Source organism: Oncorhynchus kisutch, linkage group LG30 (assembly GCF_002021735.2).
Source record: "Oncorhynchus kisutch isolate 150728-3 linkage group LG30, Okis_V2, whole genome shotgun sequence".
Classification (NCBI taxonomy): domain Eukaryota; kingdom Metazoa; phylum Chordata; class Actinopteri; order Salmoniformes; family Salmonidae; genus Oncorhynchus; species Oncorhynchus kisutch.
Window position 1 is genome coordinate 32,739,669 of NC_034203.2, and position 71,487 is coordinate 32,811,155.

A 71,487-nucleotide genomic window follows, 5' to 3' on the forward strand; every position below is an offset into this window, starting at 1 on the left:
AATCAGGCAAAAAAATTATCCTTTATACCCCCGTCAAAAAATTGTCCTGCCGTCTTTGACTCTAGCCTATAGCGCCGGTTCTATATTTTGAGGCGGCAGATAGCCTAATGGTTAGAGTGTTGGGCCAGCAACCGAAAGGTTGGTGGATAGAATCCCCGAGCTGACAAGGTAAAAATCTGTCGTTATGCCCCTGAACAAGGCAGTTAACCCACTGTTCCTAGACCATCATTGTAAATAAGAATTTGTTCTTAACTGACTTGCCTGGTTAAATACAGAAAAGGTATTTGCAGTGTGGGCCCGAGAATTTACCTTCATCACATATAGTCTGGAGGTTGTGGGAGGGTTATGAGCAATTGCGGGCAGGTGCGGGTGAACAAACAGCTGACCCGCGCACCACTAGCGTGTGAGTGTTTGTGTCTGTGTGCGCGCGTGCGTAATATGCCAACTCACATATTTGAAGGAGAGCACAATGGCTGTGATGATGCCTGCCACCATGACAACGATCCCCAGGACACAGAATAGGCCTGGGCATGAGGTGAGGTCCACCTGAAGAGATACATTATGAAGTTTCAAACACTTGCACACACACACACACACAACACACACACATCAGGTGTCTCTTACCTTGGTCTGGAAGCAGAAGACAGTGGTGATGATACACACAATGACGGTGATGCCCAGAGCCAGAAACACTGCCTTAGTATCATAGTAACTACAGAGCAGAGACACACAGACAGACAGACATTACTACCATGCTCAGGTGTGTGTGTGTTTGTGTGTGTCTCTCTCTCACCTGGATATGGTGCCCGTCATGTAGGACATGGCCAGTGTCTGTAGAACACAGAATACACAGATCAATATAGACCACTGCAGGCCAGCACCAACCAATAAAGTTCATCATAGAGCAGTATGACAGACTAGTGCAGAGGTCACGCCTGTGCAGTCACTTTCCCCACAGTCCTGTTAGAGTGATTTCTCCCCTTCTCAGCTGTCTATCACAGCTTCCTGGTTTCCACCAATCAGTGTGCCCGAATGGACATTTCGATTCTGACCCCTCCCACTCCAGGTCAGTGTTTTCAGTTGTAAGATGAAGATGCAAGTTGTGTTTAGGAAGATTGTGCGTGCATCCAAGAAGTGAGTTGTGGGGTTTATTGTCAGGAGGGTTAATAATAAGTTATGATGATTGACTGCAAGCAATTACATTTAGGCCTAATTACCTTGTTACATCTGTAACTGTAGCTGTATAGTACAGTTTATTTCAGATACTCCATGTGCATGTCATTTACAAGTGTCTGTATTGGGTTTAATGCATGAGTGTTGCGCAGTAGACGTTATTGTGTCAAGATGGTTAATTCCTATAGCCTGTATGCACACTTTACCGCTGCGCTTTTATAGTTTGCGCTACTGTTAAGGCATGGTGAGAGATTCTAGAGGTTTCAGAGATTATCGTCAGCGCTCCCGTACGAGCAGTAAGATTTGGTACCGGACACAGATCAGATAAGATCTCCACTAGTCCAGAGGGGGCCATAAATCTTGTCTGCCTAAGTAATGAATTCTCACTCTCTCTCCTGCAAGATGTTTAAACATACACTGCTGTTAATATGTGCTGTTATGTGAATATCCCTGTATAGATGCTATGCCATTCTTTGCTGTGTAGATATTCCTATTGCAATAAGGCACGGGGGGTGTGGTATATGGCCAATATATCACAATATATCACAGCTAAAGGCAGTTCTTATGCATGACGCAACGAGGAGTGCCTGGATACAGCTCTTAGCCGTGGTATATTGGCCATATACCACTAACACCCGAGGTGCCTTATTGCTATTATAAACTGGTTACCAATGTAATTAAAAGTGTAAAAATAAATGTTCTGTCATACCCGTGGTATACGGCTTTCAGCATTCAGAGTTCGAACAACCCAGTTTATAATTGTTCTTACCTTTCAGGTAAATCACTGAAAAGTTTGTGTGTTCATACTATGTGTGTTGGTGACAAAGATAAATACAACTCTACGTATGGACACATCTGCCTTGTTCTCGCTGGACAGCCTGTAGTGAGTCAGAACCTTAACAATCAGCATTAAGTAGTAGCAAGTGAGGGCATTCACAGCCGACTGCTCTGACGAGCTCCAACCAGACATTTTTTCAACAGATCTGTACAGACTAGTAATAGTTACTTACAAAGATGGCCAGCAGGATGACATTCCATGGGAATTTCCTCCTAAAGACAGGGGAGTGGCCACATTAGGACAGCACTTCAATACAATAAAACATTGTTGTCAACTATATTGTCATCATTTTCCAAAGGAATTCTTTAAGAAAGAGACTCACCTGGGTCCTTTACAGCAGACCAGCACAATGTGAGTGACGAAATACACAGCGCTGCAAAGACATAGGTCAACACAGCTGTCAGTCAAACAGGACATGCAGAACATAGGCCAGTACAGCTGTCAATCCAACAGTACTGTAAAACCATAGGTCAGTAGTAAGGGATAGTACTTACAATGATGCCCAGTAGACAGCTGGGTTTGCGATCACAAACTTCTTAACAGAGTCACTGCAAAGAGAAACTCAGTTATACAAACACACATTTGTGCAGGAACACAAAACCACTAATACACAGTCATAGTAACACACACACTCACACAAATGTGAAGACGGACACAATTGCGACAGTGACGAGTAGCTGAGATGCCAGGATCATATACACCTAAGAGAAAAATGGAGAGTATATTATACACTTCCTGTGTGTTTGTGTGTTAACTGTGTGTGTGCGTGCGTGCTGTGTTCTCACCTTTCGTATGAAGGAGTGTCGCACTTTCAGACTGTCAAAGCTGCCTGCCGCAAACCCCTCTCCATCGCCTGTGACATCAGCAGAGACATCATTAGAGTCATATGTCACTTCACATCAGAACACATGCCTGGTAATCAACTACTAAAGTAGAACCTATAGTATCAAGTATGTATTTTAACTGTGTGAAGGAGCTTGTTCAGTAGTAACAGAACACTTCAGAGTAAGCCCCAGACAGGTGAGAGGAGGGTTCAGGCTTACCGCTCAGTGCATTGCTAGGCATCATAGGGGGGATTATAGGGGGTATGGGTGGCATCATAGGCTGGTTGTTGTACCCTGGACCCCCGGAGTGAGGCTGGCCTGGGTAGGGCCCAGCAGGGTACCCGGCAGGCTGGCCGGGGTAGGGCCCAGCAGGGTACCCGGCAGGCTGGCCGGGGTATGGAGGTCCATGGGGACCAGAGGGGTAGAAGGACGAGGGCTGGCCTGATGGGGGACCTCCATTGGCAGGGAAGCCATAGGCAGGGGGAGGGGGGTAGTTACCACCTTGGGGGCCATAGAGGGGGGAATGAGAATCATCGTAACCCAGGGGGAAGTCAGACCGAGACATACTGTCTGAGAGAGAGAGGATGAGAAAAGAGAGAGAGGAGGGAGAGCGAGAAGTAGTTATGGCCCATTCTACCCACCCGAAACAGTTTAGAACAGTATGTGAATATATTACTTTTGATCTTTGGCAAGTTTTTTGGGGGCTGCTTGTGCACACACAAAAAAAATATCCTGGTCAGCCGAAGTTCAGAACCCGAAGTCGACGCCCCTTCGTCAGTCATTCGTCAACAGTAGGGATTCTTCAATTAAGTGTTTGTTGTCATTCAACGATAGATGACTCGTTTTCATGCAAATGTTTTAATTTGAGAAATACGGCGCTAAACAACTTAGATGTCAAGTTGCACGACAAAGATCTCCTCGGCAAAAATATCAAAATGAATGACAGATTTATTGAGTTATGATAAATTAATTCAGAAAAATTTGAGGAAGTATTACTGGCTACAGCGTCTCAAGATGGACAAACAGTACTATAGCCGCTTTTTCTTGTTTTTCAAGCGAAGATCTCTATTAAGGGCACACTATTTTGCTCCTGTAGTCAAGGGCTCTTAGGGGTTTATATTAGTTGTATCTCTAGAGGCAGATTAAGTTGAAGTGGAGTGTTTCCATATGTTTCTGCTTACAGTACAAGTCAACAGTTTGTACACACCTACTCATTCAAGGGTTTTTCTTCATTATTAATATTTTCTACATTGTAGAATAATAGTGAAGACATCAAAACTATGAAATAACACATGGAATCATGTAGTAACCAAAAAAGTTTTACACAAATCAAAATATATTTTATATTTGAGATTCTTCAAAGTAGCCACCCTTTGCCTTGATGAAAGTTTTGTACACTCTTGACATTCTCTCAACCAGCTTCATGAGGTAGTCATCTGGAAAGCAATTCAATTAACTGGTGTGTCTTGTTAAAAGGTCATTTGTGGAATTTATTTCCTTCTTAATGCGTTTGAGCCAATCAGCTGTGTTGTGACATGGTAGGGGTGTTATTCAGAAGATAGCCCTATTTGGTAAAAGACCAAGTCCATATTATGGCAAGTACAGCTTAAATAAGCAAAGAGAAACAACAGTCCATCATTACTTTAAGACATGAAGGTCAGTCAGCCTGGAAAATTTCAAGAACATTAAAAGTTTCTTCAAGTGCAGTTGCAAAAACCATCAAGTGCTATGATGAAACTGGCTCTCATGAGGACCGCCACAGGAAAGGAAGACCCAGGGTTACCTTTGCTGCAGAGGATAAGTTAATTAGATTTACCAGCCTCAGAAATTGCAGCCCAAATAAATGCTACACAGAGTTCAAGTAACAGACACATCTCAACATCAACTGTTCTGAGGAGACTGCGTGGATCAGGCCTTCATGGTCAAATTGCTGCAAAGAAACCACTACTAAAGGACACCAATAATAAGAGACTTGCTTAGGCCAAGAAACACGAGCAATGGACATTAGACCGGAGGAAATCTGTCCCTTGGTCTGATGAGTCCAAATGTTAGATTTTTGGGTCCAATCGCATGTCTTTGTGAGACGCAGAGTAGGTGAACGGATGATACCACCGCATGTGTGGTTCCCACCATGAAGCATGGAGAAGGTGTGATGGTGCTTTTCTGATGACACTGTCAGGGATTTATTTAGAATTCAAGGCAAACTTAACCAGCATGGATACAACAGCATTCTGCAGCGATACGCCATCCAATCTGGTTTGTGCTTAGTGGGACTCTCATTTGTTTTTCAACAGGACAATGACCCAAAACCCACCTCCAGGCTGTGTAAGGGCTATTTGACCAAGAAGGAGAGTGATGAGGTGGTGCATCAGATGACCTGGCCTCTGCAATCACCAGACCTCAACCCAATTGAGATGGTTTGGGATGAGTTGGACCACAGAGTGAAGGAAAAGCAGCCAACAAGTACTCAGCATATGTGGGAACTCCTTCAAGACTGTTGGAAAAGCATTCCAGGTGAAGCTGGTTGAGAGAATGTCAAGAGTGTGCAAAGCTTTCATCAAGGCAAAGGGTGGCTACTTTGAAGAATATAAAATATATTTAGATTTGTTTAACACTTTTTTGGTTAATACATGATGCCAAATGTGTTATTTCATAGTTTTGATGTCTTCACTATTATTCTACAATGTAGAAAATAGTCCAAATAAAGAAAAACCCTTTAATGAGTAGGTGTTAACAAACTTTGGACTGGTACTGTATATCTGTGGTTCACACACACACTGCAGCACAACCACACATCACAACCATGCTCCTGACAGACATTTAAATTTCTAATAACCACTATCACATACACTGAACACTACAGAGCTTAACGACAGAGAGAGAGAGTTTAGAGAGTAGAGTTTATATAGACAATTTAACTTGGGAGTGATCATTATGGAAGTTCCCTCAGGTAGGGATTAAGCCTCTAAACTTCCACAAAGCTGGAGACTCATATCTCCCTCACTAGCTTTAAGTGCCAGCTGTCAGAGCAGCTCACAGATCACAGTGCCATCCGTTTTGTCACCAAAGCCCCATATACTACCCACCACTGCGACCTGAACACTCTCGTTGGCTGGCCCTCGCTTCATACTCGTCGCCAAACCCACTGGCTCCAGGTCATCTACAAGACCCTGCTAGGTAAAGTTCCCCCGTATCTCAGCTCGCTGGTCACCATAGCAGCACCCACCTGTAGCACGTGCTCCAGCAGGTATATCTCTCTGGTCACCCTCAAAACCAATTTTTCCTTTGGCAGAACGAACTACAAAAATCTCTGAAACCGGAAACACTTATCTCCCTCACTAGCTTTAAGCACCAGCTGTCAGAGCAGCTCACAGATTACTGCACCTGTACATAGCCCATCTATAATTTAGCCCAAACAACTACCTCTTCCCCTACTGTATTTATTTATTTTGCTCCTTTGCACATCCATTATTTCTCTCTACTTTGCACATTCTTCCACTGCAAATCTACCATTCCAGTATTTTACTTGCTATATTGTATTTACTTCGCCACCATGGCCTTTTTTTTTGTTGCCTTTACCTCCCTTATCTCACCTCATTTGCTCACATTGTATATAGACTTATTTTTCTACTGTATTATTGACTGTATGTTTGTTTTACTCCATGTGTAACTATGTGTTGTTGTATGTGTGGAACTGCTTTGCTTTATCTTGGCCAGGTCGCAATTGTAAATGAGAACTTGTTCTGAATTTGCCTACCTGGTTAAATAAAGGTGAAATAAATACAAATAAAAAATAAACTTTGCCACCATGGCCTATTTATTGCCTTAACTCCCTTATCTTACCACATTTGCACTCACTGTATATACACTTTTTGTTTTATTTTGTTCTACTGTATTATTGACTATGTTTTGTTTATTCCATGTGTAACTCTGTGTTGTTGTATGTGTAGAATTGCTATACTTTATCTTGGCCAGGTCGCAGTTGCAAATGAGAGAATGTTCTGAACTGGCCTACCTGGTTAAATAATGGTAAAATTAAAATAAATAAAAAACAGGGATAGTTTGGGTGTCGGCCTCCACCTTACAACATGCCATTACATCACATCTCCAGTACTAAGCAACGGTGAAAAAATATCAGCTGGAAAAAATGTTTCAGCTGCTTGCCGCCCATAAAACAGTCCCTGCGTGTGTGTTGGGTGTGTAGGGACACACAGGCTTATGACTAAGCACTGTGTAACTTCTTCAGCCGTAAGTCATGGGAGAGTTTGAAGTGAGAATGTGGTTGTGTAACATTAACTGGTTGGGTAGGTTTCTAACCCAAGTAGTCTGCACGATTCAATAACGCTTTAGCCCACTGACCTAAGGCCCGTGTCCGTACAGCCCTACCAAAGTATCCATGTTTGGCCATAGCCAACACACGCAAACACACACACGCGTGTTTAAGTTAAGTCGCAGGCACAAGTTAGAATGGCCAACTCCCCTCGCTCAATGGTGGTTTAGACAACCGCCTCACAAGGTAACGTGTACAATAGGCCTATTCAGGTGTAACCCAAGGACTACCAACTTCAGCTCATAGTCATATGCTTTTTCTTTAAAACGATCACCGTGAGTGTATGGTGTGCCGGAAGTATAAAAATAGTTTGACTCACCACGCAATGAATCCAGGAAAAACAAGAACGCAAACAATGACAACAAGACAAAAAACGATAAAGGCGACCAGTCTTATAACACGGCTATAACCACCCAATCTCTAAACGACAGATGAACTAATTATTGAAGTTTGAAACTCTAATTCCGTCGAGTTTTGAAACTGTTAGCTTCTCTCTCTCTCTCTCTCTCTCTCTCTCTATGGTCCCTTTTCTCTCTTTCTGACCCCTCCTTGTTTCCTCCCGCAGCAGGCAGACAGATGTTAGCTCGAGCCGTAAAACATTTCCTGGAATTTTAGAAGAGTTGTTAGTGGGTGGAGTCAATGGAACTCATGGAGGTAAAATAAAGACATAAGTGTGCTACCATGTAAAGTAAGATTTGTACATGTAAAATATGAGTTGCACCTGTATAATCAGCTTTATAGTCGCACAAAATATTTTCTAACGTGTCATTTCTTTTTAGAATAAATGCAACCACGTAACGTGATGTGTGAATAAATGCAACACTTGCAAACATGTAACTTGATATGTGAATAAATTAAACAAGATTTTCAAGCGGGCAACTCAATTTAAAAATGAATGCAAATCCTTTACCATAGAACAATGAGACAGATATTTCACTGGATGTATACATGTGACGCATCTGGTTGAATAGCAGTGGGAGAAGATGGAGCGAGATGGATTTTGTCAGAAATTCTGCAAAATGTCTCATCAATGAATCATTTGATCTCAATACAGTTTTCAGTATGCAAATCTAGAATCCGTTATTAACAGAATGGATTTCCTTTTGTAGAATTTACCCTTTGCCAAAGTTTCTAAAAATGGCATTATTGGCGAATTGAGTTATTGCAGACCCGCATTCACGTCGTAGGCGTTCCCTAACGGAAATATGCAAATAAATGCTAGAACGCGTCAATAGGCTCTCGCTATCTGGTGCTTGGCTCTGCCCACTTCCTTGCTTGTTTTGCCCACTACGATTAATTTGTTGACATTGGAAACGACAGGCTGTGGTCACAGCCGCTGAAAAATAGGAATTAAAAAAATGATACATATATACATTGACTTTCTTAGTTAACAAGCTGAGATCTCGGCTAACGTTAGCTAGCTTGCTAATAATGTTTTGAGGAAAACAGATTAGCTACAGTGCCTTGCGAAAGTATTCGGCCCCCTTGAACTTTGCGACCTTTTGCCACCTTTCAGGCTTCAAACATAAAGATATAAAACTGTATTTTTTGTGAAGAATCAACAACAAGTGGGACACAATCATGAAGCGGAACGACATTTATTGGATATTTCAAACTTTTTTAACAAATCAAAAACTGAAAAATTGGGCGTGCAAAGTTAATACTTTGTAGCGCCACCTTTTGCTGCGATTACAGCTGTAAGTCGCTTGGGGTATGTCTCTATCAGTTTTGCACATCGAGAGACTGACATTTTTTCCCATTCCTCCTTGCAAAACAGCTCGAGCTCAGTGAGGTTGGATGGAGAGCATTTGTGAACAGCAGTTTTCAGTTCTTTCCACAGATTCTCGATTGGATTCAGGTCTGGACTTTGACTTGGCCATTCTAACACCTGGATATGTTTATTTTTTAACCATTCCATTGTAGATTTTGCTTTATGTTTTGGATCATTGTCTTGTTGGAAGACAAATCTCCGTCCCAGTCTCAGGTCTTTTGCAGACTCCATCAGGTTTTCTTCCAGAATGGTCCTGTATTTGGCTCCATCCAACTTCCCATCAATTTTAACCATCTTCCCTGTCCCTGCTGAAGAAAAGCAGGCCCAAACCATGATGCTGCCACCACCATGTTTGACAGTGGGGATAGTGTGTTCATGGTGATGAGCTGTGGTGCTTTTATGCCAAACATAACGTTTTGCATTGTTGCCAAAAAGTTCAATTTTGGTTTCATCTGACCAGAGCACCTTCTTTCACATGTTTGGTGTGTCTCCCAGGTGGCTTGTGGCAAACTTTAAACGACACTTTTTATGGATATCTTTAAGAAATGGCTTTCTTCTTGCCACTCTTCCATAAAGGCCAGATTTGTGCAATATACGACTGATTGTTGTCCAATGGACAGTCTCCCACCTCAGCTGTAGATCTCTGCAGTTCATCCAGAGTGATCATGGGCCTCTTGGCTGCATCTCTGATCAGTCTTCTCCTTGTATGAGCTGAAAGTTTAGAGGGACGGCCAGGTCTTGGTAGATTTGCAGTGGTCTGATACTCCTTCCATTTCAATATTATCGCTTGCACAGTGCTCCTTGGGATGTTTAAAGCTTGGGAAATCTTTTTGTATCCAAATCCGGCTTTAAACTTCTTCACAACAGTATCTCGGACCTGCCTGGTGTGTTCCTTGTTCTTCATGATGCTCTCTGCGCTTTTAACGGACTATCACAGTGCAGGTGCATTTATACGGAGACTTGATTACACACAGGTGGATTGTATTTATCATCATTAGTCATTTAGGTCAACATTGGATCATTCAGAGATCCTCACTGAACTTCTGGAGAGAGTTTGCTGCACTGAAAGTAAAGGGGCTGAATAATTTTGCACGCCCAATTTTTCAGTTTTTGATTTGTTAAAAAAGTTTGAAATATCCAATAAATGTCGTTCCACTTCATGATTGTGTCCCACTTGTTGTTGATTCTTCACAAAAAAATACAGTTTTGTGTTGAAATGTGGCAAAAGGTCGCAAAGTTCAAGGGGGCCGAATACTTTCGCAAGGCACTGTACCTGTAGAATCAAGACAAGAGAGGATGGGGAAGAAGATTAGATGTGCAGTTGCTTCATCTGGCTGATGCAATGCCCAGACGAGATGAGCACTAACTGCTAATGTTACAGAGATAAAACATTCAGATATCTCAGATCCTATCTTGATGAGCTAGCTAGCTGTCAATTATGAACTAATGCAGTGATATTCCTTTTATTGACTTGCTATATGAGCTGCTTTTTGTGAAAATATCTGTATGATATAGCTAGCTAGTTGTTCTAGTGCCGCTTTGAAATTGCTCATCAATATATTAATATATTCTTATTCCCTTCCTTTACTTAGATTTGTGTGTATTAGGTATTTGTTGTGAAATTGTTAGATATTACTTGTTAATAATATCAGCTATAATATCAGATATTTTCAGGAAAATAATGGATAAAGCTAGCTATCTGTAGTAACATTATTACTTGAAACCACCACATGCACACTATCTGGATCTGTGTTACATTCCATTTTTAAAATTGCTGACCTACAATTACGATTATCCTACCAACGGGACAATAAGAGTGGTAATATCTTGTGTTTCACCTAGTCGTGGCTGAACAACGACACAAATAATATAGAGCTGGAGGGATATTCAATGCACTGGCAGAACAGAAGCTACGTCTGGTAAGACGAGGGGTGGGGGTGTGTGCCTTTTTGTCAATAACAGCTGGTGCGCGTTGTCTAATATTAAAGAAGTATCGAGGTATTACTCGCCTATTACACGAGGTAGAGTACCTTATGATAAGCTGTAGACCACACTATCTACCAAGAGAGTTCTCATCTATATTATTTGTAGCCATCTATTTACAACCACAGGCCAACCTGGCACTGACAACAACCACTACGTGGGGGCAGGTAGCCTAGTGATTAGAGCATTGGACTAGTATCCGAAAGGTTGCAAGATCAACACCCTGAGCTGACAAGGTAAAAATCTGTCATTCTGCACCTGAACAAGGCAGTTAACCCACTCTTCCTAGGCAGTTTTTGAAAATAAGAATATGTTCTTAACTGATTTGCCTAGTTCTATAAGGCCATAAGCAAACAAGAAAATGCTCATCCAGAAGTGGCGCATCTAGTCTCTGGGGACTTTAATGCAGGCAAACTTAAATCATTTTTTACTAGCATGTCACGTGCAACCAGAGGAAAATAAACTGTAGACCACATTTACTCCACACATAGAAATGCATACAAAGCTCTCCCTCGCAAACCCATTTGGCAAATCTGACCATAATTCTCTCCTCCTGATTCCTGCTTACAAGCAAAAATTAAAACAGGAAGTACCAGTGACTCGCTCAATACAGAAGTGGTCGGATGACGTGGATGCTACGCTACAGGACTGTTTTGCTAGCACAGACTGGAATATGTTCCGGGATTCATCCAATGGCATTGAGGAGTATACCACCTCAGTCATCGGCTTCATCAGTAAGTGCATCGACGACGCCGTCTCCACAGTAACCGTACGAACATATCCCAACCAGAAGCCATGGATTACAGGCAACATCCGCATCGAGCTAAAGGCTAGAGCTGCCGCTTTGAAGGAGCGGGACACAAATCCGGACGCCTATAAGTAATCCCGCTATGCCCTTAGACGAACCATCAACCAGGCAAAGGATTACAATTGAATCCTACTACACCGGCTCTGACGCTCGTCGGATGTGGCAGGGCTTGAAAACTATTAGGGACCACAAAGGGAAACCCAGACGTGTGCTGCCCAGTGACAGGAGCCTACCAAACGAGCTAAATACCTTTTATGCGCGCTTCGAGGCAAGCAACACTGAAGCATGCACGAGAGTACCAGCTGTTCTGGATGACTGTGTGATAACGCTCTCAGTAGCCGATGTGAGCAAATGTAACAGTATAACTTTAGACTGTCCCCTCGCCCATACTCGGGAGCGAACCAGGTACCCTCTGCACACATCAACAACTGACACCCAAGAGGCATTGTTACCCATCGCTCCACAAAAGCCACGGCCCTTGCAGAGCAAGGGGAACTACTACTTCAAGGTCTCAGAGCAAGTGACGTCACCGATTGAAACGCTATTTAGCGCGAACCGCTAACTAAGCTAGCCGTTTCACATCCATTACACAAGACCTTTAAACAGGTCAACATTCACAAAGCCGCGGGGGCCAGACAGATTACCAGAACATGTACTCAAAACATGCGCGGACCAACTAGCAAGTATCTCCACTGACATTTTCAACCTCTCCCTGACCAAGTTTGTAATACCTACTTGTTTCAAGCAGACCACCACAGTCCCTTTTCCCAATGAAGCGAAGGTAACCTGCCTAAATGATTACTGCCCCGTAGCACTCACGTCGGTAGCCATGAAGTGCTTTGAAAGGCTGGTCATGGCTCACATCAATAGCATCCTCCCAGATACCCACTCCAATTTGCATACAGTCCCAACAGATCCACAGATGATGCAATCTCAATCGCACTCCACACTGCGCTTTCCCACCTGGACAAAAGGAACACCTATGTGAGAATGCTGTTCATTGACTACAGCTCAGCGTTCAACACCATAGTGCCCATGAAGCTCATCACTAGGCTAAGGACCCTGGAACTAAACACCTCCCTCTGCAACTGGATCCTGGACTTCCTGACGGGCTGCCCCCAGGTGATAAGGGTAGGCAACAACACGTCTGCCATGCTGATCCTCAACACTGGGGCCCCTCACGGGTGTGTACCTAGTCCTCTTCTGTACTCCCTGTTCACCCACGACTGTGTGGCCAAACACGACTCGAACGCCATCATTAAGATTGCTGACGACACAATAGTGGTAGGCCTGATCACCGACAATGATGAGGCAGCCAGGACAACAACCTTTCCCTCAATGGGAGCAAGACAAAGGAGCTGATCGTGGACTACATCAACGGGGCTGTAGTGGAGCGGGTCGAGAATTTCAAGTTCCTTGGTGTCCACATCATCAACTATCTATCATGGTCCAAACATACCAAGACAGTCGTGAAGAATGCCAAGCGTCACGTCTGGAGGAAACCAGGCTCATCACCTGGCCAATGCCATCCCCAGGGTGAAGCATGGTGGTGGCAGCATTGGGCTCCCGAGTGGCGCAGAGGTCTAAGGCACTGCATCTCAGTGCACAAGGTGTCACTACACTGGTTCGAATCCAGGCTGAATCACATCTGGGCGTGATTGGGAGTCCCATAGGGCAGTGCACAATTAGCCAAGTGTCGCCTGGGTTTAGCCGGGTAGGCCATGATTGTAAATAAGAATTAGCTGTTAATTGACTTGCCTAGTTAAATAAAGGTTAATTAAAAAATAGAATCATGCTGTGGGGATCTTTTCAGCAGCAGGGACTGGGAGTCTAGTCAGGATTGAGGGATAGATGAACAGAGCAAAGTACAGAGATCCTTGATGAAAACCTGCTCAGGACTTCAGACTCGGGTGAAGGTTCACCTTCCAACAAGACAACGACCCTAAGCACATAGCCAAGACAACACAGGAGTGGGTTCGGGACAAGTCTCTGAATGAGCCAGATCCAGAGCCCGGAATTGAACCCAATTAAACATCTCTGGAAATAGCTGTGCAGCAATGGTCCCCATCCAACCTGACAGAGCTTGAGAGGATCTGCAGAGAAGAATGGGAGAAACTCTCCAAATACAGGTGTGCCAAGCTTGTAGCATCATACCCAAGAAGACTCAAGGTTGAGTGAAGTCTGATGTGATTTTAAAGTTTTTAATTTTAAATACATTTTTAAAAACGTCAACAACAAAAAAACAGTTTTTACTTTGTCATTGTGTGTAGATTGATGAGGGGGGAAAAAACTATCTATCACTACATTTTTGAATAAGGCTGTAACGTATATAAAAACATGGAAAAAGTGAAGGGGTCTGAGTACTTTCCGAATGCACTGTACCTGGATCTGGTTATCACAATAATGGCATACTGTGCTCTCTCTATCTTTGTATGTAAAAGCATCATGTAATATTTGTAAAAACTGATTTTCAACATTTCCAGTTTGCCAGATTGTCTGTGTCGGTAGGTTTAACTACCAAGTGTGAAGTCTTTGTGTCTACAGTAAATCTATTTTTGTATCATTGATCCAAGCGATTAGAACTCACTACAGTGTCAAAAAAATTTATTGAGCCGAACATAAAGAGTGCTTTATATTGGACTCACTGACCAGTCTCTTCATGGCAATCTACCTGTTTGTCTACGACGTGCACTACTTCTTCTCTAAGCTGTAGATCACAAGCCACTACCATCCTCTACTTCACCATGATCATGGTGCTCATATAATACAGGACTATTAAAGGCCCAGTATAGTACTTTTTGGAAAAAATGTATTTTTTAGTACTTCCAGTGATTATGCCTGTGTGGTGTCAAACTGTTAAACTTATTCCAGAGTGGAGATGAAACACCTGCATGTTGCAAAGTCACATGCTGTAAGACAGTGGTTCTCAACCACTGGTACTAGGACCCCCTTATCCACAGGGGGTACTTGAGAAGACTCATGACACTATAGGCCTACTGGTAAAATGCACATGAGGGGGTACTTCAGGGGTACTCTGGTTATTTTCTCCTCTTTAATGCTTTTTGCCTTTTTATACCATTGTGTTTACCACTTCAATGCCCTTACAGTGCCTTCAGAAATTATTCACATCCCTTGACTTTTTCAAAATTTTGTTGTGTTACAAAATGAGATTATAATGGATTTCATTGTCATTTGTTGTCAATGATCTACACAAAATACTATGTACCCTCAAAGTGGAAGAAAAATTCTAATATTTGTGAAACATTTTAGAAAAATAAAACTCCCTAGTCCTTGCTGATGCCAAGCATAACCATAACATGACCATGCTTGAAAATATAAAGCGTGGTACTCAGGTAGCCTAGTGGTTAAGAGCGTTAGGCCAGTAACCTGAAAGGTTGTTGATTCAAATCCTTGAGCCGACTAGGTGAAACATCTGCCGATGTGCCCTTGAGCAAGACACTGAACCCTAATTGCTCCTGTAAGTCCCTCTGGATAAGACTGTCTTCAAAATGTTAAATAATAATTGTTAGATACATAACACTTTGTATTCAGGACATTTACTTTAATGCCTTATTGCAAACAGGATGCATGTTTTGGAATATTTTTACTTCTATATAGGCTTCCTTCTTTTCACTCCGTCATTTAAGTTAGTATTGTGGAGTAACTTCAATGTTGTTGATCCTTCCTCAGTTTTATCCTATCACAGCCATTAAACTCTAACTGTTTTAAAGTCACCATTGGCCCCATTGTGAAATCCGTGAGCGGTTTCCTTCCTCTCCGGCAACTGAGTTAGGAAGCACGCCTGTATATTTGTAGTGACTGGGTGTAATGATACAAAGTGTAATTAATAACTTCACCATAATCAAAGGGATATTCAGTGTCTTCCATTTTTATTTTTAACTGTCTACCAATAGGTGCCCTTCTTTGTGAGGCATTGGAAAACCTCCCTGGTCTTTGTGGTTGAATCTGTGTTAAATATGTCTCAGAATGTTTCTATATTTATTTTAGAAGATGCAACAATTATTCATGAAGCAAACATTGGATGACTTGGTGAAGGTGTGGTAAAGAGAGGCTGTCTGTTTTCCTCTCTTCATCCATGGTGCTCGTTCAATATAGCATTAGGAGAGTCCTGTGAACATCAACCAGTGAAGGCTGCTGAGGGAAGGACGCCTCAGTCAAGCATGCTTTAAACATTTCTTCAGACTTAATGGAGGTTACAGGGGTGATGCTGTTTCCCATCAGATTTCATAATATGCAAATATGTCAAAGTTGCCAATTAGGAAGATGATGCTGTTTAGAATGACACGTTTACTGAAAAAAACTGAAAATCAGTTTTTACAAATATTACATGATGCTTTTACATATTATGTGTAGAAGCTGTTATTGACAAAATGTAATATTAATCATAAACACATAGAACACGTTGTTGTTCCATGTACAATAGATTGAGGAGGAGTGTTTGTGGTGGTAGATTGGGTGTGGGTGGTAGTCATTATGTGGTAGTCATTGATAATGATGGATCTTAGTCATCCTAGCGAATACAGATGTAGTCCACTCCAGAGCAGCTAAACGTTCACATTTGCAAAATAAGGATATACAGCCCCAACACAACACTCACTGTTCTTGTTGCACATACATGACTATTGTCTCACATGAATCAGCACAGCCCTGATCAACAGTGACAAAGTACCTAGCACAGTGACTACCTGGGTGAACTTGAACAGCAGGGTTTTTAAAATTTATTTTTACCTTTATTTAACCAGGCAAGTCAGTTAAGAACACATTCTTATTTTCAATGACGGACTGGGAACAGTGGGTTAACTGCCTGTTCAGGGGCAGAATGACAGATTTGTACATTGTCAGCTCGGGGGTTTGAATTCGCAACCTTCCGGTTACTAGTCCAACACTCTAACCACTAGGCTACCCTGCCGCCCCACAAGGTAGACGCCAGCTGCAGCTGCAGTCCTAACGACAGCACGACCAGGGTCTCAGACCAGGGCCCCAGGTATTCTGGGAGTGAAGACCTGTTTTTTAAAAACATGTGTCGCCTCATTTCGTAGGCTACCCTGACCTTAGGTATACTATAGCGAAGGCTGGTTCAACAGCAATGCGTAGTCTTTTTTTTGCTGGGGATTTTATGATATCATTACATTTGATATGTATTTACTGTTGTCGAAAAAAACGAACAGATTGCTTGTTTTTCGTATAAAAAAAAACGAGCTTATTAGAATGATTAATTGTCCTGGTTTTATGGTGAGAACGTCAGTGGCACGTTTTGTTTAGAATTTGATTAGAATTATTCGCTCTTTATTTAGGCTTTATCAATCAATTTATAGTGCGAATGCTATGTATATATTTTGGATTTTATTTATCCTTTATTTTTAACAAGGCAAGTCAGTTAACTTCAACATTTCCACATTGAAGCCATGCCATTACTTAGAATAATGTGGACTGCAAACAGGTTCAAGTTAACATATTTAACAAAGCTGGGATAGGTCTACATTTTGTTATTTTGTTTCTGTAAGCTGTTTAACAAACTATAACTAATAGTTTGATTCCAAGGCAATACATCAAATACCGTAAATACACAAATTGAAGCAACCCCATATTTAGCCATGGAGCACGTTCGACACACCCACAACTTGTTTATTCATCAAAACCAGTATTGTGAAGTCATGAAAATACTTTAAAGTCCAATTTTAGTTGTCTTTTGGGGTAGCTGTACTTAACTTTAATATTAATATTTTTGACAAATTTTACTTTGCTACATTCCTAAAGAAAATAATGAATTTCTTACTCCATACATTTTCCCTGACACCAAAAATTACTTTTGGTTGAATGCTTAACAGGACAGGAACATTTTCCAATTCACGCACTTGTCAAGAAAACATCCCTAGTCATCCCTACGCAAGAACCATTTTCTGCGCGTTTACAAGATCTTTATGGTTCTTCGACTGTCGGGTGTTGTTGCCATGACAACCCATATTGTGAGTTTTTTTTTATGCTCTTGAGACAGACAGAAGGCAACAGCGAAAAAAAGATTGGTCTAACCTTCTGCCAGACTTCTAGCTAAATAAGGTAACAACATGCGAGCTCACTGACTGATTCTATCAACATTTTCTTTATAGAATGATTTGCAATCACATGAATTTCAGCCAGCAAGCTCAGTATTAGTTTGCCAACTCTAGTCTGTGGTGTTGTTGTAGTAAGTTGCTTTGGCAAACTGCCCATATGAATTATTTCGTGTATCTGAAGCTCCAAACTGAAAGTCTGATATGGAGGAGACTGCTACGACGGAGGAAGCCGTGGAGTTAAAAGCCTCTAGCGAGGCCATCGCCTTTCTGTCCAGCATACGTGAGTTAAGTAGAGCTAGCTGAGTGTTGGCACCTGCACTCTCAAGTTCCTCTTTCATCGTAGCCCTGCTATAGCTGTAGCTTGTTTTCAGTGTGTGTGTGTGAATGTGTGTGTTTAGGGGCTGCGGAGATGCAGCGGTGTCTGTTTGAAGACTCTCTGGTGACAGTGTCCGAGGGGGGCAGAGAGCTGGGAGAGTTTAAGGTGACTGTGGAGAGGACCATTTGCAGGGAGCAGCCTTGCCTGCTGCTGCATGCACACAGCCATGGAGCTATTGACAACACTCCCTGTGGTACAGCCATCACTGGTAAGACAGGGGAGAGGAAGGGAGGAGATAGGGAAAGGGAGGCAGGACACAGAGGGGAGGGAAAGTGTGAGATGGGGATAGTGTGAGTGTTGGTCTTTCTCAGTCTGTGATTACTATCTCTGTCTCTATTTCCAATCAGCCTACCTTTCTTTGAACCTGGAGACCCTGGAGCAAAACCACCACGAGTACGTCAAGGTAAAACTGCCTGAAACCGTTCTACACAGGCTAGACCCATCTAGACCATTTTTACAAAACCTTATGAGACTAAAATATAAAACTCTACAATATAACATTCCCACCAATTCTCTGCTAACCTAACGTGGCAGGCGTAGGAATCAGCCTGAGCAGAGTTCACACTTCAGTTTTGGAAAACAATACAGTATCCCTGAAAACCAGACGTTAGCGTTTTCTGGCGACTCCAAATAGGCTAATTCTCTGCTCTCAGCTTCAGGACCACCGATTGGACAGGAAGTGTCACATGGTCCAGCATGATGGACAGCTGGTGGTGAACAAAATCACCACTGTGGGAGAGGTGAGAGAGAAAAGGGGGAGGAGGTGAATGTATGTGTGAGGTAGGAGGGCAGAGTGTGTTTTTTCCATTGTGCTCTTTGAGAAGGATTTCTATCTGAGATTTCTAACCTGTTGTGTGTGTGTGGGGGGGTGGGTGTGTGTAGGAGATTAGGAGGCAGACCTTGTCGTACCCTCTGTCCTCTGTGAAGGGGTTAGTGTCCGAGGGCTCTAACCTGCTGCTGCTGAGGGTATTCGCTCTGAGGAAGAACGTCCCGGAAAACATGACCTTCCTCTCCTTCGACCAGGACACACACATATCCACCTCCACATATGTGAGTGTGTCCGTGAATGTGTGTGTGTGAGCCTACTTATACAGTAGAAATGAGTGTCTTCATTTTGGAAAGTGTGCATGAGTTTGTTTACAGTACTATAACTTTTTATTTGTGTTCTCATTTTTGTTTGATTCGACCTCGTAATGACCACAATTTTTGGTTAATGAGTGGTCTATTTGTGGTCAGAAGGAGCTGGGGTGCAGGCAGCAGACGGCGGGAGAGGAGGTGGTGGAGGTGTTTGGGGTGGAGAGGACGGTCGACTCGGTGGAGGACATCCCAGCCATGTGGCACTGCTACTTCCTGTCTGACGGGTAAGATGACATCACTTCCACCAGACCAACGAGATACAGGGCACCACCCCAAAGATGGTGGATAAATGAAAATAGTTCACTCAGGCCATTTACTATTGAAAATAATTGTCAGTTCCTGTCTACTTAGGGGAGTGGCTCTCCCATAGACTCCAATGTGATAGCAGCTGGGTCTGGTTTACTTAGTTCATTGACTTCCATTGAAACACAAAAAAAGAGGGAGTGGGTTGTGTCTCTTCCGTCTCTGACCGCCTCTCTCATCACTTTCTACTTGTGTAATGTCATATCCTGCACCTGTTTAGGCATCTGGCTAGCCGAGTGCAGGTGGGATCTCCTGTGACCATGAGGCTCTTGCTACTCCCGCTCCAAACACACACAGGTACATAAACACCAAAACACACATATGCACACATACCAACACAGTATTAGGAGTGTTCCCCTATTTAAATATAATTATTTTTGTATTTAAATTGCAACTTTTTTTACATTTATTGCAACAATAATAACAACAGTACACATCAATACAGGGACATTCCTGTGAATACAATGAAAAAATTAAATAATATAAAACCAGGCGATTTAAAAAATAATAATTCAGGACATCATTTATATGTGACAAGGCAATGAGACATTAACAGACATTCAGATACATGACTTTTAATAATTGCATTTTGTCAAAATTGAATCTTTTGTGCAAGAAATCATTGTTCCCCTATTTACATGTGTTTGTGTATCTGTGTTGTGTCTCAGAGGTGAGGGATGATAAGCCTGTGTTTGAGAAGAGGTCTCTGGTCTGGGAGGAGGACATGCAGATGCACTCCATGTTCCTGGACAGAAAGGTGACATATTAGTATTTTCCTACCCCCTATCCCTCACCCCTACTCTCACCCTAGCCCAGCGTTTCCCAGACTCGGTCCTGGGGACCCCAAGGGGTGCACATTTAGTTTTTTCCCTGTAACACTACACAGCTGATTCAAATAATTAACTCAGCACCAGGCTTTGATTATTTGAATCAGCTGTGTAGTGCTAGGGCAAAAACCAAAATATGCACCCCTTGGGGTCACCAGGACTGAGCTAGGGAAACACTGCCCAAGCCCCTTATTCTTAAACCACTGACCCCTAAGTTTCCAACATGACCTGACGTGTGTGTGTGTGTGTGTGTGTTACAGGAGGAGTTGAAGGCGGAGCATGCCTCGTACCTGCGGCAGCACCCGGAGCTCCGCACTATGATGGCTGACTTCCTGCAGTTTTTGTTACTACGGAAACCGAGCAACGTATTTGTGTTTGCCCGTGAATACTTCTCCCCATTCGCCTCCCTCCAACCCCCGGGGAGCACCTTCAACACCTCCTCACCCTGAGGATGCGTCTCAACAGTATAAATAGCTTCCTCTCCACTGATCTGAGACACGTATGGGATAGGTGAAAGCAGTGTGATGTAGGCTTGCCGTGACTACTAGAGATTTGAATTCACTTGTCCAATTATTTTATGTCAGTTCAGATGGAGGAAAGGGAGTGAAGAGAATAAGCCTCTTTTGAGATTCAGCCCAGTTCTCTTTAATAGGTTCTGTCTTTCATCTTTTTTTTTGCCCCTTTTTCTCCCCAATTGGTAGTTACAGTCTTGTCCCATCACTGCAACACCTGTACAGACTCGGGAGAGGTGAATGTCGAGAGCCATGTGTCCTCCGAAACACAACCCCGCAAAGCCGTACTGCTTCTTGACACAATGCCCGCTTAACCTGGAAGCCAGCCGCACCAATGTGTCGGAGGAAACCACGTACACCTGGCGACCGTGTCAACATACATGCGCCCGACCCGCCACAGGAGTCACTAAAGTGTGATGGTGATGCGATTGTGCACAGTTTCACGGGTCTCCCGGTCGCAGCCAGGAATTGAACCAGGATCTGTAGTGACACAGCTAGCATTGCAATGCAAAGCCTTAGACTGCTGGGAGGCCCTCCGTCGTTCATCTCTTGAGGGACAACTGAACTATTTATTGGTGGTTTTTGCAATAAGGCAGAGCAGTGGTTATGAAGGAAATAAGATGAGGAAAGGAGCACTTGTAAATTATTGGGACATAGATAAGGAATTCCAGGAGCTCATTTACAGCTGTGTGTGTGTGTGTTGTCATTTTAAATTTCAATAAAGCATAATGTTTTATTTAAGCAAAATGTGCGTTGGGTTAATTACATTTCATATAAAAAGGCCCTATATTCTCTGTACCCGGAAGAGAGATGACTTGACAATTTGAGAGTACAGTTTTTTCAATGCGTCATGTTACTGTAGAACTAATGAGCGCGCATTATAATGACATACTGATACTCCAATCTTCAAACCGAAAGAAAACAGGATAGCCCGTCCAAGGAGTGCGGTGGCAGCGATATTTCGCCCCCCAAAACATATAGCCTACATACGGTATATTGCGACAGTTGTGTGAATAGGCTCCGCGGTTTTCTTATTAAATATGTTCTGTCAGTGTCTCATCTACTGACTACGTGGTGGTTAGTACATTTGTAGAAATCGAACCAAGGTGAGTTTTGTCCGCTCTTTTAAAACGTTATTTTATGTCGCTTCTCATGACAACAGTCAACGGCTGTATTACTGTTGAATGACACGTATATTTGATTAAACATGCAGTAAACATTCTTTGCGAATTACGATGTTTGTCACTAAAAGTACAGACAGAGAGGAAGAGGCGAAGCGAGAGGTTTCACTCGACAAGATATGTTCAAAATAATCCCAATGCGTTTTTAGAGGTTTATTGTGGGCCTAAATTTGCCGCCTGCCTTTACCGCCTTTGGGACAACGACTCACATTTTTAGTGCGGAAACGAGTATTTCGTCATTATATAAATATCTCACAGACACCGTACTTTCCAAATCTGCGCTTTCCCGGTGCGGTTCATGTCAACATGAAATGTTGCTGCTTTGTTTCTCTGACCAAGTGGCGGTTGGGGCAGTTTAAGATGAAGGAGGACGATATTTTTTTTGAATGAGCATGGCCTTATTTATATTGCAGCATATTGGATGACAGTCAATCATATTCCATTCACCCAGCTCAATGTAAGGATAGGTTTGGGCTACTACATAATACTCAAATGTTCCCTATACCCATCATGAAGTTGCTACAACCTAGCCTATGAATGAAAGTTTACAACCTAGGTCGAAAGAAATGTAAGTAATCAAGGTGACATACATTGACACATTCAATACTGCTTTGCACAATCTTGCCTGCATCTAGCTGAACTATGGTGTAATCATTAGTCCAACAGCTGCAAACAAGTTTCTGTTGGACAAATTCAGGTATGTTTTCCCCATTTTGTTCCGTTTGCTTCCGTTTAAGAAAAGTTTTTCAACAGAATCGGTGGACTGAATACACCCCTGATCACACACAAACACAGTTCACTTTCATAACAGCCACATATAAACATCATAATCCCTTTGATTGTTGGATAATTCCTTCTTGCATTTACGCGCTCTCCTCCTCTACCCTTTTCCTTCGCTTGTGGACTTTAGTGCACAACACATCAGCTGTCTGACAAGACGAAAAAACCTTTCCAACCCAAACCTTCATATCGTAACCGCTACATACAGCCTACATTGTTGTCACCATATAAGCTAACTTCAAGTCAACATAGCTACTACAACTAACGTGTTAGTACATCCGCTACAATCATGCAGTACAGTGTACAGTTAATAAGAAGTTTAGCAGTCACACCGGCGGGCCCAGGTGGCAATAAATTAATAAAACCAAAAGCTTACCTTGACTTGGAAGAGTTGCAGTGTTGGATAGCCATAGCTAGCTAGGTAGCATAGCATCCCTCTCTGTTTGAGCCAGGTGTTTGAGTAGGCTAAACTAGATATCTGCCTTTACTAACTAAAAGAAAGTAAAAGTAAAAAAATATATAATCTGTGGACTGTACAGGTTTATCGTCCTGTCATGCAGAAGAGGGTACCTACTTGTCATAGTCCTACAGCCAGTGCTTAATTTGAGACGGAACCTGCCGGAACAGGATCTGGCACCTCTCAGTTTTGGACTGTTTAGTTCCGGAACCCATTTGCCAGGATCCGGTACCTTTCTTGGCATGACCTTTTTTCTCTCACAGTTTTTGTTTTATTAGAATTCTTTACATTGCAATCAGAGTTAATTCAAATAGCCTCCTCTTTAATTCTCCAGCCCTCTAAAAGGTTAATGGGAAAACATGCCTGATATTCTACATTAAGAATTGATTAGAGTTGGGCAAGCCCGGGTTTATGGTTTGCGCAACATTGTAGTGCCTATAGACCACTGCATGGCCATTGCTGTGGTGAGAGAGAGAAGTGTGCCTGTATCTCTCACATAACTAGAATGACATTCACTTTCTATGATCTCGCTCCCTCTCTCTGCTCTGATAGACATGGGTTAATTGATTCAATTGGAGGTGTACCTGTGGATTTATTTCAAGGCCAACCTTCAAACTCAGTGCCTCTTTGCTTGACATCATGGGAAAATAAATAGAAATCAGCCAAGACCTCAGAAAGAAAATTGTAGACCTCCATATGTCTGGTTCATCCTTGGGAGCAATTTCCAAATGCCTGAAGGTACCACGTCCATCTGTACAAACAATAGTACACAAGTGTAAACACCATGGGACCACGCAGCCGTCATACAGCTCAGGAAGGAGACCTGTTCTGTCTCCTAGAGATGAACGTACTTTGGTGCGAAAAGTGCAAATCAATCCCAGAACAACAGCAAAGGACCCTGTGAGGATACTGGAGGAAACAGGTACAAAAGTATCTATATTCACAGTAAAACGAGTCCTATATCAACATAACCTGAAAGGCCACTCAGCAAGGAAGAAGCCACTGCCATAAAAAAGCCAGACTATGGTTTGCAACTGCACATGGGGACAAAGATCGTACTTTTTGGAGAAATGTCCTCTGGTCTGATGAAATGCTTGGACCTTTAAATTAGGGCTATTTCCTGGGAATTGTCTCAGTATTATGTGCCTGATTTTATTTGTGAGGAGTCTCCATCATTTCAATAGCTTTGGTGGTCCAGTGGTATAATTTTCGCCTACCACACGGGAGACCTGGGTTTGTTTCCCAGCCTATACACCAATTTACTCAAATCTGGGTTTCTGATTGTAATTCAACTATTGGTATGTTTTGCCTGGAAAGATACGGTTGTTAGTGTTTGGTTAAGATATAAACAGAATGTTTTAATAGCTTGTTTAGGTTAAATTGAAAGACTAATTCATTCTAAATAATAGCGAGGTGATTTCAATGCAAGACTGTGTCTGTTGCCTGAATGATCTGCGGAAAATACATATTGAGAATGGAGTCGTATTTAAATGACTGAATCATAGAAGAGACAGTTACCTAAATCTAATGAATTCTAAATAATAGCGGAGAGGTAATTGCGATAGAGTTGTGCCCACCGAAATGTGTTTTGTTATTCTTAGGAATTGACTGATGTATTTTATACATTTGGTGATTTACATGTTACTTTTAAAGTCTTGGACATTTCATAAGTGTGAAGTTGAAAGAGAAGAGAAAGTTTGAAAGTTTGGTTTTATTCTTACGATAGAGGTAAGGCAGAACGTTGTTTGAGTAGGGGTTACATTTTCACCTACTGGAAAGAATAGGTGAGTTAGTCGTGCTCGCTGGGCTATATTTGGCTGTAAGGGATTCAGGTCTGAATAGTTAAAACTTTTACGATTCGTGATAGTTTCTGATTATTGTTTTTTTTGTTTTTTTGTTTTGGTAATACCAGTGAATTTGAGCAGGAAGTTAATGTATTCTAACATTAAAATCTGTTTCCATTACATAGAACAAAAGCAGATTGACTGAAGGTGCTTTTCCTTAAGGGAACTATACAGTCATCTCTCATGGCGGACCTTGTGGATCTGCTGCCATAAGGTGTGGGTTTTCTGTTTAACAAAAGTACTGAGCATCAGTGTATTGCATAAGAATTTTCCAATTCAGGAGCTCAAACTTTTTGAGAATGTAACAGTGAAGACTTTGAGAGATTGTTTGCAGACAGACTGAATGGGTTTTAATGTTGTAAAGCAGGCTTGGGCAAAATCAGTCAAGTAATATGTTAATTATGGGAATTTCATAGATTTGAAGTACAGTATTGTATCCAAGGGTAGCGCATGTTCAATTAAGTACATATAACCATTGAGGAAGTTTAAAACTAATGATTGGAGGGAGTACAATAGAATTATCATTATTATTAGGTTTTGTTTGTAGTCAACGTTTGGGTTTCTGAATCGGTGTAGTATAATGAAATGCTGACCAAGTGGTTGTGGGTTTTTTCTGGGAAAAGGAGTGCTTCATTGTCTCTCTTTGGAGTGAGATAGAGGCATATTTCTACCAAATTGAAAAGGCCGGGAAATGTTTTGTTTGTTTTTAACCTAGGGGTTGCCCTTGGGTTTGAGGAGATTTCCCTTTTTCCGAGAGCCAAGATATCTTAAAGGGGTACACACACACGTGGAATTTTAGAAGTTTTATTTTCTGAGTTTTAATTAAGCACGTAAATTATTTTGATCAGGGAGTGTTCTGGGAACCTGGGATACAACATGTTGAAAATGTTTGACTTTTACATTTTTTTTGTCTAATATAGTAAGGAACACTTCTTTGAAGGGGTGGTATGACTTTTGACCTCTATCATGGCTTTCCTTTGTGGTCTGATCAGCCTTATGGGAGGGCCATTTGGATAATGAATTTAAGGTCATTTGTGTAAGTGATCATTATGATGGAGTTTATAGTTCTTTGACATATTTGCAATTTGAACCAATAAGAAAAGGGCATAGCCTTTGAATAAGGGTAGACTTCCTTAAGTCTCTCTTTCTATGGCCATAAGGGTACAATAATCTTTCTTTGTGGAGGGTTTTAGAGTAGTGATTTTGATCTGATTATGTTATTTGAAACTTTGTTTTATCTTTTGACCTGTAGTAGTATTTTTTATACAATACTCTCATGGAGAATTATGGGTTAAAAATGGGGCGAAGGTGGGTTTATAAAAAACTGTCATAAGGTTATTTCGAAACTCCCACTATTTTGGCTTAAGTAATGTTTAGTTATCGAGCAAAGTTTTATTTTCCCTTAGGTAGTCAGCTGTTGTTGTATGCAGTGTAATACATTTTACACAACAAGTCTGTGAAAATGATATAATAGTATTATTATAGGTTGTTGTTGAATAAGGTTATAAAGTTAGCAAGAATACGTTTTAATAATGGTAGACTCTATGTTAAGTATTTAGGACATATTCTAAGCCAACAGGACAGGGATATATGACATCTGTGGGGATTCAGGATCATTGAGAGCATCGAGATAAACTTTATCAACTAGGTAATAATCTTAGAGACTACTACCATAGACATGTTGATTTTTCTAAAAATCCATTAGTGCAGACAGGGAGACAGTGAGACATTTAGTCAATATTCGGAAACAGAACCTATATTTGATACTGACTGTTATAAGAAAGAGCGACAGACAGATAGAAGGAAGGGCAGACGGAGAAGCCCTCCCCCGCACTGCTGAGACCTTGATGGTTTGGGGGTAGCATGAGGAGAGAGGATAGAAGGGCAGAGGGAGAAGCCCTCCCCCGCACTGCTGAGACCTTGATGGTTTGGGAGTAGCATGAGGAGAGAGGATAGAAGGGCAGACGGAGAAGCCCTCCCCCGCACTGCTGAGACCTTGATGGTTTGGGAGTAGCATGAGGAGAGAAGGTAGAAGTGATACAGAATGGGTATATAACAGTTACTGAGTGGAGACCAGCATAGTTAAATTATAAACAGGATTAGATGGCAGAGTGTAAGGCTCTGGGGAAAATGGGGGACAGAAATAATACCGTGACTGACAGAAAAGACAGAATAAGAATAAAAGGGGATGTCACGTTCTGACCTTAGCTCTTTTGTTATGTCTTTGTTTTAGTATGGTCAGGGTGTGAGTTGGGGGGTTGTCTATGTTCCTTTTTCTATGTGGTGTTTTTGTGTTTGGCCTGGTGTGGTTCTCAATCAGAGGCAGGTGTCGTTAGTTGTCTCTGATTGAGAATCATACTTAGGTAGCCTTTTCCCACCTGTGTGGTGTGGGTGATTTTTTTCTGTTGAGTGTTTGTATCTGCACCAGACAGAACTGTTTCATTCGTTCACATTGTTGTTTTTGTTCAGTGTTCATTTACTTAAATTAAAAAGACGGACACTTACCACACTGCGCATTGGTCCTCCGATCCTTCCTACTCTGATCCTTCCTACTAGGAGGAAGACAACCGTTACAGGGGAAGAGAATTTGGTTTGCTTAGCTTTAGGATATTAATTCATGGAGAGACTGTTAGCTCCATCGGTTTTAAAAATATGAAAAGTTAGGAGGGGAGGCAGGTATTTTGGTTTTTATTTTAAGTGGATGGTTAGTAAATTCACTAGGAAGAGATATGATGATTATGTTGAAAGTAGTTACCCTAACTAAAAGGGGAATGAAAGCTTAGTTGATTTCAGGAACTAAGGTGTTAGACACTGAACCATTGCCCAGAAATGATTCTGCACAGCAGGCCGGAAAGAAAGTAGCATTGACTAGAGCCTGCGAAATAAGAAAGGAGAGAAAGGTGACTATTTACACAGACAAGCACATAGGCATTTAAACCCATACGAAGCAGCACAGATACATCTTAAAGAAGATAAGACACTTGACAGAGAATTGTTACAGGATAGCCAAGAACGAACGCCCCAGGAAAAATTGGACATGTGGAAAATGAAAGGGGCGATCCTACAAGATAATGTCAGACATAAGAATAATTTACTAATCTTAACTAAGTCATTGTTTAGATATGCAGAAATATTGACACATGGGCAGAGCCATGTGCCAACAGGGAGGAAGGATGGTAGAGCAGGTTAGGAAACACTAAGGATGGTAGAGCAGGTTAGGAAACACTTAATGGCCTAGAGAATAACTACTTTAAAAAAAAATTGGTAGAATATCAACTCCATCATTTGGAAATGGACTTCATTGAACTATTCGGAAGTGAGGGAAAGAAGGTGTGTTTAACAATAATAGATAAGTATATTAAATGGGTAGAAGCGTTCCCAACTTACTTGGCGGACAAGATTATGGTAGCTAAAATATTAGGTCAAGATATTATCCCTAGAGTTGGTTTACTAGGTTCTATTTCTGTAAATAATGGATGACATTTTAGATAATCAGGTAGAACAAATAGAATGCCAGAGTTAGGGACCAGAACAGGTAGACATAGAAGTTGAAGATATACTAGCAGAACACATGAGAAGACTGTTTGTTAACCAAACCCGTATGTCCAAGATGTTGTGTCCAACGGTTGAATTACAGGAGAAGGTGATTTACTCAGTCCAACCAGGAGACTGGGTGTGGATCCAGTCCCTGAGGAGAAAAGACTGGAAGCAGCCCCTTTGGGAAGGCCAATACCAGGTTCTATTAAACCACCGCCTTTGCCATTAGAATAGCTGAGGAAGTCACTTGGGTCCACGTTACCCACTGCAAAAGGGTATGTACACATACAAGCACTGCTGCTCACACACAGAGTTAGGAGAGGAACCGAGTACCAACAGGGTCCGGGGGTCACCTCCTTAACAAAGATTCCCTATTCCGACCGTTCATCACTGTGTGTGCTCCTAGAGGTGTGAGTATGGGGTGGTACCTAGTAGACCGACTAAGGGCAGGAGGGGGTTGGCGGTTTTTGGGAAGAGTAGGGACTCTGAGCTGCATTATCGTCTTGGTAATCTTTCTGATACATCCAGATCCACCACCTTCCGGTACTAATTATATGATGCCGCTGTCATTGATAAGAAGTAAAAGATAAACTATATAATACACTGATGAGTGACTTACAGAATAAGGAGTCAAAGAAGATCAAGATGTAAGATTTAAGGTAAACAATTCCCTAGGAAATAACTTCACAGGGATTGGGTTGGCCAGATTGAAGTACTCGGCCAACCCACCTCGGTTCACTTTAACTCCTGATGAGTACCAGTGTTATAGATACAAGAATGGCACCGAGAACTTAGATGATTTTAATGGCTGAAAGGTAATTGTTGATTGTGACTGACTTAGGTTTGGAAGTACAGGAGACAATTCTTAACCTCACAGCAGCTATATCTGATGTAGGGTGGGCTCGTACCAGCAAAGGACGCATACGACAGAAACTACCAAAAAGGGTGGTTAGGAACTTGCGCCCCAGGGTTATTGGTCCAACCAGTTCGGCTTAGTCATCAGAGGCCAGTTATAGGAGGCTATAAAGTAGGCACAGGAGGAGTTTTGACCAGGATGGGAGTAGCTTTGTCTAGATGGATGCTATTGGCATCCCCAGGGAAGTTCCAGTTGAATACAAAGCTAGGAATCAAATAGGTGAAGGCTTTACTACTACATTATTTTGGTGGTTGACAATAAATAAAAATGTGGATTGGATTAGTGACATCTATTATAATCAACAGAGATTTGTGAATGATTCTGGGGATGCAGTAAAGGGGTTCTCTGACCAATTATCCGCCACCTCCCTCATGACCTGGTAAAATAGACTGACTCGATATGTTATTGGCAGAAAAGGGCGGGGTATGTAGAATGATTGGGGTTCATTGCTGTACGTTTATATACGTTTTTAATAAAACAGCTCCAGACGGATCAGTGACCAAGGCCCTGGCAGGTTTGACCACATTAGCTCATGAGTTAGCAGAGAACTCTGGGGTGGATACTTCCCTGACAGGGTGGTTCGATAGCATGTTTGGGAAATGGAAAAATATTGTAAGTACTGTATTTTGGGCTGCTTTCACATGTATGAGTGTGTTGGTGTTGTGTGGATGCTGTTTGGTCCCATGTGTGAGAGGTTTGATCACCAGAACTCTAGAGAGATCGATGACCAACAGATGGTGAGATATGGACCTATTCCGAGCTCCAACCAGTGGGATGACGAATACAGGCCTCCAGGCCTAGGAGATGGCTCCGTTTCTTTTAACCACAAGGAGCCATTGTTAGATGAGACTATCTTCAATGTTTCGACAGACTGTTCCTTTAATGAAGATTGTAATAAAAATCCTAAAAAGAAGGGTTATAATTGGATATAGGCCTAGAGCAGTCGATGATAAGTATCTGATGTAAATACATGTATTGGTTTTGTTTGATTTTATGTAACATTTTTGATTCCATATGACGGTGGATGTATCAGTGTGTATTATTTAGTCATTAAGGGTGGATTGATAAGGGAATTATATGCTTAATGGTAATGTTTAAAATATTTCACCCTGAAACCATATAATTGTATGAAATGTATTAGAATCATAAAACTATAATCTGACGATGTGTGTAGTTTTAGTCAGAATTAGAACAAAGACCTTTTGATCCTTTTTAATATGTAAGCAGGGTGCAAGTGGGAAACAAATGATAAGAGGAGCTATCGACAGACAAGTTGTACTACTGTGTTCCTTACAGGACATTCTGTCTCCACCCGTGGAGGGGAGAAACTGTTAGGCTGGCAGAAACATTATGAAACATGTTGCAGATTAAACAATGTATCTGTGTAGTGAAAAACACTGACTGTCTGAGCAAGGCGTAGTTTAAGATTTTAACTTGTTTGTGTGTGTTATAAAGACTGCATTTTGGATTTTAGAACATTCTTGTGAATTAACTGTGCTAACCTTTTGCATAAGCTGAGTCTTTGCCTAATTATTATTAAACCCATGGTTTTACAAACCTTGGGATTGGTCAAAGCTATTGATTGTTAGTTATTATCATTGTGATTGAAGATTCTCATGACAATTACTCTCTCTTTACAGAGGTTCAAGTCTGCTCTGCACATGTCTGAAAGTGACAGAGCCAGCAGCCAAGAGAGTATTTCACAGTATGTCATAAAAAAATATTACACTTATGAATGTATGTAAAATGCTAATATGTATTTGATCCAGTACAATGGAATAACTAGGACCTGAATTTGAATGCAGCGTGTTCCGATTCCTCCTTCTCTTTCTGTCCAGCAGGGTCAACCAAAAACACTTGGCCTGATGGTTCATGCAGATACTGGGGAAGCAATATAGAAATGTATTGATGCCTTAAATTATTTTACTATTAAATGACCCATATCACAACCCTCATACCTATTCACAAAAAGTATTTTATTCACAAAAGACGTAGGAATTTATTTTCCCAGTTAGAAATATCAAATCAAATTTATTTATATAGCCCTTCGTACATCAGCTGATATCTCAAAGTGCTGTACAGAAACCCAGCCTAAAACCCCAAACAGCAAGCAATGCAGGTGTAGAAGCACGATGGCTAGGAAAAACTCCCTAGAAAGGCCAAAACCTAGGAAGAAACCTAGAGAGGAACCAGGCTATGAGGGGTGGCCTCTTCTGGCTGTGCCGGGTGGAGATTATAACAGAACATGGCCAAGATGTTCAAATGTTCATAAATGACCAGCATGGTCAAATAATAATAATCACAGTAGTTGTCGAGGGTGCAGCAAGTCAGCACCTCAGGAGTAAATGTCAGTTGGCTTTTCATAGCCGATCATTAAGAGTATCTCTACCACTCCTGCTGTCTCTAGAGATTTGAAAACAGCAGGTCTGGGACAGGTAGCACGTCCGGTGAACAGGTCAGGATTCCATAGCCGCAGGCAGAACAGTTGAAACTGGAGCAGCAGCACGGCCAGGTGGACTGGGGACAGCAAGGAGTCATCATGCCAGTTAGTCCTGAGGCATGGTCCTTGGGCTCAGGTTCTCCTAGAGAGAGAAAGAAAGAGAGAATTAGAGAGAGCATACTTAAATTCACACAGGACACCAGATAAGACAGGAGAAGTACTCCAGATATAACAAACTGACCCTAGCCCCCCGAGACATAAACTACTGCAGCATAAATACTAGAGGCTGAGATAGGAGGGGTCAGGAGACACTGTGGCCCCATCCGATGACATCCCGTACAGGGCCAAACAGGAAGGATATAACCCCACCCACTTTGCCAAAGCACAGCCCCCACACCACTAGAGGGATACCTTCAACCACCAACTTACCATCCTGAGACAAGGCCGAGTATAGCCCACAAAGATCTCTGCCACGGCACAACCCAAAGGGGAGCGCCTACCCAGATAGTAAGATCACATTAGTGACTCAACCCACTCAAGTGACGCACCCCTCCTAGGGACGGCATGAAAAAGCACCAGTAAGCCAGTGACTCAGACCCTGTAATAGGGTTAGAGGCAGAGAATCCCAGTGGAGAGAGGGGAACCGGCCAGGCAGAGACAGCAAGGGCGGTTCGTTACTCCAGAGCCTTTCCGTTCACCTTCGCACTCCTGGGCCAGACTACACTCAATCATATGACCCACTGAAGAGATTAGTCTTCAGTAAAGACAAAGGTTGAGACCGAGTCTGCGTCTCTCACATGGGTAGGCAGACGATTCCATAAAAATGGAGCTCTATAGGAGAAAACCCTGCCTCCAGCTGTTTGCTTAGAAATTATAGGGACAATTAGGAGGCCTGCTTCTTGTGACCGTAGCGTACGTGTAGGTATGTACGGCAGGACCAAATCAGAGAGATACGTAGGCAAGCCCATGTTATGCTTTATAGCTTACCAGTAAAACCTTGAAATCAGCCCTTGCCAGTGTAGGGAGGCTAGCACTGGAGTAGTATGATCAAATGTTTTGGTTCTAGTCAGGATTTTAGCAGCTGTATTTAGCACTAACTGAAGTTTATTTAGTGCTTTATCCGGGTAGCCAGAAAGTAGAGCATTGCAGTAGTCTAACCTAGAAGTAACAAAAGTATGGATTAATTTTTCTGCATCATTTTTGGACAGTTTTGCAATGTTATGAAGATGGAAAAAAGCTGTCCTTGAAACAGTCTTGATATGTTCGTCAAAAGAGAGATCGGGGTCCAGAGTAACGCTGAGGTCATTCACAGTTTTATTTGAGACGACTGTACAACCATGAAGATTAATTGTCAGATTCAACAGAAGATCTCTTTGTTTCTTGGGACCTAGAACAAGCATCTCTGTTTTGTCCGAGTTTAAAAGTAAGTTTGCAGCCATCCACTTCCTTATGCCTGAAACACAGGCTTCTAGCGAGGGCAATTTTGGGGCTTCACCGTGTTTCATTGAAATGTACAGCTGTGTGTCATCCGCATAGCAGTGAAAGTTAACATTATATTTCCGAATGACATCCCCAAGAGGTAAAATATATAGTGAAAACAATAGTGGTCCTAAAACGGAACCTTGAGGAACAATTTACAGTTGATTTGTCAGCGGACAAACCATTCACAGAGACAAACTGATATCTTTCCGACAGATAAGATCTAAACCAGGCCAGAACTTGTCCGTGTAGACCAATTTGGGTTTCCAATCTCTCCAAAAGAATGTGGTGATCGATGGTATCAAAAGCAGCACTAAGGTCTAGGAGCACGAGGACAGATGCAGAGCCTCGGTCTGATGCCATTAAAAGGTCATTTACCACCTTCACAAGTGCAGTCTCAGTGCTATGATGGGGTCTAAAACCAGACTGAAGCATTTTGTATACATTGTTTGTCTTCAGAAAGACCGTGAGTAGCTGTGCAACAGCTTTTTTTTCTGGGTCAAGGTTTGGCTTTTTCAAGAGAGGCTTTATTACTGCCACTTTTAGTGAGTTTGGTACACATCCGGTGGATACAGAGCCGTTTATTATGTTCAACATAGGAGGGCCAAGCACAGGAAGCAGCTCTTTCAGTAGTTTAGTTGGAATAGGGTCCAGTATGCAGCTTGAAGGTTTAGAGGCCATGATTATTTTCATCATTGTGTCAAGAGATATAGTACTAAACACTTGAGTGTCTCTCTTGATCCTAGGTCCTGGCAGAGTTGTGCAGACTCAGGACAACTGAGCTTTGAAGGAATACACAGATTTAAAGAGGAGTCCGTAATTTGTTTTCTAATGATCATGATCTTTTCCTCAAAGAAGTTCATGAATTTATTACTGGTGAAGTGAAAGCCATCCTCACTTGGGGAATGCTGCTTTTTACTTAGCTTTGCGACATTATCAAAAATACATTTTGGATTGTTCTTATTTTCCTCATATAAGTTGGAAAAATAGGATGATCGAGCAGCAGTGAGGGCTCTTCGATACTGCACGGTACTGTCTTTCCAAGCTAGTCGGAACACTTCTAGTTTGGTGTGGCGCCATTTCCATTCCAATTTTCTGGAAGCTTGCTTCAAAGCTCGGATATTTGCTGTATACCAGGGAGCTAGTTTCTTATGAGAAATAGTAGGCCATGCATCAAATAACTATTTTCATCAGAAAAAAACGAATCCTCAAATGTAATATTGCATTTTGTAAATTGTCTGAAGGTGGCTTGTGAATGCACTCAAATATCAAGACATTATCAGGTTATGTAAACTGCGTTCTAATACAAAACGTAGAAGGATTTGTCTTAATGTACAGTATATGAAAGTGATGCTATGAAAAGGATTATTTCACGTTATCAAGCTCACTGTGACTGACAAATCACTGCCTATTACTGTGATTAAAAAGAGCATATGAAACATTGTTTTTCATGAGGCCTACCTGTGCGCCTTCCTTTAAGCACCTCTGTTCAAACACCTCTTCTGTCCTTGATCCATCCCACATTTTCAGTGTCCATGTGAAAGATAGTTATTGCGAGGATGGAATATTTGTTGACTTAACATTTTTTTAATGATAGCCATGTAAAATGAAGGCCTGCAAAGCTTACAGATTTAAGTCTAATAGCATGAAATGAAAGTAGACAAACATCAGAGTGTGCGATATGAAGGTATAGACAGTGGACATTCTGAACTTGTTTGAGGTCAGTAGGTCACATGACCAAGGAGCTATTGAAAATCTACATTTTGAAAAAATTATGTAAAACCATGTGAGATGAAAATGGACAAACTAAAGGGTGTGCAATATAGAAGAGTAGTTAGTGGACATACTGAACCTTGGTTGGAGTCATTAGGTCACATGACCAGAGTGTGCGATATGAAGGTATAGACAGTGGACATTCTGAACTTGTTTGAGGTCAGTAGGTCACATGACCAAGGAGCTATTGAAAATCTACATTTTGAAAAAATTATGTAAAACCATGTGAGATGAAAATGGACAAACTAAAGGGTGTGCAATATAGAAGAGTAGTTAGTGGACATACTGAACCTTGGTTGGAGTCATTAGGTCACATGACCAGAGTGTGCGATATGAAGGTATAGACAGTGGACATTCTGAACTTGTTTGAGGTCAGTAGGTCACATGACCAAGGAGCTATTGAAATTTGAAATTTTGAAAAATTAATGTAAAATCATGTGAGATGAAAATTGACTAACTAAAGGGTGTGCAATGTGTGTCTATGCCATCGGGTTAGCTACAACCAGTTTTGAAAGTGTTAGGAGGAATGGTTAAAGAGCTATTGAAATTTGAAAAATTTGATTTGTCACTATGTTGACAGTTCCTAACTGCTGTTGGTGGACGTTAGGAAAACTACAGGTGAATATCCGTTGAATATCCAACCTGAAACTGTCTTTACCTCTGTGGAAGTATTTTAGAAATTGCAGTAACCGCCAGCGAGCCCACAGAAGATATTAGTCAAACTATGTTCAAAGCAAATCATATATGCAGTATTTTTTATTCCTCTCTCTGTAGACTGTGTCATATCCATTAATTACGAAAAACACAATTTGTTTTACTTTGTCTACATAAATACTATTCCAAACTGAGGAGGTCAGTAAAATGTGTGTGGATCTTTTCTATTATATGTTTTCAAGTTAAACAGGATTGCTGAATAATTCAGAGGAATATGATATAAAATACTTCTGCAATCCAACTATTGGTAAAATATAAACCTTTATTTCTAAATGTATAAAATATTTAAATGTGACAGGAAAGGCAGGTAAGAAAACATTATGGTAAAACATTCTGTTATAAGTAGATGGGATAACATAAAATCATGGAATAAAGTAAGCTTGAAACTATGGGTTGAGATACCAATAAAATGTTATTCTTGCTATGAAACTCCACTTAATTACATAACATGATGATTCAGTGTTCTATCTTCACATTTCAAATACATTGCTATTTTGGTGAAAGTAAATATAGCCAAGTTGTGTTGATTAAGCTGCACTTTTGGTATATCCCTGGTGATATTCTGTGTCAATAAAGAAAATGGCGCATCTTCCCAGCTGCCTTATATACGTTACATGAAACTAAACAATATCAAATATCACATACATGTAAATATAGCAAACTGGTAAATAAAGACACTAACAGTAATGGTGGTTCCTGTCTCATCATTTTAAAAGTGATAAAATTAGAATGTCACCATTGGAATGTAGCTAGCGTCATATGATTAGGCCTATTCACAGCCTGTGTGGAAGCACCCTGTCATATCACAACCTTCATCTGAAAGTAGAATTAGCATATGGATGGTTGACAGATGAAGGGTTTCATTAACAAATCAAAAGTTCATTAGGAAGTATAAGTGGTCTTAGCAGGAAAGATGAGCGTCTTGGTCAGGGTGTTTCTGGAATCTGGTGATTTCTTAACCTTCTCATAGCCAATACGTTTCCCATCGTTATCCTTAACAGGAAGTTTGCCGTCCATCTTTCTCACTTCAGCATTGACCAGGGTGATGATCGCAAGGATGTCCTTCCCTCTGAGGAGAACAGAGGACAAACACACACAACATAATATAAGTCAACACAACCATTCCACAGACATTTTTAAGATGGCCCCATTTTCAAAGAGGGCCCCTTGTCATATTACCAAAGACACGCACGCTCCTACAAACTATTAAAACCTCCTATAATGCTACATCAATGGCAGATTTCTTTGAGAATCTGTTACGCACATAGTCAACGATACAATTGACAGGAGCCTAGTAGTTTGTATTGATGTGCGAATGTTATGCGCAGACATCTGGGCCTAGGTGTGCACATAGTGCCATGAAACCACAGGAGCGATTTATGATATAAGGCTTCTGACCCAATCTTATTTATTAGCAATTCAATTAGAACAATGTGGACCCCAAACATGTTCAACATATTATTCAAATATGGGGCAGACAATTTAAGAACTAGGCTATAACGGACTAACAGTCAAATTGGAGTTGATAACAACGCAATCCATAAAATATCATAAATACACAAAAGGATGAAACCACAAATTCAGCCATGGAGCGTTTTATGATTGGCCAGCCAGTGACGGGCCAAGCCTCGACACACCCACAACATATTTATTCATTAAAACCCAGCCCTTTCACGCCACCGACCGCAAAGGCACCATAATTGTGGTTGTGAAAATGTCATAAATATTCCTGACACCCCCCCGAACCTATAGCGCTACCGCCAGAGTATAGATTGGCCATTGCGTTAGGTTTGTTAAAAGGATCCGCCCCCTTTTATTCTCAATTTTTGCCTAAAACGACATATCCAAATCTAACTGCCTGTAGATTGGGACCTGAAGCAAGGATATGCATATTCTTGATACCATTTGAAAGGAAACACTTTGAAGTTTGTGGAAATGGTAGAAAAATCTAACACATTAGATCTGTTTAAAGATAATACAAAGAAAAAAAATTGCATTTTTTTTGGACCATCATCTTTGAAATGCAAGAGAAAGGCCATAATGTATTATTCCAGCCCAGGCGTAATTTAGATTTTGGCCACTAGATGGCAGCAGTGTATGTGCAAAAGTTTAGACTGATCCAATGAACCAATGAACATCTGTTCAAAATGTTGTATCAAGACTACCCAAATGTGCCTAATTGGTTTATTAATACATTTTCAAGTTCATAACAGTGCACTCTCCTCAAACAATAGCATGGTATCCTTTCACTGTAACAGATACTGTAAATTGGGCAGTGCAGTTAGATTAACAAGAATTTAAGCATTCTGCCAATATCAGATATGTCTATGTCCTGGGAAATGTTATTGTTACCTACAACATCATGCTAATCACATTAGCCTACGTTAGGTCAACTGTCTCGCGGGGAACCCACCAATCCTGTAGAGGTTAAAATAGAGCCCTAATCGTAAAAATACAAACTTTTCCTAGTATTAGGTTTGGCTTGAAAGGAGGCTTCATTGACTGGCGAATAAGCACTTTGTGTGTGTCAACAACAGTGTCAGCTGTGTGTGCTGAAGGAGAGTTGTGTTGCGATGAGAAGACAGGTTAACTTTTGCTTCTGTGTATTATTGTATATTGTTGACTTGTGTATTTGCTCTGAACTATATGAGGTTTAATATATGTAGTTAATAAAGACTTTAAATGTAGATAGAGGGGTTATCACCTCATTACCACTAGTGACCCCTTTTTCCAGGTCAGAAGTATCTAGAAAACACAGAAATACCTGATAACAGCTCTCTAATACAGTAGAACAGTAGCACTGATGTCAGTTGATTGATCTGTAGCCACATTAAACAATGCCACTTTATATAATGTTTATATACCCTACATTACTCATCACATATGTATAAACTGTACTCTACACCATCTACTGTATCTTGCCCATGCCGTTCGGCCATCGCTCATCCATATATTTATATGTATATATTCTTATTCATTCCTTTACACTTGTGTGTATAAGGTAGTTGTCGTGAAATTGTTAGATTACTTGTTAGATATTACTGCATGGTCGGAACTAGAAGCACAAGCATTTCGCTACACTCGCATTAACATCTGCTAACCATGTGTATGTGACAAATCAAATTTGATTTGATTTAAATGAGTCTTGTCATGTAGTGTGTTATATGTATTGTCTGGTGGTTGTGTCAGTAAACAATGACAGAGTCGTGGTGCAAAGCTGGTAGTACTAGTAGTCAGTGTGTGTGGTACCTGTACAGGGAATTGGGATTGTTGGGGCTGGGTTGAAGGTGTGGTCACTGGGTTCTGTGTGGTTGTTGAATATTTCCTCCAGTCTAGGGTAGTTTTTTATAATATGTGGTTTCTGCAGCAGGTTCACGAGTTCATAGCTTCTTGTGTCTCCTTTATTCATCACTTTATCCAGCAGGTTGACGACAGTCTTCTCATCGGACTGATTGGGGATGTTTAGGTTGTTGTAGTCACGATTAGTCACTATTTCCTCCACCTCCTGCACATGCTGAAGGATGTAGCTGGAGTCCGCAGACAGGATCTCCGTTAACAAAGTCTTCTTCTTTCTCAGCGTCTGCATGATGGACCTTAGAGAGAAAAAGACAAGGAGAATGTTGATGATATGAAACATAATGTGCCAGATGCATGTCAATGGCCAAGCCAATGTATGCTGATGTGACCTGGGTCTAGCCCAACCGGCCTCCAGATGGCACAATAATTCCTTTTACGTAGTTTGTTTCTGCGTCACAGATTACCTATTATATTGACCAGATACTCTAGTGGTCACTCTAACAATCAAAATAAATGTACACTGCTCAAAAAAATAAAGGGAACACTAAAATAACACATCCTAGATCTGAATGAATGAAATATTCTTATTAACTACTTTTTTCTTTACATAGTTGAATGTGCTGACAACAAAATCACATAAAAATGATCGATAGAAATCAAATTTATCAACCCATGGAGGTCTGGATTTGGAGTCACACTCAAAATTAAAGTGGAAAACCACACTACAGGCTGATCCAACTTTGATGTAATGTCCTTAAAACAAGTCAAAATGAGGCTCAGTAGTGTGTGTGGCCTCCACGTGCCTGTATGACCTACCTACAACACCTGGGCATGCTCCTGATGAGGTGGCGGATGGTCTCCTGAGGGATCTCCTCCCAGACCTGGACTAAAGCATCCGCCAACTCCTGGACAGTCTGTGGTGCAACGTGGCGTTGGTGGATGGAGTGAGACATGATGTCCCAGATGTGCTTAATTGGATTCAGGTCTGGGGAACGGGCGGGCCAGTCCATAGCATCAATGCCTTCCTCTTGCAGGAACTGCTAACACACTCCAGCCACATGAGGTCTAGCATTGTCTTGCATTAGGAGGAACCCAGGGCCAACCACACCAGCATATGGTCTCACAAGGGGTCTGAGGATGAGGATCTCATCTCGGTACCTAATGGCAGTCAGGCTACCTCTGGCGAGCACATGGAGGGCTGTGCGGCCCCCCAAAGAAATGCCACCCCACACCATGACTGACCCACCGCCAAACCGGTTATGCTGGAGGATGTTGCAGGCAGCAGAACGTTCTCGACGGCGTCTCCAGACTGTCACGTCTGTCACATGTGCTCATTGTGAACCTGCTTTCATCTGTGAAGAGCACAGGGCGCCAGTGGCGAATTTGCCAATCTTGGTGTTCTCTGGCAAATGCCAAACGTCCTGCACGGTGTTGGGCTGTAAGCACAACCCCCACCTGTGGACGTCGGGCCCTCATACCACCCTCATGGAGTCTGTTTCTGACCGTTTGAGCAGACACATGCACATTTGTGGCCTGCTGGAGGTCATTTTGCAGGGCTCTGGCAGTGCTCCTCCTGCTCCTCCTTGCACAAAGGCGGAGGTAGCGGTCCTGCTGCTGGGTTGTTGCCTTCCTACGGCCTCCTCCACGTCTCCTGATGTACTGGCCTGTCTCCTGGTAGCGCCTCCATGCTCTGGACACTACGCTGACAGACACAGCAAACCTTCTTGCCACATCTCGCATTGATGTGCCATCCTGGATGAGCTGCACTACCTGAGCCAGTTGTGTGGGTTGTAGACTCCGTCTCATGCTACCACTAGAGTGAAAGCACCGCCAGCATTCAAAAGTGACCAAAACATCAGCCAGGAAGCATAGGAACTGAGAAGTGGTCTGTGGTCCCCACCTGCAGAACCACTCCTTTATTGGGGGTGTCTTGCTAAATGCCTATAATTTCCACCTGTTGTCTATTCCATTTGCACAACAGCATGTGAAATTTATTGTCAATCAGTGCTGCTTCCTAAGTGGACAGTTTGATTTCACAGAAGTGTGATTGACTTCGTACAACCACTTACAATCGTAAAAAATCATGAAAACAAAAATGTGCTTTTTGGTCTTCATTTAAAGTTAAGGTTAGGCATAATGTTAGCAAGGTTAGGCATAATGTTAGCAGTGTGGTTAGGTTAAAAATTACATTTTAAGAATATACAATTTAGAAATAGGCAGGGTTTAGGACTTTGTGGCTGTGGTAAATAGTGACGACCAGGCACAACTCCGAAATAAAGTATTTTTTTCTGTTGCAGTGATGTCACGTGTCCTACTTATATCAGTACACTCTTAACAACCTAATCATTACGAAACATATATTCAGTCAAATAAGCCACACGTAGCAAATAAGCTATACATGTTTTTTGTTAACCAAATTAGACACTCATCGACCTCCATACAAAAGTCCTCGCTTGGTGAGCGATTTTTTTTTTTTAAAGCCACCTGCTGGAGAAGACAAGATTTTGGGCCCAGTTATCCTTCTCGCTTTGTCTCTTCCTCTCTGTCTGCTTCCAACTGGAGTCTATGCAGCCGGCTATACGCTCGTGTCATAACGGATCGTACATACACTGAACAAAAATATAAACGCAACATGTAAAGTGTTGGTCCCACGTTTCATGAGCTGAATTAAACAATCCCAGAAATTTTCCATATGCACAAAATCTTATTTCTCTCAAATGTTGTGCACAAATTTGTTTACGTCCCTGTTAGTGAGCATCTTAGCCTTTGTCAAGATAATGAAACCACTTGACAGGTTTTGCATATCAAATCAAATCAAATTTTATTTGTCACATACACATGGTTAGCAGGTGTTAATGTGAGTGTAGCGAAATGCTTGTGCTTCTAGTTCCGACAATGCAGTAATAACCAACGAGTAATATAACCTAACAATTCCAAAACGACTACCCTATATACACAAGTGTAAAGGGATAAAGAATATGTACATAAAGATATATGAATGAGTGATGGTACAGAACGACATAGGCAAGAAGCTGATTAAACAGCATGATCATTACACAGGTGCCCCTTGTGCTGGGGACAATAAAAGGCCACTCTAGAATGTGCAGATTTGTCATACAATACAATGCCACAGATGTCTCAAGTTTTGAGGTAGTGTGCAATTGTCATGATGACTGCAGGAATATCCACCAGAGCTGTTGCCAGAGAATAAAATGTTAATTTCTCTACCATAAGCCACCTCCAACATCGTTTTAGAGAATTTGGCAGTACATCCAACAGGGCCTCACAACATCAGACCACGTGTAACCACGCCACCCCAGGACCTCCACATCCGGCTTCTTCACCTCGTCTGAGGGAAGGGGGGGATGGGGTGCTGAGGAGTATTTCTGTCTGCAATAAAGCCTCTTGTGGGGAACAACTCATTCCCATTGGGTGGGCCTGGCTCCCCAACAACTCATTCCCATTGGGTGGGCATGGCTGCGCTCCTTCCCAGTCATGTGAAATTCATAGATTAGGGCCTAATTTATTTATTTCAATTGACTGATTTCCTTATATGAACTGTAACTCAGCAAAATCTTTGAAATTGTATATTTTGTTCATATTTTTGTTCAGTATACAACATCATCTATTCAGGCTGCAAGGATGTAGACTTCCTCCTTAGCTAGCTTTAATGTTGAGTCGCCCCCCCCCCCCAAAAAGGAACATGTCTTAGGAAAACACAATTTTCCACCGCCTGCTAGAGTGCATTGACTCCAGTTGGACGCAGATGACAAACAATGTCAAATTAATAATAATCATTTCTTCAACTTATATAGCGCTTTTCAAAGAATCTCAAAGCGCTTCAAAGCACACAAAAAATACTAGTAATTTAGAAAAACAACATCATGAGATAGACAGCCATTACAAAGTCCATGGATTGACTGGTCATCTGAGGTAGGGGTCTTGTCAAGGTGTCTCGCTGTCTCTGGCTTTTCCGTGGTAGAACTGTCAGATGAAGTTTGAGCTTTGCCATTGCAGTCAATGGACTCCGTAGTAGGTGGCATAATAGCGCCATCAGCCGGCCAGTTGGGTTAACCTTAGTCGTATGCGCACTTCATAACTGCATTAATATAACCTGCCCTGTTCCATCGACGTTTAAAAAATACCAAGAATGGGACAAGTTCCAAAGGCAATGACTAATACAAGTTATAGATAGCCTATTTGAGGACGATTGAGATTCTAAGACACTACATTCTAGTCTATGGGACGCCATTTGCAATTATTCAGACTCCCTCCAGGGGATTTCGAATATAATGTCACAAAGAGAAGGCAACACATAGCTAGGTTTCTTTGGTAACAATGTAACAAGCTTTCCTCAAATCCACAGTTCAACAATGAAGACTATCTAGTAAGCTATGTAGCTAACATAACAAAATTAACAATAATAATACGTTTAGATAGCTAACGTTAGTGTAAAACGTACAGTATTAAGTAACGTTAGCGCGTGCAAGCATGGATAGCAGCCTAGATAGATAACGTTAGCTATTTTCGAAAATTGACACAAGCAAGGTTTGCGGAAGTTAACAAGTAATCTTTACGGTGACGACGTAATAGCGAAGAACGACTTACTAAAAGTTCGCTGACTGGTTTGATTATACAATTCAGTGGTCGCCGCGCGCTCCTGTCCCCATCGCAAAAGCCAAATATTTTATAGCTCCTTAGAATTTGACATAGAATTGATGACCAACAAAATACGTACTGTAGATTGCATGTATAGATTCCCTGGTGGTCTAGTGGTTAGGATTCGGCGCTCTCACCGCCGCGGCCCGGGTTCGATTCCCGGTCAGGGAACATATTTTTTTCTATTTTATCCACTAGCCTGCGCACTCAATCAAAAGTACAATATTTGCCTGCATGTAATAATTAAACAACACATAGGCTTGCATTCCTCAACGTTGGGGAAAGTTGATGGATATGTTTAGAAGGTTTGGTTACACCCCTTTTTTACAAATATTATTTTCAGTATTTTTCAGCATGTTATAGCATTGGGTTTACGCTTAGAAAAAAATGGTTAATTGCAGAAGAACAGGGTTCTACCTAGAACCTTCAACATCCTAAGAACTGTTTTTGGAAGACAGGGTTCTTTGATGATTCTTTGGAAAGCAAGAAGGGTTCTTTAGAAGACAAGAGGGCTGCTACATAGAACCATAGAGTTGAAGTCGGAAGTTTACACACACCTTAGCCAAATACATTTAAACTCCGTTTTTCACAATTCCTGACATTTAATCCTAGTAACAATTCCCTGCCTTAGGTCAGTTAGGATCACCACTTTATTTTAAGAACGTGAAATGTCAGAATAGTAGTAGAGAGAATGATTTATTTCAGCTTTAATTTCTTTCATCACATTCCCAGCGGGTCAGAAGTTTACATACACTCAATTAGTACTTGGAAGCATTGCCTTTAAATTGTTTAACTTGGGTCAAATGTTTTGGGTAGCCTTCCACAAGCTTCCCATAATAAGTTGGGTGAATTGTGGGCCATTCCTCCTGACAGAGCTGGTGTAACTGAGTCAGGTTTGTAGGCCTCCTTGCTTGCACACTCTTTTGCAGTTCTGCCCACACATTTTCTATGGGATTGAGGTCAGAGCTTTGTGATGGTCACTCCAATACCTTGACTTTGTTGTCCTTAAGCCATTTTGCCACAACTTTGGAAGTATGCTTGGGGTCATTGTCTATTTGGAAGACCCATTTGCGACCAAGCTTCAACTTCCTGACTGATGTCTTGAGATGTTGCTTCATTATATCCACATAATTTTCATTTTCATGATGCCATCTATTTTGTGAAGTACACCAGTCCCTCCTGCAGCAAAGCACCCCCACAACATGATGCTGCCACCCCTGTGCTTCACGGTTGGGATGGTGTTCTTTGGCTTGCAAGCCTCCCCCTTTTCCTCCAAACATAACGATGGTCATTATGGCCAAACAGTTCTATTTTTGTTTCATCAGACCAGGGAACATTTCTTCAAAAAGTACAATCTTTGTCCCCATGTGCAGTTGCAAACTATAGTCTGGCTTTTTTTATGGCGGTTTTGGAGCAGTGGCTTCTTCCTTGCTGAGCGGCCTTTCAGGTTATGTCGATATATGACTCGTTTTACTGTGGATATAGATACTTTTGTGCCTGTTTCCTCCAGCATCTTCACAAGTTCCTTTGCTGTTGTTCTGGGATTGATTTGCACTTTTCGCACCAAAGTACGTTCATCTCTAGGAGCAGTATGACAGCCTCATAGTCCAATGGTGTTTATTCTTGCATACTATTGTTTGTACAGATGAACATGGAACCTTCAGGCGTTTGGAAATTGCTCCCAAGGATGAACAAGACTTGTGGAGCTCTCCAAAAAAATTTCGGAGCTCTTGGTTGATTTCTTTTGATTTTCCCATGATGTCAAGCAAAGAGGCACTGAGTTTGAAGGTCGGCCTTGAAATACATCCACAGGTACACCCCCAATTGGCTCAAATTATGTCAATTAGCATATCAGAAGCTTCTAAAGCCATGACATCATTTTTCTGGAATTTTTCAAGCTGTTTAAAGGCACAGTCAACTTAGTGTATGTAAACTTCTGACCCACTGGAATTGCGATGAGGTGAATTATAAGTGAAATAGTCTGTCTGTAAACAATTGTTGGGAAAATTACTTGTGTCATGCAAAAAGTAGATGTCCTAACCGACTTGCCAAAACTATAGTTTGTTAACAAGAAATATGTAGAGTGGTTGAAAAACGATTTTTAATGACTCCAACCTAAGTGTATGTAAACTTCCGACTTCAACTGTGTATCATACAGTATTTCCCAGCATGCTCTACTGCAGGGGGATTTTTAGAATTGTTTTAATATCTGTTTTTGCATGTACATTGATTGGTTGATACATTTTATGCTACACAAAGATAAATAACATATATTTTTTTAACTAAACCAATCTGTTAGTAAATGCACTAATTACTTATTGGACCCGTTACTGAGATGGTTGTTCTAGTTTAGATCATTGAGGTAGTCTTTGTAGTCAAACTAAATATTGGTAGAACTCTTCATAGCTGGTTCTAGGCACAAGCATTCATAGAGGGTCCTTAGGTAAAGCATATACAGGAGATAATATTAATTCTAGCATCAAAAAGGGTTCGCCTATGGAGACAAACCAAATGAGTGGGACACTTTCTGCATTTATGTCATCTGTAAACTCTTTCAACATCTATCCAACATATTAGGCCAACACATGATACATTTCTGAAATCCTCAAGATGTTTCCTAATCACACAACAAAAACATTTAATGTTGATATATTACAATCTGCATGACACACCCATTTGTATACAATGAGGCAACAACATATTTTCAATTCGCATTTGGTAGACTGGGACACCATTATTAATGGCTTAATTGTACCCCAATGACAATTAAATTACATTTTGTGTGATTAGGAAACATCTGAGTATTTCAGAAAAATATATCATGTGTTGGGCTAATAAAGTGCATTCGGAAAGTATTCAGACCCTTTGACTTTTTCCATATTTCCGCCTTATTCTAAAATTGCTGAAATTGTTCCCCCCCCTCATCAATCTACACACAATACCCCATAATGACAAAGCAAAAACAGGTTAATATAAATGTTTGCAAATGTATTTTAAAAAAAACTTAAATTAAATTTACATAAGTATTCAGACCCGTTACTCAGCACTTTGTGGAAGCACCTTTGGCAGCGATTACAGCCTCAAGTCTTCTTGGGTGTGACGCTACATCCTTGGCACACCTGTATTTGGGAGTTTCTCACATTCCTCTCTGCAGATCCTCTCAAGCTCTGTCAGGTTGGATAATGGGGAGCGTTGCTGCACAGCTATTTTCAGATCTCTCCAGAGATGTTTGATCGGGATCAAGTCTGGACTCTGGCTGGGCCAATCAAGGACATTCAGACACTTGTCCTGAAGCCACTCCTGCATTGTCTTGGCTGTGTGCTTAGGGTCGTAGCCCTGTTGGAGGTGAACCTTCACCCCAGTCTGAGGTCCTGAGCGCTCTGGAGCAGGTTTTCATCAAGGAGCTCTCTGTACTTTGTCTGTTCATCTTTGCCTTCGATCCTGACTAGTCTCCCTGTCCCTGCTATTGAAAAACATCCCCACAGCACGATGCTGCCACCACCATGCTTCACCATAGGGTTGGTGCCAGGTTTCCTCCAGACGTGATGCTTGGCATTCAAGCCAAATAGTTCAATCTTGGTTTCATCAGACCAGAGAATCTTGTTTCTCATGGTCTGAGAGTCCTTTAGGTGCCTATTGGCAAACTCTTGGTCACCTCCCTGACAAAGGCCCTTCTCCCCCGATTTGCTCAGTTTGGCCAGGCGGCCAGCTGGAGAGAGTCATGGTGGTTCCAAACCTCTTCCATTTAAGAATGATGGAGGCCAATGCATTCTTTGGGACCTTTAATGCTGCAGACATTTTTTGGTACCCTTCCCCAGATCTGTAACTCGAGACAATCCTGTCTCGGAGCTCTACGGCCAATTCCTTCGACCTCATGGCTTGGTTTTTATTCTGACATGCACTGTCAACTGTGGTACCTGATATACACGACTGGTCAAAAGTTTTAGAACACCTACTCATTCAAGGGTTTTTCTTTATTTGACTCTTTTCTACATTGTAGAATAATAGTGAATATATCAACACTATAAAATAACACACATGGAATCATGTAGTGACATTTAAAAAAAAATTAAAATCAGATTATTATGGTGTGGGGGTGTTCTGTCTGTGATTTATGTAAATAAGGTCTTTCTGTTTTAAATTTGTATTACATTTGCAAAAATGTCTAAAAACCTGTTTCGCTTTGTCAAGTGTGGGGTATTATGTGTAGATTGCTAAGAAAAAAAGTTATATTTAATCAGTTGTGGAATAAGGCTTTAACGTAACAAAATGTGGATAAAGGGAAGGGGTCTGAATACTTTCCGAAGTCACTGTATATTGGATAGATGTCTGTTGAGGATACAGATGAAATAAATGCAAAAAGTGTCCCACTTTTTCTGAATTCACTCAAATAAAAGTGCTAATAACAGTACTAATAACAGTACTAATAACAGTACTAATAACAGTACTAATAACAGTACTAATAACAGTACTACAAGAAAAAAGGAACAGGATATAGTACTACAAGAACAAGGACTTAGTAACAATAGTTTAGTACCAATAGTTTAGATTTTCTCCTGTCAGCCCAATAAATAGGCACATCACCCTACTTGTGTTGAATTTAAAACAAGCATTGCTATTGATCATATCTGAGATCATATCCACCTGGCTGAATTCCCCTAAGGTCATTTTGCATCGTTCTTCCTCCCTTCCTTGAAGAAGCCATTAGCCACTGACCTGATATAGCTGGATAGGTGAAAGCAAAGGGCTACGTAGGCTACATTATGGATCTTGGTGAAAAAAGTATGAATTCCATAGGTCGAGGGTTGGGTTAAATGCGGAAGACACACTTTGGTTGAATGCATTCAATGGCGCAACTGACTAGGCATGCCCTTCCCCTTTCCTATCATATCAGAGCAGTTAGTAGGCTTGGCCTTCTTCAAGGAGAGGAAGAAAGGCCCTGAGTGGCTGTTGTAGTTTCCTGTGTGTCAGACTTCCAGTAATGATTAGTGTCACTTTTACCTCCCCATGCCGTCACAGTGTGTGTCAACACGCTTTCTTCTGACACTTAACGGCATCAAGACCAAACCAAGGAGTATATTCAGCGAAACACAAGAGGTATGTTACTTTTATCCTGATATAATGAGACCAAAATGTTTAACCTCTTTCCTACCTCTATTAAAATTTAAGACAAACACATTTTTGGTGCTTTGAAGTTTTGACGTGTCCAATGTTAAGGGGCCAATTTAGTATTTGTGTTTCTCAACTATCTTAAACCCATGAGTATATAATACAGTTACCCCTAGACACTGATCCAAGATCAGTCTGGTAGGTACCCACCTAATGGATATTGTGAGGATTTGATGTTGTTAAGCTGGTCCTAGATGTATACCTCAGAAAACCTCTACAGCAGCTATAAAGCCCAGGGAATGACATGATTCAAAAAATGACTCCAGGCTACATTAGAATGTCTAAAACCTGATGGAAAGTATGTAGAACAAAAAATACTAAATATGTGGCCCTCTGTTGAATTTTGAAGTCCTAATGTGTCTTGAGTTGTTGCCTATCCGTGATGTAGAAGGACAGTTACATTTTTTTTCTTCTCAATTGCTTTGGTGCAATTTTCACAATAATGTGATACATTTTCACAACTCTTGGTACAAAATTCTAAACTCTAAGCACATTTTTAATTGACTAACTACAACACACAAAATCATACATTCACCTTTTCTCCAAAATGAATCAGTGTTTTATCTAGAAATATGTTTCACATTGCAATACATGTTCATATAAAGTAGTTGCCTTTCACAATGCAATACATGTTCATATAAAGTAGTTGCCTTTCACATTGCAATACATGTTCATATAAAGTAGTTGCCTTTCACAATGCAACACTCACATTCATTTGAATATGATTCTTGTCTCATTTGCTAAGTACATTTTACTGTTACTTAATCTCACTGCTCTTAATTGATAATCACTTAACGATTTGTTAAAACTAGATTTTAAACTGGTTTTCCTACTAAATATTTTGAAAAATGAAAATGTATGTCTAAAGTAGAAGCATATAAAGTATGATATATACTGTAATGTACTATTATGATTATGACTATTATGACTTTACTTCACAGTCAAAAATATATAAAAATAATAATCTGATATTGAAAATAATATACTGTATGTAACAAATGCATCCCCTATACAGTAAACCTGCATCCAAGAGGAAGTTGCTGGGGGTCTTTTTGATACAGCACTGTAATACCGTAGTATGTCCCATTCACATAGCAGACGCTTTTATACAAAGTGACACACATTTTCATATGTGACCCATGTGGGAATCAAGTTTACAACTCTGGTGTTGCTAGTGCCATGCTCTTATGAACTGAGCCACATACAAGACCACTACAATACATAAGTACAATATAATACTGTCTAATACAATACAAGATTACAATAAAATACTGTCAAAAACAATACATGGTTACAATACAGGTGAAGATGTATGATTGCCATCCTCATTAGCATACCGCCCTCCTCCAAAAGTTTTCCATCAGGTGTGTGAATAATGAGGACATTTAATGCAATGTCGATGAGAACCTATGGCCAAAAGCTCAAGATAGGCTTAATGGAAACTACTGCCTGCTAAACATTATGTTTATTTAATTTGATTACAGTACACCTATGATGGAATTATATCTGAACAATACGTTTATTTTTTTGCATCAATGATTGTGAAAAATGTCTTCAATAATCAAACCTTTGCAAGGATGGAAATGTTATGTTCAGTCAATTGTAATGGGAAGTGCAAGTATATTGTCTAATATGAAAACAGTGTAATGTATTGTCATTTAATGTATTGTAGCATATTGCATTCAAAGGGATATTTTGAAACATGTATCGTGACTTTTTTTGCTATTGGATTAATTGGCTGTTAAAACAAGTACATTGAGAAGATATCATTATGTTGTGCTTTGGTGATTAAATCAATGTTTTCATGGTATTTCACAGTAAACTTATATTTTGGATCAATGTTTGTGTGATGAAAGAGGTCTTCAAAAAAAATTTATGCACAGGAAAAAATGGAATATGAGACTTGCTGCGTTACAAGTGTTACCAGTTTGGGGTTTTGCACAATAAGTTGTGAAAATTCACCTCACACTTGTGAAAATAGCACCAAACCAATAAAAAAACGAACTCTATGACCATATAAGCTCATCAGGTCTAAGTGAAACTGCTGAAGTGGTCATGTTTCTACCATGGTGTTATATCTGTGTGTTTCTCTCCCAGGTTTGCAATGGTGCAATGTCTGTTGTTCACACTGCTCTGGGTCTGTGCTGTGGCACTGTATTCCCTTGGGAGTACAGAGATAGGTGAGTGATGAATGTGTGTTTGATCAATATCAATCTTCAATGTGTTTACCCAGCCTAACTGAGTTCTGTGTCTGTGTATGACAGTATCTCAAACGACTGAGCCAAGTGTCTCTAGGAGCACAGACCCGACGGCTGAGACAGTTACTTTAGGACAAGTTGAGACCCAAAGCCCTGATACGCACACAGACCAGAGCATAGAAGAAGAACAAGAACCACTTCCCTCAGACCCCTGTCAGGATGTTGAGTTGGATAAGGTGAGAGCCTTACGATAATCTGAGGCCTGTCTTAAAACAGTTCAGATTTACAGATTCTCTCCTTTTTCTTTCTTTCTTTCTTTCTTTCTTTCTTTCTTTCTTTCTTTCTTTCTTTCTTTCTTTCTTTCTTTCTTTCTTTCTTTCTTTCTTTCTTTCTTTCTTTCTTTCTTTCTTTCTTTCTTTCTTTCTTTCTTTCTTTCTTTCTTCAGAAGGTGTACCAGAGGGATTCTCATGGTGTTATGCAGCTGGTTCAGGGAGAGGACTACAAAAACACTTGCAACCTATCAGACAGTAAGACACATGCACAAAGACACACTCACACAGGTGCACACGCATACACACACACTGAATCCTGTCTGTAACTCCAGGTGAACAGGCCCACTGTCTTATCTACCCTACCAATCTACTCAACTGCTCCTGGAATTTCCATGGTCTCCCTAACGACAGCCAATCCTACGCCTCCGTCTTGTAAGCCCTTCCAACAATATCCAAGAAAATAAAAGTATTAACAATAGTAATAGTACAATCTTGTCAATTCATAGGTTATTACTGTGTAATTACCATTTTACTGTATAATAAAATGCTAATCTCATTTTAGTACATGACACCAACCCTCAATCAAGGTGTTTGCTTTAAGCGCTGCTGTGTGTGGGTGTGTGTATGTGTATGTTTGAATATCAGTGTGTGTAAGAAAAATGAGAGAATCTCCAGTGTGGACTGTGTCACTGAGGCCACAGGAGGCCAAGGAGCCCAGGGAGGGACTGGAAAGGCTGACCGTGTGGTTAGAAATGTGTCTGCTGGGTGCCAAGGCAGTGTGGACAACAGCGCCACCTCGGTGATCCTGACTTTCAACGTGTCATGCTCTGACGTGTGGGGCATCTACACCCATATATACCAGACCAAAGATATTGACGTGCTGCGCCCGCCCCCCAACATCAACCTAGCCTGGGTCAGAGAGGGGGTTCTGCTGGTGCAGTGGGGTCTCCCATCCAGCCGGTCACGCAACAAATCCAGCTGCTTCCACTACCAGCTACAGATCAATGACCAGGTAATTCTACCAGAAAAAGAGAGAGACAGTTGTGTGCGTGTGTGTGTGTTTAGCAGTGGCCCTATTTGTTAAGAGACTGTGTGTATATGTGTATTGTAAGGTGAGGAACTTTACGGGTTTACTGACATACAATGAGACCAACGCAGACCCCACACATTCACACGATGTGAAGATGAGGGTGAGGAAGAGTAAAACCTGCAGAGGATCTCAACACTGGAGCAGCTGGAGCGACACCACCAGTGAGTCTGCAGTCATCAATATTGTAATCATATCTGCTTGTCAAACTCAAAGTGCTAACTGAAGCAAAAACAATGCTAGTAACATAGAAAATATAAAAATAATAAAATATGTGAGAACCACTGAATGCTTTACAGTGCTAAAAAACACATTTCACTGTCTTTTTCCATCTGCTTGTTATGTTTACACCATTGTGTGTGTGTGTGTGTGTGTGTGTGTCAGAGGTGGCCCCGTTTAAATTTCCCAATCAGCTGAACTCTCTGGTGGTCGTTGGCATCGCTCTGGGAATACCCATGATCCTCCTGTCTCTGCTGCTGCTGATTCGACTCCAGAGGTATTCTGTTGGATTCATGGAATTTTATTCCGACGGAGGGAGAGAGAGAGAAATGGAGAGATGAAGAGAGCAGGAACTGGAGAGAGAGAGAGAAAGGGAGAGACCGAAGGTGAAACACTGAGAAATTGACAGAAGGAGTGAGAAAGATACAGAAATTGAGAGAGGAAGTGAGAGATGGAGAGAGAAGGAAATTGAGTGGAGAGAACAGAGAGAAACACAGATACATTTACAAGAGAGAGAGAGAGAGAGAAAAAAAGAGAAACAGACAGACAGACAGACAGACAGACAGACAGACAGACAGACAGACAGACAGACAGACAGACAGACAGACAGACAGACAGACAGACAGACAGACAGACAGACAGACAGACAGACAGACAGACAGACAGACAGACAGACAGACAGACAGACAGACAGACAGACAGACAGACAGACAGACAGACAGACAGACAGACAGACAGACAGACAGACAGACAGACAGACAGAGAAAGATAAACAAAGAGAAAAGATTAATAGAATACGTATTTATGGAATAAGTACTGATGTGTTTAGTTTTAGTCTCTGACCACAGACCACACACATTTTCACTCTGAAACTGTACTTCCTTCAAACGAAAGGCGGAAAACACCTTTTATTCTTAGAAAACGAGAGAAAGGGGAAAAACATAAATGATTCAGTGAATGCACAGTAACTGGCACAACCTCCACCCCCAAAAAATGACATGTTTAAAATACATATTTTCCGGACATTGAAATCAGGTTAATGTTTGGTTCTGAATTAACGTTGAAAATGCTTACTTTCCAGATATTGAAAATATATATATTTTCCAGACTTTGAAAATATGTATCTTCCGGATGTTGAAATCAGGTGCATTTTTGGTTCTGAATGAAAGTTGAAAATATGTCATTTATAGACGTCTATGTTTAGGCAAAATCAAGACTGGTCCAGAACATACAAAATCTGATTGATTCCAATGTCCGTGGACATTGAAATCAAGGCCTGTCTGGAGCGCACCAAATCTGAACCAATCTGAACCGTTGGCGTTGGTCTGTGCTTATTGACGTGTAGCCTACAGTGTTGCCTGAAATATTATTTTATGAATGCCCATCTATGTGGTAAGCCTACCGTTTGTAAAACACCAAAAAAAGACATCTGGACAGGACCAAAATAAGACATCCAAAAGAATTTGGCTCGTGCTTACTGGGGTGTAGCCTACCATATCAGCCCAAATGGAATTTTATGAATGCCCATAAATGTGGTAGGCCCAGTTTGTAAAACAGGCTGTTGCATTGGCTTTATTAGTCCTGATTCCTGTGACTAATCAATTTGGCTATTTAAACTCTGAATATCAGCTACCCAACTTTATCAGAGTTATCGTGAGCCTATTCGCAATGTATTTACACAGCGGGAAATGCAGAAGTATTTTCTTTTTTCGCTATGATCAGCTTGTCAAAAAGTTACGGATACACACTTGAAACCACTGATCATGACACTGGGGTGAAACACCTGGACAACAGTTGTGATTGTCCATTCCATGCTGTCCATTGTACTTTGACCTGTCCTATTTTAAGGATATGTTGTTTGTTAACATGACAGCACATTTTTTTCTTTGATTGAGTGCCATTTAGGTTATTTTATCGGAGAAACCTGCATGATGTAAAAAGTGTCCGTCTCATTACATTGTCACACATTTTATCTCCAGCCTGTAGGCTACAGAAAAGGCCACATACTCTTTCTACCATATCCCATATCTGCGAAATTATTAACATTAGATAATATTTTTGACGTTGGTAAAGCACCGGAACGATTTGTCTCTCCAACAGCACCCTGGAGAGGCATGCTGGGAATGGACAAGCTAAACATTTTGCATCCCTGCCTTTGACAAAGTGGGCACCGCTTATCACAGGGCGGCATCAGCGCTCACTTAAAAAGCCCATATGCCACTGGTTGAGAGAAATTGTCGTTTTCGGGCAGACTTATGTGAGGTTATAAGTGTTGTTGTTGTGGTTTTAGGTGTGTCTTGGTCAGTTTAGCTCCAAAAATGCTGCACTCGTCACCCTGCTGCCATAGGCGGCAACCTAATCCTGCCTAATGAGCGGGCCGGCTGTGGCTATGGTATTAGTGGTGTTATTCCCTGGCTGCTGACTGACTGTGGTGTGTGTGTGTGTGTGTGTGTGCGACCGTGTCTGTGTTTTCAGGGAACGTCTGTTTCCCCACATCCCTGGTCCCCCACTGAAGATTAAACACCTCTTGGAGAGAGACGACCAGTTTCAGGTGAAAAAAACAAACACACACACAGCGACGAAACATTTGTTATGTTTACTATCATATCATAACCCCTCTCGTGGAGCTAAAACAAAACTTTTCTCCCTTCGGTTTGTACAGTTTGTCCCTCAGGCCCTGCAGCCCAAATTTGTTGAGGAGATCACAGTGGTGGAGGAAGCTAAGGAAACACCTGTGAATTTGGCCAGTTAAACAAGATGGCCTGTTTAAAGCCCAATCATCCTAATCCCCTAGACTGTGTAAGGGCCGATCTGTAAGGAGGATCCCCTTAGCAGATGCAGTCATTACCATTTGTTAATACCTATCCAATCCTTTCAAGAGTGGATGCTACTTATGGACATGCATTGTTCTTACATGCTTATTAGTGTCTACTCAATTAATTGTTGTAATGTGCTCAGCTTCTACCAGTGTTGTAGTTCTCAAGACCGAGACCAGTCCAGTCTTGAGACCACATATTGATCTTGTCTTGGTGTCAGCTACATTCGTACTTGGTCGTGACTCAGTCTCAGACAGTGAGGACTCGTAATTTCTTCCCTAGACCAGTGGAGTAAAAACACTCAAACATATACACTCCCTTCTTGAAACATTATCTTAACAACCTTTATCTATTATAGACATGTTTACGCAGTGGTGAACCTATAGGTCTTCAGTGTGTGACAGGTTAGTACAGTGGTGAAGCTATAGGTCTTCAGTGTGTGACAGGTTAGTACAGTGGTGAACCTATAGGTCTTCAGTGGTGAACCTATAGGTCTTCAGTGTGTAACAGGTTAGTACAGTGGTGAACCTATAGGTCTTCAGTGTGTGACAGGTTAGTACAGTGGTGAACCTATAGGTCTTCAGTGTGTGACAGTGGTGAACCTATAGGTCTTCAGTGTGTGACAGGTTAGTACAGTGATGAACCTATAGGTCTTCAGTGTGTGACAGGTTAATACAGTGGTGAACCTATAGGTCTTCAGTGTGTGACAGGTTAGTACAGTGGTGAACCTATAGGTCTTCAGTGTGACAGGTTAGTACAGTGGTGAACCTATAGGTCTTCAGTGTGACAGGTTAGTACAGTGGTGAACCTGTAGGTCTTCAGTGTGTGACAGTGGTGAACCTATAGGTCTTCAGTGTGTGACAGTGGTGAACCTATAGGTCTTCAGTGTGTGACAGGTTAGTACAGTGGTGAACCTATAGGTCTTCAGTGTGTGACAGGTTAGTACAGTGGTGAACCTATAGGTCTTCAGTGTGTGACAGGTTAGTACAGTGGTGAACCTATAGGTCTTCAGTGTGTGACAGGTTAGTACAGTGGTGAACCTATAGGCCATCAGTGTGTGACAGGTTAGTACAGTGGTGAACCTATAGGACTTCAGTGTGTGACAGGTTAGTACAGTGGTGAACCTATAGGCTTTCAGTGTGTGACAGTGGTGAACCTATAGGACTTCAGTGTGTGTGTGACAGGTTAGTACAGTGGTGAACCTATAGGACTTCAGTGTTTGACAGTGGTGAACCTATAGGACTTCAGTGTGTGTGTGACAGGTTAGTACAGTGGTGAACCTATAGGTCTTCAGTGTGTTTGTGACAGGTTAGTACAGTGGTGAACCTATAGGTCTTCAGTGTGTGACAGGTTAGTACAGTGGTGAACCTATAGGTCTTCAGTGTGTGACAGGTTAGTACAGTGGTGAACCTATAGGCCATCAGTGTGTGACAGGTTAGTACAGTGGTGAACCTATAGGCTTTCAGTGTGTGACAGTGGTGAACCTATAGGACTTCAGTGTGTGTGTGACAGGTTAGTACAGTGGTGAACCTATAGGACTTCAGTGTGTGACAGTGGTGAACCTATAGGACTTCAGTGTGTGTGTGACAGGTTAGTACAGTGGTGAACCTATAGGTCTTCAGTGTGTTTGTGACAGGTTAGTACAGTGGTGAACCTATAGGTCTTCAGTGTGTGACAGGTTAGTACAGTGGTGAACCTATAGGCCTTCAGTGTGTGACAGGTTAGTACAGTGGTGAACCTATAGGTCTTCAGTGTGACAGGTTAGTACAGTGGTGAACCTATAGGCCATCAGTGTGTGACAGGTTAGTACAGTGGTGAACCTATAGGACTTCAGTGTGTGACAGGTTAGTACAGTGGTGAACCTATAGGCTTTCAGTGTGTGACAGTGGTGAACCTATAGGACTTCAGTGTGTGTGTGACAGGTTAGTACAGTGGTGAACCTATAGGACTTCAGTGTGTGACAGTGGTGAACCTATAGGACTTCAGTGTGTGTGTGACAGGTTAGTACAGTGGTGAACCTATAGGTCTTCAGTGTGTTTGTGACAGGTTAGTACAGTGGTGAACCTATAGGTCTTCAGTGTGTGACAGGTTAGTACAGTGGTGAACCTATAGGCCTTCAGTGTGTGACAGGTTAGTACAGTGGTGAACCTATAGGTCTTCAGTGTGACAGGTTAGTATAGTGGTGAACCTATAGGTCTTCAGTGTGTGACAGGTTAGTACAGTGGTGAACCTATAGGTCTTCAGTGTGTGACAGGTTAGTACAGTGGTGAACCTATAGGCCTTCAGTGTGTGACAGGTTAGTACAGTGGTGAACCTATAGGCCTTCAGTGTGTGACAGGTTAGTACAGTGGTGAACCTATAGGCCTTCAGTGTGTGACAGGTTAGTACAGTGGGGAACCTATAGATCTTCAGTGTGTGACAGGTTAGTACAGTGGTAAACCTATAGGTCTTCAGTGTGTGACAGGTTAGTACAGTAGTGAACCAATAGGTCTTCAGTGTGTGACAGGTTAGTACAGTGATGAACCTATAGGTCTTCAGTGTGACAGGTTAGTACAGTGGTGAACCTATAGGTCTTCAGTGTGTGACAGGTTAGTACAGTGGTGAACCTATAGGTCTTCAGTGTGACAGGTTAGTACAGTGGTGAACCTATAGGCCTTCAGTGTGACAGGTTAGTACAGTGGTGAACCTATAGGCCTTCAGTATGTGACAGGTTAGTACAGTGGTGAACCTATAGGTCTTCAGTGTGACAGGTTAGTACAGTGGTGAACCTATAGGCCTTCAGTGTGACAGGTTAGTACAGTGATGAACCTATAGGCTTTCAGTGTGTGACAGTGGTGAACCTATAGGACTTCAGTGTGTGTGTGACAGGTTAGTACAGTGGTGAACCTATAGGACTTCAGTGTGTGACAGTGGTGAACCTATAGGACTTCAGTGTGTGTGTGACAGGTTAGTACAGTGGTGAACCTATAGGTCTTCAGTGTGTTTGTGACAGGTTAGTACAGTGGTGAACCTATAGGTCTTCAGTGTGTGACAGGTTAGTACAGTGGTGAACCTATAGGCCTTCAGTGTGTGACAGGTTAGTACAGTGGTGAACCTATAGGTCTTCAGTGTGACAGGTTAGTACAGTGGTGAACCTATAGGCCATCAGTGTGTGACAGGTTAGTACAGTGGTGAACCTATAGGACTTCAGTGTGTGACAGGTTAGTACAGTGGTGAACCTATAGGCTTTCAGTGTGTGACAGTGGTGAACCTATAGGACTTCAGTGTGTGTGTGACAGGTTAGTACAGTGGTGAACCTATAGGACTTCAGTGTGTGACAGTGGTGAACCTATAGGACTTCAGTGTGTGTGTGACAGGTTAGTACAGTGGTGAACCTATAGGTCTTCAGTGTGTTTGTGACAGGTTAGTACAGTGGTGAACCTATAGGTCTTCAGTGTGTGACAGGTTAGTACAGTGGTGAACCTATAGGCCTTCAGTGTGTGACAGGTTAGTACAGTGGTGAACCTATAGGTCTTCAGTGTGACAGGTTAGTATAGTGGTGAACCTATAGGTCTTCAGTGTGTGACAGGTTAGTACAGTGGTGAACCTATAGGTCTTCAGTGTGTGACAGGTTAGTACAGTGGTGAACCTATAGGCCTTCAGTGTGTGACAGGTTAGTACAGTGGTGAACCTATAGGCCTTCAGTGTGTGACAGGTTAGTACAGTGGGGAACCTATAGATCTTCAGTGTGTGACAGGTTAGTACAGTGGTAAACCTATAGGTCTTCAGTGTGTGACAGGTTAGTACAGTAGTGAACCAATAGGTCTTCAGTGTGTGACAGGTTAGTACAGTGATGAACCTATAGGTCTTCAGTGTGACAGGTTAGTACAGTGGTGAACCTATAGGTCTTCAGTGTGTGACAGGTTAGTACAGTGGTGAACCTATAGGTCTTCAGTGTGACAGGTTAGTACAGTGGTGAACCTATAGGCCTTCAGTGTGACAGGTTACTACAGTGGTGAACCTATAGGCCTTCAGTATGTGACAGGTTAGTACAGTGGTGAACCTATAGGTCTTCAGTGTGACAGGTTAGTACAGTGGTGAACCTATAGGCCTTCAGTGTGACAGGTTAGTACAGTGATGAACCTATAGGTCTTCAGTGTGACAGGTTAGTACAGTGGTGAACCTATAGGCCTTCAGTGTGACAGGTTAGTACAGTGGTGAACCTATAGGCCTTCAGTATGTGACAGGTTAGTACAGTGGTGAACCTATAGGTCTTCAGTGTGACAGGTTAGTACAGTGGTGAACCTATAGGTCTTCAGTGTGTGACAGGTTAGTACAGTGGTGAACCTATAGGCCTTCAGTGTGTGACAGGTTAGAACAGTGGTGAACCTATAGGTCTTCAGTGTGTAACAGGTTAGTACAGTGGTGAACCTATAGGTCTTCAGTGTGACAGGTTAGTATAGTGGTGAACCTATAGGTCTTCAGTGTGTGACAGGTTAGTACAGTGGTGAACCTATAGGTCTTCAGTGTGTGACAGGTTAGTACAGTGGTGAACCTATAGGCCTTCAGTGTGTGACAGGTTAGTACAGTGGTGAACCTATAGGCCTTCAGTGTGTGACAGGTTAGTACAGTGGGGAACCTATAGATCTTCAGTGTGTGACAGGTTAGTACAGTGGTAAACCTATAGGTCTTCAGTGTGTGACAGGTTAGTACAGTAGTGAACCAATAGGTCTTCAGTGTGTGACAGGTTAGTACAGTGATGAACCTATAGGTCTTCAGTGTGACAGGTTAGTACAGTGGTGAACCTATAGGTCTTCAGTGTGTGACAGGTTAGTACAGTGGTGAACCTATAGGTCTTCAGTGTGACAGGTTAGTACAGTGGTGAACCTATAGGCCTTCAGTGTGACAGGTTAGTACAGTGGTGAACCTATAGGCCTTCAGTATGTGACAGGTTAGTACAGTGGTGAACCTATAGGTCTTCAGTGTGACAGGTTAGTACAGTGGTGAACCTATAGGCCTTCAGTGTGACAGGTTAGTACAGTGATGAACCTATAGGTCTTCAGTGTGACAGGTTAGTACAGTGGTGAACCTATAGGCCTTCAGTGTGACAGGTTAGTACAGTGGTGAACCTATAGGCCTTCAGTATGTGACAGGTTAGTACAGTGGTGAACCTATAGGTCTTCAGTGTGACAGGTTAGTACAGTGGTGAACCTATAGGTCTTCAGTGTGTGACAGGTTAGTACAGTGGTGAACCTATAGGCCTTCAGTGTGTGACAGGTTAGAACAGTGGTGAACCTATAGGTCTTCAGTGTGTAACAGGTTAGTACAGTGGTGAACCTATAGGTCTTCAGTGTGACAGGTTAGTACAGTGGTGAACCTATAGGTCTTCAGTGTGTGACAGGTTAGTACAGTGGTGAACCTATAGGTCTTCAGTGTGACAGGTTAGTACAGTGGTGAACCTATAGGCCTTCAGTGTGTGACAGGTTAGAACAGTGGTGAACCTATAGGTCTTCAGTGTGTAACAGGTTAGTACAGTGGTGAACCTATAGGCCTTCAGTGTGTGACAGGTTAGTACAGTGGTGAACCTATAGGTCTTCAGTGTGTGACAGGTTTGTATAGTGGTGAACCTATAGGTCTTCAGTGTGTGACAGGTTAGTACAGTGGTGAACCTATAGGTCTTCAGTGTGTGACAGGTTAGTACAGTGGTGAACCTATAGGTCTTCAGTGTGTGACAGGTTAGTACAGTAGTGAACCTATAGGTCTTCAGTGGTGAACCAATAGGTCTTCAGTGTGTGACAGGTTAGTACAGTGGTGAACCTATAGGTCTTCAGTGTGTGACAGGTTAGTACAGTGGTGAACCTATAGGTCTTCAGTGTGTGACAGGTTAGTACAGTGGTGAACCTATAGGTCTTCAGTGTGACAGGTTAGTACAGTGGTGAACCTATAGGTCTTGAGTGTGTGACAGGTTAGTACAGTGGTGAACCTATAGGCCTTCAGTGTGTGACAGGTTAGTACAGTGGTGAACCTATAGGTCTTCAGTGTGTGACAGGTTAGTACAGTGGTGAACCTGTCGGTCTTCAGTATGTAACAGGTTAGTACAGTGGTGAACCTATAGGCCTTCAGTGTGTGACAGGTTAGTACAGTGGTGAACCTATAGGTCTTCAGTGTGTGACAGTGGTGAACCTATAGGTCTTCAGTGTGTGTGACAAGTTGGTGATTCTGAAAGGACAGCAACCGTAATACCAGACACTCATGTAGGAGAGTGCACTTTTTGTAAAACACAAAGGGACAGTGGTGTAGTGGAGTATACGCAGGTATTTTTTCAGTGGGCATTGCCTATACTCACTTAATCCTATTGATGCGTATCAAAGTAGTGTAGTGGAGGCAGTGGCGACCCGTCATTAAGGGCAGTTCTTCAGTCCCACCTGTTTAGCAGGGGGTGTGCCTGTTTTGCATGTTATTTTGTCATTAATATGTGTCACATATCAGAATGAGTTAATAAAGCTTCATACAAACATGGTATTTATTTTCTTTCTTGTGTGAGGCAGCTCCAAAATGCAGATGTTTCCACTTAGTTCAGTGCTTTCTGTGGTGGGGCAGCCAGCGGAAAATACTGAGCGTAGGAGTTGGTAAAGTTCTCTTGTTGCGACGTCACGGCAAAATTCAAGCCCCTTGGGTGCTGCCATAGAGTTACATTAGAAGTGCCCATCCAATAAGGCTCAAGGTCATTGGCCACAGATAAAATGATGTCAAATCATGTTATATCTACCATAGCTTTGATTGGATGGATCATGTCAACATCATACTTTCTAAATCTTAGCTAGTAAGCTAGTAGTCATGATCATGAATCTAGTTAGCAATCTACAGGCAAATCCTTTTCAATCCTTGTCATGGGAAGAGAAATGATAGATAAAACGTATATAGTGCTCATCGGTAAAAGTGCTCATCAGTCATTGGACATAAACATTACACAAGAAGTTGTAAATTGTAAATTCAACGATGAGTGGTTTGAAAGGAATCAGTGGCTAACTGCAAGCATTGCAAAGCAGTCACTACCCTGCTATTCAGTGGAGGATCCCCATTAGCTGTTGCAGAAGCAGCAGCTACTCTTCCTGGGGTCCACACTAAACATGAAACATAAAACAGAATGATATACAGTAAGACAGAACAGCATTAGACAAGAACAGCTCAAGAACAGAACTACATTTTTAAAAAGACACACGTAGCCTACATATCAATGCATACACACACTATCTAGGTCAAATAGGGGAGAGGCGTTGTGCCGCGAAGTGTCGCTCTATCTGTTTTTGGAAACCAAGTTTGCTGTTTGAGCCATATTAGATGGAAAGAAGTCCCATGCAAATAGGGCTTTATATAATGCTGTAAGTTTTCTTGAATTTCTTCTGGATTTCGGGACTATGAAATGACCCCTGTTGGCATGTCTGGTGGGATAAGTGTGTGTGTCGGAGGTATAAGTTGACAATGCAAACAATTTGGGATTTCAACACATGAATGTTTCTTATAAAAAGAAGAAGTGATGCAGTCAGTCTCTCCCCAACTCTTAGCCAAGAGGGACTGGCATGCATAGTATTTATATCAGCCCTCTGATTACAATTAAGAGCAAAACGTGCCGCTCAGTTCTGGGCCAGCTGCATTATAACTAGGTCTTTCCTTGCAGCACTGGACCACATGGCTGGACAATAATCAAGGTTAGACAAAACTAGAGCCTGCAGAACTTGCTTTTTGGAGTGTGCTGTCAAAAAAGCAGAGCATCTCTTTATTACGGCTAGACCTCTCCTCATCTTTGCAATTAGGTGCTGGCTTAAGGTTTAATTAACTACAATATTGTCACGCCCTGGTCAAAGTATTTTGTGTTTATCTTTATGTATTTGGTCAGGCCAGGGTGTGGCATGGGTTTTTTGTAATTGTGGTGTGTTTGTCTTGGGGTTTTGGTGGTGGTATTGGGATTGTTGCTTCGTGGGTTATCTAGCAAAGTCTATGGCTGTCTGGAGTGGTTCTTAATCAGAGGCAGGTGCTTATCGTTGTCTCTGATTGGGAACCATATTTAGGCAGCCATATTCTTTGAGTTTGTCGTGGGTGATTGTCCTTAGTGTCTTACTTGTACTCTCTGTTAGTTTGCACTAGATAGGCTGTTTTCGGTTTTCATTACGTTTATTGTTTTGTAGTGTTTAGTGTTTAGTCGTGTTTACGTTTTGTTTAAATAAATATGGATCGCAATCGACACGCTGCGGTTTGGTCCGACTCTCCTTCATCACCACTAGAAAACCGTAACAGAATCACCCACCACCAACGGACCAAGCAGCGTGTTAACAGGCAGGAGCCACAGGAGAGGCAACAGAGGCAGCAGCAGCAGGAGCAGCAGCAGCTGCAGTGGGAGAGGCTGCACCACCTGGAGAAATGGACATGGGAGGAAGAACTGGACGGTAAAGGACCCTGGGCTCAGCCTGGAGAATATCGCCGCCCCAAAGAAGAACTGGAGGCGGCGAAAGCTGAGAGGCGCAGATATGAGGAGGCAGCACGGCGTAGCGGATGGAAGCCTGAGAATCAGCCCCAAAAATGTCTTTGGGGGGGGCTCAGGGAGAGTGTAGCAGAGTCAGGAGTCAGACCTGAGCCAACTCTCCCTGTTTATCGTGAGGAGCCAAGGAGGAGACCAGAACCAGAGCCGGTGTTGGATGTGAGCGAAACAGAGACTGTGAAGGAGTTAATGGGGAAATTGGAGGAGAGAGAAATGAGGGAGTTGCTGTGTTGGTGCTTTTTGCATGGAATTCGCCCGACGGAACGTGTTGGGGATTTGATGGCACCTGGGTTAGCGCTCCATACTCGTCCTGAGGTGCGTGTTAGTCGGCTGGTGAAGTTGGTGCCAGCCTCACGCACCAGGCCTCCTGTGCACATCCCTAGCCTTGCACGTCCTGTGCCAACACTGCTCTCAAGATCTCCAGTACGCCTTCACGGTCTAGCCCATCCTGTGCCACCTCCACACTCCAGTCCTCCGGGAGCAGCTCCCCGCACCAGAGCCTTTCTCCTCTCCTGCGCTGCCGGAGTCTCCCGCCTGTTCAGCGCAGCCAGAGCTGCCAGCCTGCATGGAGAAGCCAGAGCTGCCAGCCTGCATGGAGCAGCCAGAGCTGTCAGTCCGCATGGAGCAGCCAGAGCTGTCAGTCCGCATGGAGCAGCCAGAGCTGTCAGTCCGCATGGAGCAGCCAGAGCTGTCAGTCCGCATGGAGCAGCCAGAGCTGTCAGTCCGCATGGAGCAGCCAGAGCTGTCAGTCTACTTGGAGCAGCCAGAGATGCCAGTCTGCATGAAGCAGCCAGAGCTGTCAGTCTGCATGGAGCAGCCAGAGCTGTCAGTCTACATGAAGCAGCCCGAGCTGTCAGTCTGCATGAAGCAGCCAGTCTACATGGAGCAGCCAGAGCTGTCAGTCTGCATAGAGCAGCCAGAGATGTCAGTCTGCATAGAGCAGCCAGAGATGTCAGTCTGCATGGAGCTGTCAGTCTGCATGGAGCTGCCAGTCTGCAAGGAGCTGCCAGTCGGCAAGGAGCTGCCAGTCTGCACGGAGCCAGTCTGCACGGAGCTGTCAGTCTGCAAGGAGCTGTCAGTCTGCAAGGAGCTGTCAGTCTGCACGGAGCTGTCAGTCTGCACGGAGCTGTCAGTCTGCACGGAGCTGTCAGTCTGCACGGAGCTGTCAGTCTGCAAGGAGCTGTCAGTCTGCAAGGAGCTGTCAGTCTGCAAGGAGCTGTCAGTCTGCACGGAGCTGTCAGTCTGCACGGAGCTGTCAGTCTGCACGGAGCTGTCAGTCTGCAAGGAGCTGCCAGTCTGCAAGGAGCTGTCAGTCAGCACGGAGCCGCCAGAGCTGTCAGCCTATATGGAGCAGCTAGCGCCGCCAGTCTGCCCAGCGCCGCCAGTCTGCCCAGCGCCGCCAGATCTGCCAGTCAGCCAGACTCTTCCAGATCTGCCAGTCAGCCAGACTCTTCCAGATCTGCCAGTCAGCCAGACTCTTCCAGATCTGCCAGTCAACCAGACTCTTCCAGATCTGCCAGTCAACCAGACTCTTCCAGATCTGCCAGTCAACCAGACTCTTCCAGATCTGCCAGTCAACCAGACTCTTCCAGATCTGCCAGTCAACCAGACTCTTCCAGATCTGCCAGTCAACCAGACTCTTCCAGATCTGCCAGTCAACCAGACTCTTCCAGATCTGCCAGTCAGCCAGGATCTGCCAGTCAGCCAGGATCTTCCAGATCTGCCAGTCAGCCAGGATCTGCCAGTCAGCCAGGATCTGCCAGTCAGCCAGGATCTGCTGAAACCACCAGCCAGCCAGGATCTGGTAGATCTATCTACCTGCCTGAGCTTCCTCTCACTCCTGAGCTTTCTCTCACTCCTGAGCTTTCTCTCACTCCTGAGCTTTCTCTCACTCCTGAGCTTTCTCTCAATCCTGAGCTTTCTCTCACTCCTGAGCTTTCTCTCACTCCTGAGCTTTCTCTCACTCCTGAGCTTTCTCTCACTCCCGAGCTTCCCCTCAGTCCCGAGCTGCCTCAGTCCCGAGCTGTCCTTCAGTCCCGATCTGCTCCTCAGTCCAGTGGGGTTCTCGGTGAGGACTACTAGGCCATGGTCGGCGGCGAGGGTGGACTATCCAGGGACGAAAGGAGAGGGGACAAGGACATTAACTGAGTGGGGTCCACGTCCCGCGCCGGAGCCGCCACCATGGACAGACGCCCACCCGGACCCTCCCTATTGTTTTGAGGTGCGTTCGGGTGTCCGCACCTTAGGGGGGGTTCTGTCACGCCCTGGTCAAAGTATTTTGTGTTTATCTTTATGTATTTGGTCAGGCCAGGGTGTGGCATGGGGTTTTTGTAATTGTGGTGTGTTTGTCTTGGGGTTTTGGTGGTGGTATTGGGATTGTTGCTTCGTGGGTTATCTAGCAAAGTCTATGGCTGTCTGGAGTGGTTCTTAATCAGAGGCAGGTGCTTATCGTTGTCTCTGATTGGGAACCATATTTAGGCAGCCATATTCTTTGAGTTTGTCGTGGGTGATTGTCCTTAGTGTCTTACTTGTACTCTCTGTTAGTTTGCACTAGATAGGCTGTTTTCGGTTTTCATTACATTTATTGTTTTGTAGTGTTTAGTGTTTAGTCGTGTTTACGTTTTGTTTAAATAAATATGGATCGCAATCGACACGCTGCAGTTTGGTCCGACTCTCCTTCATCACCACTAGAAAACCGTAATATACTCATCTCCCTGGCATAATACATCATTTATGCAGCAGCGTACAATACATTTTTGGACTCACCTTGTTGTGCTTTGCTCACTTGAACAAAGGTGGTGCGGCGGTCCTTCTTGGGCAAATTTTGTCATCAAACTTTATCATCAAAGTCTGTCATTCTCGGGATTTATGGTGCTTTCAAGACAGCTAGGAACTCTAAGAAAAACAAGGTTGAATCATGACGTCAGTGATCTTCAGGTCGGAGCTCTAGAAAGAGGCCAGAGTGCCTGACTTGGAATTAGAAGTTGGATGACCGTTCAAATTGTATTTTCTCCGAGTTTTTCCGAAGTCTGAGATTTCCTAATTCTGAGATTCCAGTTGATTTGAAAGCGGCAGAAGTCATGCTTGATTGACAGGATGGCCAATGTTGAATGTTTATCCTTTTAACTTGTTAGGGAGGATGTTCCTGTGGCGGGATCAAATCAGTGCATATTTTAGAGCGGCACCGAAAGTTTTCGATAAAACTCAAACTTTCATTAAAACACACATACAAGGTAGTGAATTAAAGCTACACTCGTTGTGAATCTAGCCACCAAGTCAGATTTGTAAAATGCTTTTCGGCGAAAGCATGAGAAGCGAATATCTGATAGCAAACACCCCCCAGAATACCAGACCGTCAACAAAACAACAGATTTTGCGGTAGCCGGCGCTACCCAAAACGCAGAAATAAAATATAAAACATTCATTACCTTTGACGAGCTTCTTTCTTGGCACTCCTATATGTCACATAAACATCACAATTGGGTCTTTTTCCCGATTTTTAAATCCGTCATTGTATACCCAAAATGTGATTTGCTGAAGACCGGTCTGATCCAGAAAAATGCCCCTTTACAAGACGCAACGTCACTTTTTAAAATTACAAAAGTTGCCTATATACTTTTACAAATCACTTCAAATTACTTTTCTAAACCAACTTTAGGTATTAATAAACGTTAATAATCTATTAAATTGATCACGGGGCGATCTGTATTCGATAGCAGCAAGTCTTGAAATCATCGTCCATGTTTTCACATTCAAAACATCCTGTGGTGAGCCCAAAGAAAGGAAATGCGTCACGCTACCAAGGATAAAGCAGAATGAAAATGACAGCATTGGCGACATCGTGTGGAAGCTGTAGGCGTTTACAGGGGATTCCTATGTATTTCTTTCAGCGTTAAACAATACATTGACTGGCGGATGGATATTTTTTTTGTGTTTCGGGGAACAGTTTTTCGACGCATTTTGACTCCTTAAACACGTTATGTTATAGCCACAGACATGATTTAACCAGTTTTAGAGACTTCGGAGTGTTTTCTATACACACACACTTATCATATGCATATACTATATTCCTGGCATGAGTAGCAGGACGCTGAAATGTTGCGTGATTTTTAACAAAAAGCTGCGAAAATTCGCATTATCCCAAAGAGGTTTTTGATAAAGAGATACGAGAATTGTTTTACATAAACGTTGCACAGTGACAAGCTACACCCCTGAGTGAGGTCCGAGTGCGTGTCAGCCTCACAGAACCATCCTTTTGAACAAACTATATATATATAAAATGATGGGTTAAGAACTAACATATTAGACCAGAGAGATGTGGAGCTGCAGCTTTACGTTTAAAATCTCAACACGAGGTAGAGACTCGATAAACTCACCTCCCGGAAAATCACTGGTACGGCTGATTAGCTGTCCTAAGTAAAGTATCTTTGAAAGTGAATTTAAGTGGGACCATTCAACTATTCTATTCAAACCATTGTATTACGCTACTCTCAACACCCCACTGGGAACCATTGACACGGCTGGCTAGCCTATCTTCAAAGAAGCATCTTCCAGAGCGAATGGAAGGAGAATAAGCTCTGTAGTTCTGTTTGGGACTACATGACAAGTCACTGGATACCGGACAACTGCAGAGAACAACAGTAGAAGACTTGTTGGAACCATTTTTGGACAATCAGAGCCTTACAAGCATGCCATGAAAAAGCCCAACCCCCTCTCCAAGGCGGCCCGGTTCCAAGAGAGATACACGGCAAGCGGGCGGCAGTTCGTTTGCAAAGTATAGGATTACTGTAATTGAGAGTATTTTCTAAATGTACCAATGTTAATGTTTCTGTTCCTCTCTCGCCCTCTCCATGTCTTTTATAACAAGCAGCAATATTGTTGTCAGTCCGCTAGGGACCTGTTTTAAACGCATTAAGTGTGTATGCATAACGGAAATGCTGGGAGTCAAGAAGCAAGGGCAGGGGGTGAGTTTAATAATACAATAAACATAGAATGATACAAACCGAGAGTAGCGTCTGGACATGAAACACGGAGCGGGAGTAGACGTGACACTATGTTTATCCAATGTTACCATTTAATTAGCTAGAAAATAAATAATTAAACCAATTTGTGTAGTACTGAATCATAAGTACGGCTCAGGTTTTTGCAGAAGCAAGGAGGTTACAGCTGTTCAGAATGATGATATGATACGAGGTTATGATTAATAAGTTGACTGTTTATAGATGTGATAGGTAAAGAAGGTAAAGACCTTCAGAGTTTAATTCGGGAGATGGTAACTCTTTAAAGGACCGTTCCCGTGGTGCCCCAGATCATAATTAGGTAATTGTTATTGATTAATGATGAATTTAATCAGGTAACAATTAAACATATTTAGGTAATTAAATAAATAACCGTATTCAGATTAAAGTCAAGTCACGACACCAGTGAGAGCTGACATTAATTATGGTTCTGAAAGGAAAGAGGAGAAAGAAAAGTTAGGCTATAGCACTGCTATAATATGAATGACATTGCTGTATAAGCTAGCACAGGTAAGTATATAACAGCAAGGGCTATACACTACAGCAGACATAAGGCCTAGTCACATGGCAATAGCAGTAGTGTTCAATACTTACTTAAAAATACTGCTAATGTCATTTTTGGGGGTACTTTACCCCCATACTTTACTATTTATATTTTTCACAACTTTTACTTTTACTCCACTGATTTCCTTACGAAAATAATGTACTTTTTACTCCATACATATTCCCTGACATCCAAAAGTACTCGTTCAAATTTTTTATGCTTAGCAGGACAGGAACAAGGTCCAATTCCTGCACTTATCAAGAGAACATCCCTGGTCATCCCTACTGGCTCTGATCTGGTGGTCTCACTAAACAGAGAACATCCCTGGTCATCCCTACTGGCTCTGATCTGGCAGACTCACTAAACAGAGAACATCCCTGGTCATCCCTACTGGCTCTGATCTGGCAGACTCACTAAAGCAAATGCTTTGTTTGTTGGAGTTTGCCCCTGGCTATCCGTACATCTTAAAAACAAGAAAATGGTGCCGTCTGGTTTTCTTAATATAAGACATTTGAAATGATTTATACTTTTACTTTAGATAAGTATATTTGAGCAATTACATGTATTTTTGATACTTAAGTATATTTAAAACCAAATACTTTTAGACTTTTATTCAAGTATGTTTTTCTGGGTGATTTTCACTTTTACTTGAGTCATGTTCTTTAAGGGGTCTTTACTTTTACTCAAATATGACCATTGGGTACTTTTTCCACCACTGGGAAATAGACTAAACAGCCTTTTGGACTTCGACACATCAAACTCAGGAAAATGTGGTCAAATTAACATCAAAGTAATGCGGAAATGTATACATAGTATAATTATAATGAGCATACGTGATATATATAGAATAGAAAATAGCCTATCACCATAAATGAGCGATGCTAATAAATAACAGTCATGCTAAATGGCTTATGCATTCCAATGCAAATACAATCAGCAGTGCTAACGCTGGCGGGAGGGCAGGCTAGCTAACAAGCTCAACACACGGTAATTATACATAATACCCAACAAAACCTAGATCCAAATAATATGACACAGATCTCAAGGCTCTTAGGTTCAGATGCCCGCACAATTAAACATCAGACATACAGGGATTCAGTCCACTGGAGGAAAAGTTCAGCAGGAGGGCAAAACTGTAACTGTGCTCATCAGGGTGGGGAAAGCACGTTTTTGACCACACAGCGTGCTGGGGCCATAGACTAACTGAAACTGTTCAAGGAATCAAGGCCACTGACAGGCTGAAGTTGATGTGGTAATAAGTATTTGGTGTGACCTTGACTAATAAGACACTACCAAAAGTTGGGGTCCTCTGAATGGGAGATTAAACTGCCAGACTAGATCTAACCAGAAGGGGAGGCTAGAATCAGCTGACTTGAAGCTGGCAGTTTTAACATAATGGTAAGGTGTTGGGACAGCTTTATGTAGGCCATAACAGTTTATGGGCTCCGTTTATCACTGTTATAGTGCAATTAATATATTGTTTGGTGTTGTGTAGTGGCTTTGCTGACATGCAACAATATTTTTTTGTTTGTTTATACGACTTATCAGTTATGTGGAACAATAGAGAAATCATGCACAAAGTAGCCTACACAATCGCAAAGCACATGAAATATATT

At 42.1% G+C, this 71,487-nt stretch overlaps 3 protein-coding genes, 1 long non-coding RNA gene and 1 other non-coding gene across 11 annotated transcripts in view; 4 read left to right on the forward strand and 1 right to left on the reverse strand.

Annotated features, from left to right (window-relative positions):
* LOC109879996 (protein lifeguard 3) overlaps positions 1–7,764 on the reverse strand; it is a 12,454-nt gene extending 4,690 nt beyond the window's left edge. The window contains exons 1-11 of one of the 5 annotated variants that reach the window (XM_031810212.1): positions 7,485–7,734; positions 3,190–3,405; positions 3,055–3,153; positions 2,797–2,864; positions 2,648–2,712; positions 2,506–2,559; positions 2,334–2,384; positions 2,184–2,223; positions 794–831; positions 625–712; positions 451–546 (exon numbers count right to left, since the gene is read on the reverse strand). In XM_031810212.1, the coding sequence (XP_031666072.1) occupies positions 451–546; positions 625–712; positions 794–831; positions 2,184–2,223; positions 2,334–2,384; positions 2,506–2,559; positions 2,648–2,712; positions 2,797–2,864; positions 3,055–3,153; positions 3,190–3,400 (810 nt within the window). In that variant the 5' untranslated portion in view covers positions 3,401–3,405; positions 7,485–7,734. Of the gene's footprint in view, positions 1–450; positions 547–624; positions 713–793; positions 832–2,183; positions 2,224–2,333; positions 2,385–2,505; positions 2,560–2,647; positions 2,713–2,796; positions 2,865–3,054; positions 3,406–7,484 lie in introns of all 5 variants that reach the window. The other 4 variants (XM_031810213.1, XM_031810214.1, XM_020472217.2 and 1 more) reach the window with 4 other exon arrangements.
* A 9,917-nt stretch (positions 7,765–17,681) lies between these two features.
* On the forward strand, positions 17,682–21,697 carry catip (ciliogenesis associated TTC17 interacting protein). Of its 2 annotated transcripts, none has more exons than XM_020472223.2 (10): positions 17,682–17,805; positions 17,983–18,081; positions 18,200–18,385; positions 18,525–18,580; positions 18,831–18,917; positions 19,060–19,227; positions 19,414–19,538; positions 19,838–19,914; positions 20,286–20,374; positions 20,705–21,697. In XM_020472223.2, exons 2-10 carry the CDS (start codon positions 18,003–18,005, stop codon positions 20,891–20,893), a joined length of 1,056 nt encoding a protein of 351 aa, XP_020327812.1. In that variant the 5' UTR covers positions 17,682–17,805; positions 17,983–18,002; the 3' UTR covers positions 20,894–21,697. The 2 variants fall into 2 exon arrangements, with proteins under 2 accessions (XP_020327812.1, XP_020327813.1); XM_020472224.2 differs by having other exon boundaries at positions 19,417–19,538.
* A 2,695-nt stretch (positions 21,698–24,392) lies between these two features.
* Positions 24,393–31,626, forward strand: LOC116358644 (uncharacterized). The gene is made up of 2 exons (XR_004206417.1): positions 24,393–31,376; positions 31,510–31,626. It is a non-coding gene; the product is annotated as an uncharacterized LOC116358644 (long non-coding RNA).
* Positions 31,627–44,132: 12,506 nt separating this feature from the next.
* Positions 44,133–44,204, forward strand: trnae-cuc (transfer RNA glutamic acid (anticodon CUC)). The gene has a single exon. It is a non-coding gene; the product is annotated as a tRNA-Glu (tRNA).
* A 4,798-nt stretch (positions 44,205–49,002) lies between these two features.
* LOC109879992 (uncharacterized) lies at positions 49,003–56,263 on the forward strand. Of its 2 annotated transcripts, none has more exons than XM_020472212.2 (10): positions 49,003–49,130; positions 51,300–51,382; positions 51,467–51,636; positions 51,846–51,927; positions 52,005–52,104; positions 52,318–52,684; positions 52,785–52,923; positions 53,144–53,255; positions 55,454–55,529; positions 55,641–56,263. In XM_020472212.2, exons 2-10 carry the CDS (start codon positions 51,307–51,309, stop codon positions 55,728–55,730), a joined length of 1,212 nt encoding a protein of 403 aa, XP_020327801.1. In that variant the 5' UTR covers positions 49,003–49,130; positions 51,300–51,306; the 3' UTR covers positions 55,731–56,263. The 2 variants fall into 2 exon arrangements, with proteins under 2 accessions (XP_020327801.1, XP_031666227.1); XM_031810367.1 differs by having other exon boundaries at positions 51,849–51,927.
* The last annotated feature ends 15,224 nt before the right edge of the window (positions 56,264–71,487 follow it).

Bases quoted from the DNA above. Each gene is read 5' to 3' on its own strand.
- catip (XM_020472223.2), top strand. From the start codon at position 18,003: ATGGAGGAGACTGCTACGACGGAGGAAGCCGTGGAGTTAAAAGCCTCT. The intron at 18,918-19,059 runs GTGAGAGAGAAA...GGGTGTGTGTAG, and splicing joins AAATCACCACTGTGGGAGAG to GAGATTAGGAGGCAGACCTT. The intron at 19,228-19,413 runs GTGAGTGTGTCC...ATTTGTGGTCAG, and splicing joins ACATATCCACCTCCACATAT to AAGGAGCTGGGGTGCAGGCA.
- LOC109879992 (XM_020472212.2), top strand. From the start codon at position 51,307: ATGGTGCAATGTCTGTTGTTCACACTGCTCTGGGTCTGTGCTGTGGCA. The intron at 51,928-52,004 runs GTAAGACACATG...CTGTAACTCCAG, and splicing joins CACTTGCAACCTATCAGACA to GTGAACAGGCCCACTGTCTT. The intron at 55,530-55,640 runs GTGAAAAAAACA...CGGTTTGTACAG, and splicing joins AGAGAGACGACCAGTTTCAG to TTTGTCCCTCAGGCCCTGCA.